We start from the raw sequence: 72,089 nt of genomic DNA on the forward strand, positions 1-72,089 counted from the left end.
TCCATTCATAACTTCCCATACATTCCCATCTGAAAAGGAGCTCCAATTCCCTTCCAGACCAAATTCACTTCAGGTGTTTTAGACTGATGTTTTCATTAATTTTTGTTTTTGTGTTTTTTCTGTGCAAAACGAAGAGCCACAATTTCCCAGATAAGAAAGTTGATTGTTGCGTTTCACTAGGATGTGGGAAAGTTTCAGTAAAAAAAAAACATATTTAAAAAAATAAATTTCCCCCCATACATCAAACAGTTAGACAATTAGTACACAACCTCCGCAAACATTAAAAGTGTTGAGTCATGTTTTCTGTCTCAAATCGTTTCACATATTTCAAATTGAATGGACTGAAAGAAAAGAGCTACCAGACAGCACTAAGATACTGGAAGATACTTTTAATAGCTGACACCATTGTGTCCAGATTCAACTATCCTTACATTACAATGTTTGAGTTTGGTATGGTCTATGGAGTTGGGTTTAGAAACCCAGAAATCATTATATACGTTAAGAGACTCTATGGACAAACTGCTTTGATATTTCTCACAGCTGCAATCAGACTTAAACGCATATTTTTTCTCTGTCAAAATATGCATTTTATTCTATTTAAAATATCTGGTACTTTGAAAAGGTTTTAAAATGGTAATGCAACCCCCAGCTGACACTAGAAACAAACAGGTCATGATTGTCAAAATGAGCCATGGTGATTTAAATGAGTCATGATGCCTTTTGCACCAGTTATAATTATTCCTGTTCTCAAGAAAATGCCAGTCACAAACAGGTTCAAGGAACTGAATATCTTAGTCTATAGTAGTCTTAGACAGAGGCTATAACAAAACTAGCAACCCAAGAGATGTGAAAATCACCAAAACTAATGAAATGTGCTTTTTTAAAATTTTGCTCCTTTTTCTCTTCTGTCACCATCACTTTAGGTGAAGAAATTAAATTCCAATTAATCAGTTAGTAAGTAAATAACAACAAAAACAACAAGTTAAATCTATGAAAAATAATTCATATGCAAATGTAATGCATACATAATTTGGGAAATTCCATTGAGTTAATTAAAATTGTTAGAAATAACAAATACAGAACATCCTTTGCACTTTGGACTATAATGGATTTATCACAAGGAATGCATACAAACAGATGCTATTATCAACTGTTAATTGTTTCTGGAGATGTGTTATGTATTTACAGAGGAACAATTCAAATGGCCTTGCTGTATAATTATCACATCCTTATTAAACATAATACAAATTGTAGTTTTAATTAGCTATTGCCTTCAAATCAGTAGAGTTGCAAATAATTTTCAAATAATAAAAATGTTATCAAAAAAGATATATATTTTTAATCAAAATAAAATATATATTGTTTCATGTGATTGATGTTAGAATTTAGTGTGTGCAAAGTATATATCAGATATGAAACTGTATTTTCAGTTTTAATTTTTTGTGCCAAAGGATTTCAGCTCTGATCAGCACTTGCCAGTATTCATGTGCATTGAAAAGTGGAGAGAGAAAAATAGTATTCTAAATATGAAAAGTAATCAAAATCCCTTGCTGGCTTATTTTACTGATAGCATTTCACGAGCAAGAAAAACAAATCTCTGTAATAATCAATGAGACATGAAAAGGTCTTCAAACTGCTTTGTCACCAACAGGCAAAGGGAGGGGACTAGCATATGTAGTCCTTCTCGGGATCAGTGCTTTAAAGCCATCATAAGAAATCAACTCCACTTCAGCCAGACACGGCACTTCTAAATGCGCTTGTTTCTCCCCCTTACAGACTAAACATTTTCTTCCACTGCTGGGGAACATGCATTTGATTTGATTGCCAGCTGTTTTGGAAGGGTTTTTCTTTATCATGCCGTAGAAATGATAACCCCCCATCCACCATCCACAGTGTAAGGCAGCAGCACGACAGGAAAAGAAGTTTGACAGAAACCAAATGTTGGCATTGCAGAGGCGTGGGAACAAGACTATTTCAGCTGCTTCTCCTTTCTTATTTTAGACGCGCGATTCTCACTGTCGGACACTATGACCATTACGCATATGGCTGCAGTTTGGTTCGCAGTGTTGTCTCACACAGTTACCTAAAATTAACTTTTGTCATAGATGCATCAAGTACTCCGGGTTGAAGGCTGAAGATGAACAGAACAGATCTGTTCTGCGGGTACGAGGACCTGGGCAACCTCACCAATAGCTCCTGCGCCAACAGGAGCTTGCTCCGGGACGCGGCGATGGATTTAACCACTTTTACGCACATCTTCCCCTCGGTTTATGGCATCCTCTGCACCATCGGGGTGATCGCAAACAGTCTGGTGATCTATGCCGTGGCTACCTGCAAGAAAAAAATGGTCTCCGATATCTATGTGCTGAACCTGGCTATCGCCGACATGCTGTTTCTGTTGGGGATGCCCTTTACCATCCACCAGCTGGTCAGAGACAGACACTGGGTCTTCGGGAATTTCATGTGCAAAGCGGTGACTGTGGTGGACGTGAGCAACCAGTTCACCACAGTGGGTATCGTTACAGTGTTGTGCATAGACAGGTAGGATGTGCTCACTTTTCTACTTTTTATTTTACGAAAGCCGGAGGCGATAGCAGCGCGCATTTGGTGTCCAGTCTCTACTGGGAAAGACGCAGTGGTGGCGCAACCTCATCCATTCATCAAGTGGTGGTTAGTAAGTGTATCCAGCTAGTGCTGAACTAAATGATAGATTCGTAATCCGTGTACAGTCTTACAACGTGCATAAAGTTTAGCATTTACCCGAAACTAAACCTGTAAATCGGACATCACTTCTGAAAATGCGCCCGGGCTGCGAATTCAGTGACCCACTTAGTCGCATCTGTGATTGCATGGTGTGTCTACATCAGGGGTCATTCAATGACTTCAAGGCAGGCAGGAAACATACCATGGCGCTAAAGTAGAGGCGGTTGTAATACTGTTTGCTTGTGCGCTAGTATCTGTACCTGCAGGCGCGCAGCAATCCGAGGTGCCACCTGTAGCGACGCCAGGGCACCAGCGGGAAACATGAATGCATCTAGCTGCAGTGTAAGCGTTTGTATGGCAGGCTGGTATTTAAAATGCTCCAGCGGGAAGAGCAACAGCAACAAGAATAGTAATCATACTAATGAACACTGATAGCTGACGTCCGTTTATAGTTGTTCGAAGTATAACACATTTGAAAAAGTGCAATAATGAAGGGTAAGGGTTGTACCTGTTGAATGTGACACTTACCCACAGCCAGAAGCAGCTGTGCATCAAACACACAACTATGAAAATACACACAGGGATGGAGCCTTTAAAGGCATTTCAAATGGCTAATTTTCCAAACGTCTGTAACTAAAATAAATGCAAAAAATTAAAAGTAGAAGACACCTAGCACATAAGTATGAGGCGTTTGTCCTGTGAGCAAATATTAGCTATAGCGTTAATTGTGTTCTAAAGAGCATGTTTTTCAAGTATATTTAAAGAGATAGTCTTTGTGTTAGATGTTTTCTCCAGGGTAAGTTTAACCTCCGCAAAGAAGGCAAAGCAATATGTAAGCATGTATGTATGCATGTATGAATGTGTATTTATATGGAGTATTTTGCTCCAAGGCTCTTCCTTCAGCAGTGCTATGTATGGTGGCGAGTCCTTGTGGGCCTGGGGTGTTTCTGATTTGAATTTGGTCTTTGCTCCGACTGAGGTTTCTCCCCTAACTGAATCGAGCTGACATATTTTAAACTGGTGGATTGTCTTTGGTATTGTATTTTAACTTGTGCTTTTTCTTCTTCTTTCTTCATCTCAATTGCATGTCCTTGGTGTTGTTTCACACATGTGGATTAATTTACTAAATCCATACTTTGTCATAAAGAGCCCACACACCCACAGAGTGAAATCAGCTTTCAGAAATATTAACAGTACATTCAGCAGGGAATGTCTTGATCTCTCTGAGTTTCATTTTCTAACTGGGAGAAAATGTCTATCATTGCACTGTTTTGTGTGGGGCATGGCCGATCATAACAGGTGGGATGATAACAACTAGTTTCACAGTTTAAAAGAAAACATGGCCAGAAGGGTACATCAGTCACATTGTATTGCAAAACAACAGCTAGGGTGAATGACACGTGAGACCCCTAAGGATGTGAAACCATTAAGTTGCACTGGGAATGTAATGGATTTTTTTCAATTCAAACAATCACTTCGCTGACCTTCTAGCTGTTTGTATCCCTTCAAGACTAGAGTATTGGAAAGGAAATCCAGAATGGTCTGAAATTAGACAAGCTAGCTATGGATGAGTGTCAAAATAGTCAAAATAAGACATAATGGTCACTGGGTCATTGAACATTTTTAGGAGTCTCATGAAAGATGTATTGCTCCCTACACACACCAACCTTGAATCAATCCATAGCTAGTCCCTGTTAAAGAAAAGTAAAACCTTGAAGGCTGTGTATTATAAGGTTTGCAGTGCTAGGAGAACACTCTGTACTGAAGAATACAGAAGAATGTTCTAATACATCTGAGATAAGAGTTTCCAACTTTTCTTTCTACCAATTTTTATATGTGTGTATGTGTTTGTGTGAGTTTAAGGCCAAGGCATATTTGAATCCTGTGAGAAGGTGAAGTGTTTGAACATGAATTCGGTCTTTCACTCGCTGAGAGGTCACAAAACTACTTGTATATATGTAATCTTTCCAGTTCATCATCCCTGAGGGACGATGTTCTTTATGGATATGTGTTGCCGCATTGTGAGTTCATATGGTTAGCGTTACACTTGGAAGACTAAAAAACACTTTGAAGAAAGATTTGCAAAAATGAATAAAATGGCACTAACTTCTCCCTAGGTTTCCTGTTATCGTTGTATCTCTTTCAGAAATATACTATTAAGAGCATCAGTCATTTGGGATTTTCATAGTGTAATCACACCACTAGCTTGACATCAAACTTGACATTATGTACCATGTCTAAAATTAAATCCCGAAATACCCTTGAATTATCAGCAGTTGGTGTGTACCCCAGCTGCATCTAAACACAAATGCAAATTAAACTGAGATTCCACGAAAAGCAAAGATATCTGAGAGATCAAATTCATTTTTTCTAATACATATGGAAACTCTGCACCATTCATTGAAAAAGCAACAACTAATTAAAATATGAACAAGTATCAGTTCAAACATGCTGTAACGACTTCCTTTCACCATGCTTCTCATGTCATCGTGTCAATCAACTCTTTCATTTATAAACCGTCTGTCAAGTCTTGCATGGCAGGCCACTGTAAAAGGCATCGTTTGCATTTTAGTAAGAGGCATAACAAGATATTAGAGTTGTCAATTCAGGAAAAATGTTAATTATGTGTAACTGGAGCAAGTCTATTATAGGTTATGTAACCATAACATAATAACGCTTGGTGCATGCTCACAGATTCAAAGATTTTCAAATATATGACGGTAGCCATCAGGGCTCATTATGCCTACTAGGTCTGCAAGAATACTTAGATCAGGTATATAGTTGAAGACATCGAAAGACAAAGAGCATTAGATAAAAGCAATGTTATGTAATGAAGCCTCACTGCTTTGTTAAGGGGTGGATTGCAGAAAGAGACATTATTAGATCATTACTAGTTAATTTGGCTAATTTGGCTAAGAACTAAGAAACCACTACATACATTTAACCAGAAATGAAAGCTATGAAACAAGTCCAACTTTAGAGCTCAATTAATTATTGGTAACACTTTATATTACAGTGTGATTAATCACTTGAAATGAGTTAGGAACCACTAATAATTTAATTTATAAATTATCAATAAACCTTGATAAGATATGGGGCTGGATTAATAAGATATGATTTATCATTTACAATAAAGATTTGAAACAAAATAGTGTTAAACGATTAATCATGGGCCGGATTAAATCAAAACGTTGACCCACCCACTGATAGCAAACTACAAACCTGTACATCATAGCGGTTACAATTATGATTAGAAAAAAGTGGCATCTCACTAAAAATACAACCGCAACTGAGTACAGATTTGTAGTTTGCTATCAGTGGGTGGGTCAAAGTTTTGATTTAATCCGGCCCATGATTAATCATTTAACACTATTTTTTTCAAATCTTTATTGTAAATGATAAATCACATCTTATAAAGGTTTATTGATAATGTATAAATTGAATTATGAATGGTTCTGAACTGTTCCTAACAATGACACTGTAATATAAAGTGTTACAGAATTATTTAATTTAGACATAAAAGGGTCTGATAGCTGAAAACAGAAAGCCCTAAAGCATAAAGTTTTACATTTGAATCTGACACTATTCATAATATTTCACAAACATTGTAGGATTTCAAATTCCAATGTTGCTACTTAAATCAATTAAAAGCAGAAATAATTAATGTAAAGAAGTCTTAATAGATCGGTTGTGCCCAAGATATCAGTGTCATTCTCATGCAAACCACATGCTATGTATTGGATTTGTTGATGAAGAGAAAAACAACTTCACAGCACAATGGAGCCCATGCACTTATCTCTCATGAGACTTACACTACTACTGTACTGCAGTGTTTTTCATTAATGAAATATTGCATTGTTTTAAACTACAGCCAAAGGACAAATGAAACCCATGAATCCTAATGTAGTGGCTCCAGATCTCCCCAATAGAATCACCAGTTGTTCTAATTTGCGTAATATAATTGTAAACCAGAGGGGATGGATGTTAGCACTTTTCTGTCCAGGAGAAAGTTAATGTGATCTAAATGCTTATATTTATTTCCACACAAAACAGACATTTTTTGGCCACATAAAGAAAAGTTTGTTTTTTCAAAATGCAGTCTCTGATATTATTCTGCATATTATTTGAAAGGCATGAAAGTAACAGAATGTTTTCTTTCTCTCAGCACATCCTAATACACATTTTGTTTAAAGACTGACTAAAATATGGCAGCTTAAATATTTGTACAAATTACCCTATTCAAGTTGTCAAAATCACAATTCTATGCTAACCCAGTTTCAATGTGCCACAACAGCAAAACAGTACATTTGTTTAATTGGAGATGAAAGTCAGAGAAAACAAACCGCCATTTGTCTTTCGTGAACAGAAGGTGATGGACACAGAGCAATGCATAGGTGTGAATGTAACACCAGTTTTGGGGGAGTTACAGATTTATGAGGAATTATCTCTGCATAAAGCATGTGGGGACTAAAAATGCATTTAAACAGCATTGATTGGCCAGGAAAATCTAAATTTAGCAGAAAATAAAAAAGCTAAAGATTCCTGTCATTCTTGATTATCGATAATCATCACCATTAAGTTCAAAATAATAATTATAATAATAACACTGTACTCTTATTGAAATTTAACATTAAAAGTGTGTCTGAAGATTGTTTGGGGCTTATTATTTTGTCACTTAAAGCAATTTAGCTGACAACATTGTAGCAAATCGACATGTTCCTTTGAGAGGCAACCTCACAAATCTGTTTTCAGTTTGACATACCTTAAAACCCTCAGTGAATGATTCTCCCTCCCCACCCCCCCAGAACACTGGCCTATTTTCATATAAATGGTGAAGCTTTTAGCTACTTTAAACTTCTCTGAGACGTGGTACTTGGAGACATTTATTAATGTTGGACAGAGATCACAAAAGTGTGAGAATGACTGGGTGCTATAGCAGTGCAGTGCTATACTACAGTTTCTGCAGTCTATCATTGTAACAGGGCTGTGCACCACTTTCAGTTTCTGAAACACGGCTATAACTATGTCAGAAGAAAGTTTCATTAAATTAATAAAATAAATACATAAATATCTAATGAGGAGATGGGTGTATTTACTGGATAAAAATAAACTATTAGCAGAAATCTCATACATTTATTTAAAACAATGGTGCACAAATAAATAATGGATTACACTATACACTACACATATAAATCTAGAAACCCATGGGCATCTTCTCATTGGTGCAATGGAGACACCCCATCATATTTAGCAATGAACAGCAGTTTCTAATAACCATCACAGTTATCACCTGTTAAAATGTATTCCTAATGAATCACTTCTTCCGGAACAGTTGATGGGTATAATATAATCATGCCATCTTGTACTCGCTTGGCATGCTACTATGCAATCAATGGTTCACAGTTCACATAGAAAGCATGATAAGTATATTGTGATAAGTCCATCATGCATGCTATGTGAACTGTGAAACATTGATTATATTTTTCATTAGAGAAATATAAATGGATTATGTGGAAGTATGTACTGATTGCCTAAGTAGTTATTTCCAAAGGTATTTTGCCCGGAGTCAACACATTTTCAAGACATTACTAAATTTGAAAAGCAGACGTTTTTATTTTGAAGAATTTAGAAGTATTTTCAATATTTAGGTGATAAAAAAGGTTTAAAAACTGTAAACTGCTTGTGTTGACTTTTTCTGACTGTAGCTGTGTTGTCTATACAGTGCAGTCATGAGGTTTCTAATACACAAACAATGACAAATCTCTACACTGCCCTGTATGCAGTGTATGCAGAACTACACTGTAAGACTGCCGGCTGTGCGATGATGTGAAATGCAGCATGACGAGGTGTGGCTCGCACTGTGATGTGCGGTGTGTTGTATTCGCTCGCTGTGGAATCTTTCATAATTTTGCTGACTTGAATTCTCCTTGCATTGTTTATCACTTCTATAATATCTATGGCAAGGGAAAATCACAATGGCTCCTACTTTGGATTTAAAAAAGGAAGGGAAAGTTTGGTGCAAAATTCATCTGATGTTTCCTGCAATTTGCAAAGGTTCTTTATGTCAAATGATGGTTGCCAATTCATTAAAATAGCTTATAGTAACTGTATTGTGATGCACAGGCTATTTGGTTATTTTAGTCTTTTAAAGGTATTTTATTAACGTGTTTTGACTGTCTGTATATATTACGGTGACTGGATATGAAAGTCACAAGTTTTTAAATTCTTGAACGGCCTGAGCACACTATTAATTTAATTGATCATGACCGCACTGTATAAAGTCATTAAGACCATTAACGGGTGCAGTGTTGTATATTTTAATTATTTACCAATAACTAACAAGTTATGGCCCCAAAATACATATTTCCAAAGAAAGGAAAAAACAGTAATGAAAAATCGGTAAACAAGTGGAATCCATCCTTGTAACTACATTAACTGTAGTTCTAAAAGAACTGGAAGAATAAAATTACTTTTCTTCACTGGAGTAATTTTACAAATGCTGCAACATCCACATTGTTTTCTATGTAACATTTTTTCTTTAATGTTTTAATATGGCTTATATCTAGATATGCTTTACACTGACATTGCTTTCATCTCAATTTATTTCTACTTGATTTGACAGACACATAATGTGACACTTATGTGGTGCATTCAGGGGCTGGTGTATTATGCAACAACAGATTTTTTAAATCTCACCATAATTGTTCTAATGCTCCTAAAGCATGAGCATTTTCATTGGTTAATTAAACATTTGGCCTGGACATGTAGTTTTTCTGTGGGTTTCCATTTTGTTTTCTGTAGTCCACTTGTTTTTAAGCAGCCACCTTTCCACAGGACACATTCCCATTAACACCTCTGCCCTCACATATCTCCCATTGAGCACCCTGCCCCTTGGATTATCACAATATATATTATTGTAAAGTTGTAAAGTAACAGGTTTACTAAACTAAGTATGGAGAAAAAATAAACTTTATTTTATTTAATAAATCTAAAGTACTTGCTATTTACCATCTTGCATGAATAAAATACATTGGCTGCCTTTAGGTTTTAATTAGCTCGCTAAAACAAATTTACATCTGAAAGTATTTTGAAGGAACTTAACTACCATTTTCTGTGAACATTTACAATTATGTTAAGATGTAATTTAGGCATTTGTAATAGCTCACCAGAGACTCAGGAAGTTTTTTTTTTATTATGAATTTGACATTTGCTACAAAAAGCTGATAAAATAAGCTACTTATGTGTTTGGAAATACAGGAAAACCTTTTTTCATTAAGAAGGCACATACAGCACTAAATCAACCTTGTGCAATTTGTGCTTGCCAATTACTTTTAAGATAATAGTATAAGATAAGGTAATCAGGTTGATAGAGTATTTATTCTCAAGTGGGAAATACAAATCCCACATGGAAACAGTAATGCTATCTGTAAAACATAATAATACAAATGAAAAGAAAAGGTAATGTTTCATATGCAAATAAAAATGATATTAAAAGCTTTACTGACTTTTAATTGAAATAAATGTTCAATTATACAAAATCGTTATGTTCTTCATATTGTAATAGTGAGTTATAAAAGTAAGGCTAACTAAAACAGCTGCTTTGTGACATTGTCAAAAACCTTCCATTATTAGCATGGAATTCACATTCACTTAAATATCTCAAGCAGTCTCACTTAAAGATCCTATCATTACTTTGAAGAAGATTGCTATACACAAGGATATCATTTTATTGAAATCTCAAGAAAAATGAAGGTGGATTCTTCTGCAAGATGGGGAATTAAGGGATAAGTTATTTAAATAAAAGTGATGCCCTGAATTAATTTGGTAATTGGAAATCTCTTGTAGCTTTAAGGTGCATAACAGGCATGCTAATGAATAGCTTTACAAGTACTGTTTAAATGACTACAGATAAGTAAGCATGGTGAATGTCTGCATAAAAAGATATTGTAGTCATTCCAAGCCATTCCTTGTCAACACAAACTGTTACCCATAAGATTAATGATCTAACTCTACTTTCCATAAAAATATCTCGCAGTAAACAACCATTAGACATAGACTGAGGGTAACATCAGTTAATCTTCAAGTATACATATGGAGGCGCAGAGATGTAGACATAGTTTGTCCTTAAGAGGTTTAGACCATTCATGCCTTACTAAAACAGCACTTTTTTGAGTACATGATGTCCTGTATGTAGACAGACCCTGGATGTAAACTGTCCTCACAGTCACCCCTGTAAGCACCCAAGCTCCACTGTCCAAACAAGTGACAAAACCATGACCGCCTAAAGACTGGTTCCCAGGGGCAGCGGATTCGTACACTGCTGAGAAACAAAGGCGGTGGTGTCACTATTACTGTCTCATTAATATCAGGAACCCTATTACATATATACAAGTGTTTTCCAAGGCAACTGGGTGAGGTGGTTCAGGACATGTATGGCAAGCCTGTGTCTTTGACTAAGCTTATTTAAAAAAACTTCTATAATGTATTTTCTGACATAATCTTTTCTGTGATCAGTGGTGCAAAACCCTTTCCCTGTCTGCCTTTGCAGGATGAAGGTGATGGGATTAGTGAGGCTATATTTTGTTGTTGTTGCAGCATTTCGTGCAGGAATACTTAATGGGACCAAGTGCATATGCCTGATTTCTGGTGATACAGTATTTCTGACATTCACTTTTCCCTAAACAGATGCTTACCATGTAAGGTCTCTCATAGCATACTTACATGTATCCAGCATCACTTGGTCAGTTAATGCCTTATATTGGATCTATATATTGTTTTGTTTTTTTACTCCAATAACCCATACAATTCCTATTTGAAAAAGAAAAATAATCATCCACACTTTCTTTTGTCTTAAATAATATTGTGGCCTGCCAGTAAGGTGCCATAAAAGAGTGGAGCTACCTCTACGCCTGTTTTTCCATTTAAATTGTTATCCCTTGTTGGCAATAATAAACTCCCCTCTGTTTCCAAATAAAGACTGGGTCTTATCTTTTGCTACAGTATTAGTTATTTATTTTATAAATAACAGTGTTTAGGCAATAATTTGTTTGTCCTTCAATATGATTGGATTAAAGAACCAGAAAGTGCTTACATATATGTTTTGATATGCTTTGATATAATGGATTTGTTTTTGTTTTCCTTGTTGGATATGAATCGCAGTCCTGACAGAAAACAATTCTAAATTTAGTTTCTAAACTCACTTATTTTGGCTGACCAGACATCCAGGTTTCCATATAAATATACCCAGTGTCCGTATTCCCTCAGTTTAGAAATATTTCCTCTAACACTTGTAATTCAATTGCCATTACAGCTGTGTGCATGCCTTGAAATCCAACATGGGTTTAGTTGTAGGCTGCATGACAAGTCACATGCAATTCTAAAATATATAAATAAAGCTTAGAAATGCAACATGGCTTTAATTGTAGATCAATCACATGACAAGTCACATGAATGAGTAAATATATAAATAAATGTTTGTTTGGGTTTCTTTTTCATCTAGAGAACTAGGGGTAATACAAAAACATATTTTTCTGATAAACACACCAAAATATCACAATCAAATGGACTCAGGCAAATGAGATGCAGCTGTCTCTTTTAATTAATTTCTTAAAAGGAGGGGTTTATAAATAACATCTACACAAATACTCATTACATTACATTATTTGTCATTTAGCTGACGCTCTTATCCAGGGCGACTTACATTTGTACCCATTTATACAGCTGGGCATTTTACTGGAGCAATCTAAGTAAAGTACCTTGCTCAAGGGTACAACCATCCATTTTGACATGCACATTATTTGTAGGTTGTGCCCATTCTCTGGACATAATAAACATTTGAATGCAATAATTCATCTAGATCACATGATTAACAGCACTGCTACTGAATCAAGGATGTCTAACTAGAGTGAGCATCTCAATGGCAGATGAAAAATAGTTTGGATGCCAGAATTGTAATCAGTTTGTTCTTGGTGAATATTTTGAATTTTAAGAGCCACCACATCCTTGAAAGATTGATACATCTTGTCTGTGATCTGAATACTGGATTGGAGGCTAGTCTAAAAAGGGATGTTTATTTTTGACATGAATATAAGAAGTTACAGGATTTGAAAAGTGAATGTTTAGATGAATGAACTTGGACACTGTTATCAGGGCTGGTTGCTACACTAAGTAAAGAAGAGCAATCCCCATATCGGTATTTTTATTACTTCTATTCACTCAAATAAAAGTTTTTTTTGAAAGGTACCTTCCATATTTGTTAGTTAACAAGTAGCCATAGTGTTAAAAATGTTTATCATTCCAAGTACAAGAGCTGGTATAGTTTTTCTGTAGTCAAATTAAATGTATTCAAATTAAAAAATACATTAAAAAAATTATGTAGGTTAACTAGATTACTTAGAAATTAGTTTATTACATTAAAGCAATTATTATTATTATTATTATTATTATTATTATTATTATTATTATTATTATTATTATTTGCTTGAGCAGTTCATCATATATATTTTTCACCTGTCTGCCTGCCTGATATGTGTTTTAAAAATCAATAAAGCATATTTCAACCAGCAGATTTTGTGCTATGTGATAAAATTGATAACATTTGAAATTGGTCATCCTGAATCTTGTTTTGGCAGATCTCCAAAACACCAAATGTGTCTGATTCATGTTTCTAACATTTGTGGCAGCCAAGAAAATATAATTTTTTCAGTTTACACTTGTACACCACTGGCCACATCTCTCTTCATTGTTTCCCAATCTCTGTTGAAAATAAAAGAGATCAATTTTCTTTTTGTCCATGCTGTCTGTACAGAACAATACTTTACACACAGATCACTATTTACAGTCTTGTTGTGTTGCATTGTGCAAGCCTTTATCTCTGCAAAACCATTTCTAAAATTGCTCTACTTGCATCAGCTGCAACCCAATTCAAAAGCGAAGAGGTAACATTTATGAATTTCAAAGAGAAAGCAACAGATTTGTTTTAACATTGACAGAAAATAACATTTTACAGCAAATGAGCTGAGTGTCTGATTTTTCAATATTCTTAAGGTCTAGAATGTAATTATATCACGTTTGAATGTGCAAAGCTGGGGTTCAGACCTATTAACAAGCAGACGGTCCTTTTTTAAAATGTTCTATTACTGAACTGCAAAGGCAATTTAATATTTGTCTGTGATTTTTGATACAGCTGGTCATGAGATTGTGTTATGTTTCCTTGAATGGCTGCTGTTATCAGCTCTGCATTATTTCTGATCCAGTATCTCATTGAGTATCCCAAGATTTATTGTACGTCCTGTTGTCGTTTTGGTGAGTTAATGCAGAATAAAGATAACTTTCATATGTATGCCTACAATATTAAACTTGAAACCTCTTGTATCTAGGGCAGTCTAAATGGTGTTTGAATGTTGAATCCTGGAGCTATACAACTGTGGCAGAATCTGTGTTTTAATTGCCCCAAAAAACAAAACCTGAGGAATGAACAAGACACCGTGCTGGCATTTACTGCAGTTTAATGGAATACATTTTACTTTCGATAATTTTGTTATAGAATATATAAAAGCCATGTATTTAAACTGTTGACCTAAGTTTTGAAAAACAGAAACAGACTGAACAAACAAAACAGTCGAGTCTATTTTGTATTTACATTCTAAATACATTTTCCATGAAAGGTCAAAGATAAGCAATTCAGACTTTCTCTGAGTAATTCCCGGAACCAGTTGGCAAATTCTGCAGCACCACAGACAATATAACTGAGAGGTCTATCAGAAGTTCATCACAAAATGTGCCCTCATTTTAAATAGTACATTTGATAGATATTCATCAACCAAAACCATAACAATTTTACTTTGCATTTTGAGTTTTTTGTTTTGTTTTATTTTTTGGTGGTTGTGATGATCAATCAACAAACAAATATTCCAAACAGCACTCGGAAGCATATCCATGACTAGAACAAAATATGACAGACATTTTATTTTATTTTATTCTGTGTACATACCGTATTCTTATGGTTAATTATAATACAACCTTAAACTCATTGAGCAACTGAGAAGTTTTTGGAAAAGATTGAAAGTCCCTGAGGTAGAAAGAAGAGCAAGCATCTCTGAAACTGTTTTAGAAATGCTGTCATTGAACTGAAGCACTCTTCAAGCTCAGCAACATTCCCCAAACCTTTTCATTCAGATTGACCTACATCTGTGCCACATTTCTGTATAGAAACCTGATGAGCAAAAGGGTAATTCAGGTCAGTAGAAAGAGCAGTTTGTGTAGTCTCATTTATAAGTTTGTGCAAGCAAATAAAAATGAAGTTTTACTGGAAGCAACTATACCCTTAAAATGTTGGGGTGGCATCATGGGGTGGCTTCGTCTTGTGGGAGCCGATGTGCCTCTTGTGAGAAAATTATATGTTTAAGCTGTGACCATAACGCATGTGTTGTTTGCATTCCAGGTATGTAGCCATTGTCCACCCTACATCGGAGAAAAGGACTATCCAGTGGACAATGATCATCAATGCGCTGGTATGGACAGGAAGCTTTCTGCTCACGGTGCCGGTCATGCTTTACGCCAGAACTGTCTCCGTGAGAGACGTGGAGGTGTGCATGCTGGACCTACCTGCGGGCCCCAAAGATATGTACTGGTACACCTTGTACCAGTCCACCATGGGCTTCATCATCCCCCTGATTATAATCAGCACTTTTTACTCGCTCACTCTGTACCACGTTTTCAGGTCCATCCGCAGAGTGCGAAGGAAGCAGTCCGTCTGGGCCAAGCGGGCCACCAAGACTGTGCTCATGGTCATCGGCGTGTTTCTGGTGTGCTGGTCACCCTACCATGTCATACAGGTGCTCAACCTGAGCATCGCCTCCCCCACCATCTCCTTCTTCTATGCCTATAACATCAGCATCTGCCTGAGCTATGCGCACAGCTGCATCAACCCCCTCATGCTCCTGCTCTTTGCACAGAACTATCAGGAACGGCTCTGCAGAAAGAAGCAGTCTGGGAATGGCCACCATAGCTCCTCCAAGAACACTGTGGTCAAGACCGATGGTGGCTTTACTGAGACAAGTTACAGGGGCACCATTATTTAAGCAATCGAACTCCCTGCAAGATAAAGAACTTACTTTCTTTCTATAAGAGCTGATATAAATATATCTGTTGTCTCTTTAAAGGGCTCTAGCAGTAGCAGATGTAAGAAAGGAACAGTTAATCAGGTGAAGCACAATAAGGCTGATTGCAAACTTTTCAACTTTTTCTCCTGTTTTCCGTTAGTTTTCTTGTTCAGAGAGAAAAACAGAAGCCTGCCCCTTTGGCATACAATAATATGGCAACGTGAAGATCTAAATTTAACAGATATTTTGACTTTACCTGTTAGCAATCCAATATGGCTTGACAATGATTAACAATCATTCTGTGTTAAAATTACATATATATGTAATAAATAAATTACTATTTATTATTTTATTATTACTTTATTTTCTGAAATATGCATTGAATAAGCTTTACAACTGAACCATTTCTACAAAACTTCAGATGGTTTATACTGCACGGGACACATACACAGACAAGGATTCAGATTATGACCCTAAATGCACCTCAAGGGCCGTGAAGTATTAAAGTATAAAGATCTTTTTAAAAGTTTCCTGGAATACACTTTTTTTCCTTTTTAGTAGAATATATCACTTTTTAGAAATTTCCATACACCCAGAGAATGATCTTCTCCTTATTTGCTAGGCCTCTGTGTGCACTGTGATCAATTTCAGCTAATTTAGTAACTTTTTTTGTTGTTGTTGTGGTAAAATAATTTGCTTCAGAATAGTTAATCAAAATGTGTTGATGAAGGAAATATGTTTTGTATTCACTATTTGGTTGACTTTCCAAACGCTGTACACATTTTTGTATTATATTAAAAACATGTTTAGGAAGTTGTTTGTTAATTTGTTACTTCTGTTTCTCAACTTGTCAACCTGTGCAGTTATTTTGAAAAAATATATTGGTTTTATTTTATACTGACCATGTTATTATAATGCAGCTGTTTGTACAATGAAGTAACTGTAAGTAATAATTTTCATTTTTGTTTGTTGATGAAACCAATAAAATGCAGTGGCTTGAAATGCTTACACTGATTGTTTGTTTGTTTGTTTGTTTGTTTATTAAATGTCTATTAAAGCAAGAAACTGTACAGCAAAAAAAAAATAACATTTTGGAAGATGACACCCTTCCATGTGTTAACATTGTTTGTTCATAATAGTTTAAACTGGGCATTCATTTAACTGTTTAGGTTGTTGATTAATTATGACATTATGCATCCTCTTTACAGTGGGAACAATTCAATAGTCAGTGGAAAATAATGATCATTATTGTAGTTTTTTGTTGCTTTCTCGCTTTTTGCTGTTGTCGTTCTCCAGTTTGCTTCAAGAAAAAAAAGGCTTTTTTTCAGACAGTAATGTATGTAGGACTCTGCAATCACAAAAGTAGTTAAATTCACAAACATTTTAGCATGCCAACCATCGTTAGGCATATTTTGTAAAGCAGAACACACAACAGACAAATAAAAAATATGAAATAAAATTAAGAGAAAATCAAATCCTGTAAAGCTAAGACTTATGCTTTTGACCTTGATTTTTTTATTTTCTTAAGACTGCCTAGAGGTGGCTATGACCAGTTATTTTCAGCTTTACTGTAAAACATTACCAACGTGTGACTGAGTCACATTAAAACCCTGGCATTCACTAGATAATACACATATTGTAATATATGGCTCATGGTCATGAAATAAGGGGAAATGCTTGTTCGTTTTTTTTTTTTTATGTTTTTTTACATGAAATGCCAGCTGGAAATACCCCAAAAAGGAGACATACTGGTACTTCATACCAAAGGCAGGAATGGCCAAAAATGTCTTCAGTTAAAAAGGATAGTGCAACAGTAATACATATAAACAGTCTTAAATATAGGTGTGCTGCTTTACATACTATATCTGTTGAGACTCAAAAGATACACGCTATACAGCCAATTCTTTTGATGCCATTCACTGAAAGCACACACAAGCCTTTCCAAAAAATCATCTTCAATAAAGAATAAATGATAACACTTTATAATAAGGTGTTGCTTATCAATGTGTTATTTATAAATGTTTAATACTTTATAAATAATGAATACTACATTGCAAATTAGTTATAACTTGGTTATAGCAACACATGGAATGGCCACAGTTGAACAGGTACCTAAAAAGTGAAAGAATATTTATTAGGAATGTGTCAAAGCTTTTAACTAACACGTTTTAGTTACCTGTTGTGACCATTCAATAGTTTAGTTTATAATACATTATTCATGCTTTATAAAGTATCTATGAATAATGTAATAATAATTTATAATTATTAATATAATTCACATTAATAAGCAGCACCTTAATCTAAAGTGTAACAAAATAAATAAACACATAAGACGTTGAACTACTTAAAACAGCTACAACTCCAATGTGTCTTGTCTGCACTAAGGTATAAACTTAAACAAGACAGTCTGAACCATTTTACTATAACACCACAAAGAGTTCAAACATCAACTGCATTTTTAATTTGTTTCACATTCGATCATGTTTTTGGAGGGTATTAGCTGCTCTCTGTTTCTAGACATTTGTCATGCTACAGAGAAATTCTAGCCTGTATAAGAGTAATGTTGTGAGGACTAATTATCAGTATTAAATATTAGTTCTCCCTAAAATGTCCAATATATCACTTACCATGTGTACTTCTAGACAGTAGATTTTGAGAACTTATTTTGAGTTCCTAGAACAGTTTATTAGCATAAAAAAATAAATAAGCAGAAAACAACAGGAAACACTACAGAATAGACAGAAGTAGTAAGAGTCTTTGTGTTCTCTGTCAAGCTCCCATAAATAATTTAATCAAAAGGGATGACAAATGTCAAGGGAACCCATTCACATAACAATTGTGGCAATGTGCCTTCATTACATAGTTATTTACATTGATAAAGTACACTAAAATAGCAATAAATAACTTTGAGAAGCCTCAAACACAATGTAGTTAGCTTGTTCTTCCAATGGAGGCCTACCTATAAATTCTTAGACCTCTTTCTCCCCCAGTTGTATGAATGCTTTCTCTCAGAAGGTCTTTCTTGCCCCACCCTCTTGGTTGAGTACCTAGTTGGATTGGGGATAGACCTTAGATCACTTGCTGTAGGAGAGGTTGGTCTTCCAGTAAATGGACTGCCTGGCAAGGTCAAGTACTTTCATCAAGATTGACCTCAAAGTACATTATAAAATGTAATGAAGGAAAAAAGACCACAACTCATCAGTAGTCTACCATGTTGTCACAGTTGATAGAAAGAATGATATTGCTGCACTAGAGGCAGTTCAGAGGAGAGCAACCAGACTTATTCCAGGTCTGAAGGGAAAGTCCTACTGAGAGACTGAGGGAACTGAACCTTTTCACCCTGGAACAGGGGAGACTACGTGAGGACTTGATTCAAGTCTTCAAAATCATTAAAGGCATCGACCACATCAAACCAGAGGAGCTTTTCCAGATCAGCAGGGACACACAGGGACATACATGAAAATTGGGCTTAAAGGCATTCAAGACAGAGAACAGGAGAATTTAGCCCCAAATGAATAGGTTATTTTGTGTTTTTAGTATCATTAGACCTAGTGCATAAGCAAAATCACAGCAAAATTCAACTACTACAAATAACCTTCTCTGACTTTTTTTAAAGTTAGTTTGTTCACCCTTTAATAAGGTTCAGCCAAAGAACACCACAAATTCTACAAGGCCTTCTGGAGCCCACAACCTCTATTTTTTCATACCACCTCGACCTCATTTGTAACTTCCATCTGGATTGCCTTCCAGGAGTTTAACATTAGGTCACGTCTTATGTTTTCCCTTTGCGGGGACACATAATCCACTATTTAGATTTCTCTGTTGATATATTGCTTTAATGTCCTTGAAAGTCAACTGCATCCACAGCCACTGCTGGATTTCGTGGATGAATGGTAGGGGAAATAAACCAATTTGTTCATGCGTTTCATTAGATCAGAAGCCACACTCTGACATTCCAAAATTAATGTCCCTTCTTGTGCACTACAATGCATCTCCTGTGCCAGCCTTAGCATATCATTTTGTAACTTCGTACATACCCTGTAGTGAAATTATAGCGGTTACTTTTACTAGACTACCATTAGTCCACTGTAAGAAGAAAGATGCCAATATGTGGAATTCCTTAACAGGGAAAAGCTGAGATTTTATAAAGGCTTACTGTTAGAATATCTTAGGAACTGTATGCCAAAACTGCAACAGGTATTAAGTCCACTATGCTGAATTTTCTATAAGCAGGAATTATAGTAAAAAGTAATCAATAATAGTTATCTTCATCACCATACAATACTTTAAAGGATGCAACTGGTGGGTGAAAGGGTTTGTTTTTCAACCTGAAGACCCTGAACTTACATCCAGGCCAAATATATTTAAGAGAAGGAGGAATTAAGAAACATCAACAATGTCTCCCTAGATGCTCAGACATCTTCCCACTGAAGTTGTTTGGTATGATGTTTTGATGAGAAAGGTTTCCAGCAAAAGATAACCTGTGTTGCATGTTCTACTGAGGAATAAGAACACAAAGCTGCGGTATAATTTACTCTGATATTTAATTTCAATAACATCTCCAAGTAACCAAATCACTTTGGCCACCACTGTGAAAAATGAAAGGAAAGGAAAAATCTGAACCTTGAATGTGACAGTTTTCAAAGCCACCTAATAAATATGAATTGTCTAGTTTGAGTAAAGTGGATAAAAAAATGCACACACACACAAAAAAGCAAATAAGACCACTGCTATCTTCAAGCAATATGAATATGAAAATGGCCTACACAAACACGTATTGTGCTTTTAAAACACAGAGGCTTTTCCACCAAAAAATGCTAAATATGGAACAAAGTACCCCTTTACACATTATCCTTGAGAAAGCCCACTGCAGTAATATTTCTATAAATTAACTCAAAGAACTGTCAGAGACAAAAGACTGAAAGAGAAAATAATGATAAAAAAAAAAACTTCCATATGCTTTGATCTTTCTCTTGGCCCTACCAGAAACTAATCTTCACATGCTGGGCTTTGTCAAACAAGTACAGACAATTTTGGCACCCTGTAGCTTCTTTCAATATAGTTAAGACATTAACATTTTAGGTTATTATTTACACTGTTTGCCAAATTGAGTCTTGTTGCTCTGCAATAACTACATCCAATAAAGCCACATTTTTGTCTTGTTTGCCTTTATTAATATGAAAATGTGTTACAGAATAAATTGATTAAAAACACTATATCTATTCTTGATAATATTTACAGATTTACCCACTTCACATATAATGGATGTATCTTTATATATTTTGTACTTGTTTTTAGTTGACATTATGTATCTATATTGCTGTACACTGCATTTTGCAATTATTGGAATTTCCTGTATTATGTACATATTTTGAGATGTGTGCTTGGATAAGGGCGTTTGTGAAAGAAAAAAGAAAGCAAGAAAGAAAGTGTTACCTATTGAGTGAGCTTGGAAATTAAGTACCTTAACTCTCAAGTTGTGATTGCAACGCCATTAATGATTAACCATAATAATAATTAAAAAGTGCAGAGATACATCCATTATGCATGCAGTGGGTAGATCAGACACGGCCTAATTATACATATTGCATTTAGGGTTTATAATAATCATGTCTTCTTAATTGATGGGATCTAAACAGTGACTTTACTGTATTAATAATGGTAAACAAATAAGGAAGACAAATATTAATTTAATAAGAGCCTATTTAGCTCTCCTTTGGCGGTAGCCATGATTATGATCAAAGTTCTACTTTTCAGTTTTAAAAGTTACTAAGATGATAGAACAGACTACAAAAGTCACAGATACGCTTCACTCCTACTGACACATGAATACATATAAACCAATCATTTTGTTGTGCTAGTTGTCCTTTAAATAGTTAGCTGGGATGTTGCCTGGAAACTATTTAACACTATTTCACTATTTCTGTGAATTGTGTGCTGCATTTCCAGTGAAATTCAGCTGACATCAAAATGCTACATAAAAACAAATGTCTCTCCCTGCACAACAAAGAACAACAACTCAGACTAATACTTTAACTTCATTGGACATTCATTGCACAAGGAATGTTTGAGTTGAAATGAGAAAATTGCATTTCAATACAACAGTTTTTTTTTTTTTTACAAAAAGTCTTCAGCTTAGTTGTGACACAGATCCCTAATTCAGACCTGACAACCTTGCTCTCAGCATAGCACTCGTGCTTATTTGTGATGTGTCTACAATAATTAACGCTTCCAACTTGTATTTGTCCCTACTGTATTCATATATGAATAGTTCCTGAGTAAATTAAATCTACTACATTGCCCCAAGAGCATTGTAGGAAGTTATAAATCACAACAGTGAAAAACAAACAAGATCAAACAGCTGCATTTTAATTATATTTTCATATGCTAAATATCTTCAATGCCAAACCTTTCTGGGCCTTTCCTGTCATCATTCCTTTTAATAAAATGATCGTAATGATGTGACATCTGTTTTGGGACATAACAATCATGGGACAAGCCTGACCCCATTTGCCTTCACAAGAAGACGTGGAAAACATTCCAAGAGGGTGAAATACTCAACCAGAGTCGAAGAGAGACCTGTAGCCTGTGGCTGTTTTAAAAAAAGTGTTAAACCTATTAAAACTCTATGAAATATTCTGAATGTGTTTTTTGGACTTTCTGCTATAGTATTTTATTTAACTGTAACTCTTTTGTTGCATGTATTTAATCTCATGACTGTTCAGCACTGGGATGTGTGTCATAAAAGGTGCTTTTGGGGAATAAAGGATGCCATTGTTGTCGGAAACGTGTTTTGATATGATGTATTTAGGTCACAGCTTATCTTTCATGTTCGCTGCGAAAAAAAACATGCTGTCTGCAGGAAGTCATTGCTCGATTTATTTATTGCATTGACCTTGACCTCACAGAAGAACTTATTATCCCCAAGGTCGAAGTGACTCAATTTTCATGTCATGTTTACCATCCACAAGGGCAATGCACTTAACCTGCTTGATGTCAGTTTTATTCTTCACTGAATGTCCAACATTATTTTTTACAAACACAAACTTAACAAACACAAAAATGTCTGTATAACTTAAAATATTAACATTTCAAAGATGCATTTAACATTTTGAATACAAATTACAAATTATTATGGTCAGTGAATTTTTTATCAACAGTTATGTACAACCCCCACACCCCCACCCCCCTCAGGAGGACAACTTTATTGTTTATTACATCACTTTAACAGTTAGTAAATATTTGTATAAATAAATAAAATAATAAAAAAGGGAATAACAGTTTCTTTACCCCTCCCTACCCCCCAATAACTCCTCTAACCCCACCCCACCCTCATCCACCCACCCTCCCCTACTACCCTTCCCTACCTATCCAAGACCATCCGTGGCCAACCTGGGCTCCTGTGTCGGGGTGTCCAACTAACCCCCGGTAATAAATTGGGCCTCTGACTCTGTGAGGATGTGTCTGCTTAGTCCTGGTGACTAAGTTTTATCCCTGCAGTGACCCGTGTTCCCATCAAATGGAGCCCTTTCTCTCCCCATCCCATTACTCACCCTCCACCCCAGCATCAAATTGAGTGCATCAACAAACTATTCAAGGAGACAGACGGATGAAGAAAGATGATGTTTTGTTTATACCTTCTTGCCAGCAGTGTTGAGTCGGTGGACAGACCCAAAAGGCATGAAAGTAATTGTCAGGGGTGTTCAGCGTACAGTGTGAACAAGTATCAGACAAGTATCTGTGAATTATTTTGTATTGTATCAGTTGTGTGAGGGTGTTATTACTCATTGTAAATATATTCTTGCAGATTTGTGTCCAGAAGCTGGTATCTCAGTGTGGATTGCTAAATCTTTTCCCCAGTCGCCAATTGGAAGGGATATTGATGAGTCATTTTTGGATAAGAGATTATATAATTTTGATAATGGTTTCTTGGAGAGGGTTAATTTGTTGATTGTTTCCATAAAAGGGGGGGGGTTGTAGATTGTTATTGATTATATAAATTTTTGATTTGATAACATTTTTTAATTGAAGATATTGTTCTTTACCGATACCAGACTTCTGTTCCAAATCGTTGAATGCGAGGAGGTTATTATTTTCAAATATATGATGTAAATGTGTGATTCCTTTCCTTTTCCAAATGCTGAAGACTTTTGGCGTTGTATTAATCAGGAAGTCAGGATTATACCATATTGGGGTGAATTTGCAGGGTGTCATGGTAGAATGAGTGATTTTGTTAATTTTCCACCAAGCTGTCAGGGTTGTGGAGATTTCAGTGTTCTTAAAGAAGTTATGATGTTTAACAGTTGGGCTTATGGAAGTAAGTCGTTAATTGAAATTTCTTTGCATACTAACTGTTCAATTTCTATCCATGGATTGATCTGTTTATTTGAGTATAGCCATTTTGTAATATATTGTAGTTGGTTAGCCAGGTAGTAATGATACAAATTTGGTGCATCTAGACCTAATGGTTGTTGTTGTTTTATTTGCTTTGTGTTTGTTTTTTAAACAGAGTTTGTAACATTTGACAATGCCTACTAGAATATTGCCCCAACCAGTTCACCTTTTGTTAAATACTGCACAGATTTCTTGAATGGGTATTTTCACCATGACTATAAGGAGAAAAGAGCAAGACAATGCATTATTTTGTTTTGTTTTTATTTTCAGTTACTCAATCTAAAGTTTTCTCTTCACTGTGCAAACACTGAATGTTACCTTGCATCCTTGGATGGTACCAGAGATTCCTCCATACTTATACTCCAGTCTGGGCAACCCCAATTCCAACCACAAGCCTGAACGCAAGCGGAGACACCTCAGCTCTGTGTTTTTCTAAATTCACCAGATGCCTGAGTACTCTGAGAAAACTGCGGTGAGGTGGCAAAGGACATATAGCAGAAGAGCCTGATTGATCGCAGAGGTCAATATTGTGCTCCCTGTGGGGTTCAATTTTATATTAGATTGAGCTGCTGACTTCATGATCCTGTCACTCACTGTGAGCACCTGGCAGCCTGCTGTTTCACGTTTAAGAACCACGAGAAGTCCATTCTGGGACCTGTTGATATAACAACTCAAGCCACTCAGAAGATATTTCAGATAAATCACAAGGTGTCTATCTATTTACTACATGGTAAATCATAATAATTTGAGTGAGAGAGGATTTGTGTGTGGGGGGGAGTTACAGGTAGCATTTACAGGTAAAAACAGTTACAGGCAAAGATCTCTTTTAATGTATTATTTAATTATTTAATGTATCCAATTAACTAATTAAGCTTTTGATGAGGGGAAAAATAAAACAGAAATTGATTTCAAAGAAAGATACACGTGGTCTCCACAAAACAATATAGTCTTCTTCTTATTATTATTATGGTATTGACTTTAACCTGAATCAGATGATTATGTCAGTAACTTGCCATCAGTAATATCAGGATTTAAGTTTATGATGTTTAAAAAAAATAAACAAAATAAAAAGTCACACTCTGTAAGTTGTTCTACACAATATCATATTGTCCTTTGCCCTCTCTTCTTTCCTCTCTTCCTTTTGTTGTCTTGTTTTGTGTTGACAGTATTTGTTCATGATTATTCCGTGCTGCAGTTCTTCGAAAAGCTCCCATATCCTGCTGGTGAAATTATGAACCTCCTTCATGTTTGTCCCCTAGGGTATTTTCATAACATTCCAGCTATCACATTCAGTGGTTTGAGTGAAAAGGGCTCTATCGCAGTGCACTCCAGAGTATCAGAGATCTTTTACACATTGACTCAAGTTTAATCACATCTCCGGTTGCTTGACACATTATTTCTCCTACAGATTTGCATGGAGTACCTGTGCTTCCAGACCACCGCAACATGGGGGTCCCCCTTGCAACAGTACAGTATATAACCAATCCACAGCATAAATCTATCTTCTGTAATAATTGCAGGACAATCTATGGGTCTGTGTGTACAGTCTGTCATGGGCTTCCGTGTCTCTGTGGAAGGAGAATATAACCTCTTGTATTTTAGCCTAAAAGTGGATGAACTGGTGAGCTCGGATTAATCCCTGTGTATATTGAGTTTTGTGGAGAAAAATAAAGCTTCTGTCTGATCTGTCAACTAAAAGGCTTTATCTGCATCTAATGTTGTGAAGATGTTTTCCGATGTCTTTTGGTTTTGCATTTTGACAGACCTATTCATGACAAGATTATCTGTCTGAGGGATAAGAAGGTAACACAGCATGAGCTTGGGGTGTCTCATTGCACCTAATAAAGAAGTTAATTTCCATCATAAATGAAACGGCTAGGTTTGAAATGTCACATTCTTGTGAGTGAATTACAGCCTCACCGCTAATTAAATCAATCAATTTAATTAATGTGCAAGTTACAAGGAATATGAAATCCAATTTCTTGGATTGATTTTAGGAACAGAGATACATATTATTTTAAATAGTTTTAATTGAAATGTAATTTAATTAACTTTTTTGCCTCTAGATATACACCTTGTAAAGCTAAATTATATGCAAATTAAATACCTGGTAACAATGTGTACATGCATAGAATACAGTCTTGAATATACAGTGCCATGAAAAAGTATTTGCCTCCTTCCTGTTTTCCTAAATGTTTGCATATTTGTCACACTGAATGGTTCAAATCTCCATATGAAATGTAATAGAAGATGAAGAGAACCCAAGTAAACACAAAATTCAGTTTTTCAATGATAATTGTATCATTGAAAAAATGAAAAATGTTATCCAACACCAACTGACCCCGTGTGAAAAAGTAATTGCCCCCTTAATTACTCAATCAACCCATTAACCAAATTTAAATGATCATTGGATTAACTTAGAGCAGACACACCCAGGCTTGATTACTATCAGCCCTATTGAATTTAAACAAGTCGGCTACAAGGTCTCAACAAGCAGCACACTATGCTGCGATCAAAAGAAATTCCACAAGAGATGAGAACAAAAGTTGTCGAGATATATCAGTCTGGAAAGAGTTACAAAGCCGTTTCCAAGGCTCTGAGACTCCAGCAAACCACAGTGAGAGCCATTATCTCCAAATGAAGAAAACTTGGAACAGTGGTGAATCTTCCCAGGAGTGGCCGGCCTACCACAATTCCTCCAAGGGCACAGCGACGACTCAGCAAGTCACAAAAACACCCAGGAAAACATCTAAAGAACTGCAGGACTCTCTAGCCTCAGCTAAGGTCAGTGTTCATGAATCGACAATAAGAAAGAGACTAGGCAGAAATGGAATTCATGGGAGAATTTGCAAGGCACAAACCACTGCTGACTAAGAGAAACATTAGTGCTCGTCTCACATTTGCAATAAAGCACATTGATGACCCCCAAGCCTTTTGGGATAATGTTCTGTGGACAGACCAGTCAAATGTGGAACTTTTTGGAAGACACGGGTCCCCGTTATGTCTGGCATTAAAGCAAACACAGCATTTCACAATAAAAATATCATACCAACAGTCAAACATGGTGGTGTGATGGTGTGGGATACTTTGCTGCCTCAGGTCCTGGAAGATTTGCCATTATAGAAGGAACCATGAATTCTGCTCTCTAACAGAAAATTCTGAAGGAGAATATGTCATCAGTCCGTGATGAAGCTGAAGTGTAATTGGGTTATGCAGCAGGACAATGATCCAAAACACAAGAGTAAGTCCACCTCAGAATGGCTCAAAAAAAACAAAATTAGGGTTTAGGAGTGGCCTAGTCAAAGTCGTGACTTGAACTCCATTGAGATGCTGTGGCAGGACCTTAAACGAGCAGTTCATGCTCAAAAACCCTCCAATGTCACTGAATTACAGCAATTCTGCAAAGAAGAGTGGGCCAAAATTCCTCCACAGCGATGTGAAAGATTGATCTCCACTTACAGAAAGCGTTTGGTTGAAGTTGTTGCTGCTAAAGGTGGTGCAAGCTGTTATTAAGTTCAGGGGAGCAATTACTTTTTCACACAGGGCCAGTTGGTGTTGGATAACTTTTTTCCTTAAATAAATAAAATGATAATTTAAAATACTTTTTCACAGCACTGTAAGTAAGATATGTGAGAATAATTAAAACGCAACCCTTAAACATGTGCAATTGAGGTAATAAATCAATAGAAAAATTATAATGGATAATTTAATTGCAAATCAAATCTATAATTCATGTTTTAAAGAACTTCCAAAGCGTCTGAGGCAAATTTCCCTTCACCCAAAGGGTAGGAGAACATCAATGCTTCTGACCACTCACCTTTCAAATTATAAACCCAATAGTTAAGCCTTTTCATCCCATCTTTCTTAATCAATACGGCTATTTTGCTATTGTGGTTAATGCTGATATATATTTACATTTAGCAGGTAAAGCGTGTGAGAGATCAAACAGCTTTTCCCCTCACAGACATTCTCCCATGCTACGACTGCAAAATAGATTACATGCTTCAGACACATAGCATCGCTGTACAGATTCCACAAAACCAAACGTGGTGTTAAATATAAATTCACCAAGAGAGGCATTTCAAATATGTAAAGAAAAAACTCAACAAGATAGCAATGACAAGGATGGGATGAAAGTGCTCAGACCGGACAAAAGCACATAATATAATCTGAATGCTTTTATATTTCACCTAAAGACTCAATACTTAAATGGTTCGCTTTGTTTGATTTATTTTATCTTCATATATATATAAGTTAGCAAGACACTATTATTTAATCGCCTCAGCTGTCAAAGTAGGCGATGTATTCCGGGTTTGGATTTTGTGTCACAAAAGGAGTTGGCTAATAGGTTTTGTGTTAGGGACAAATGGCTTCATGAACCTATTCAAATCTCCTCTAAAAGGTTTTCAATCCCTCCATAATCACTGTTTCCTAAGTCTATACCTAAAGTTCTATTCAGACGAGATAATGCTTTGTGACATTTAACACATACTGAAAGGGTATACATTGCAATTAACTAAGTTACTGTTCTCTGATCGTCTCTTCAGTTTTCTGACTCATCTGAAAATGAGCAGGCAACTTTAGGTACAAATGTCAAATGTTAAAGACAATGAAAAAGAAAAGGTAACAGTATTCTGCTTACAGTCAGTCATGTTTAATTAGATATGTTATAATTTTAATCTCATAAATGTCTGCTATCCAGGATCATTTTAACATGTTTTATTTTATTTGAACTGTTTCAAATTTGGTATTATTCATTTGCTTCTTCGTATAATATTTTCATTCCAGAAATGGAGTGATTCCCTCAATGAAATCCTACCGACATTGGTAGAATACCGAAAGTAAAAGAAGAAAGAAAATCTCTATAGTTATGAATTATATCTATTTTCTCCATCCCCTGCTACTCTCGTGTTCAATTAAACTGGGGCTGTTTCCCACAAGGTCAGGCTCCAACCGATGCTCTCACTGTAGTATTTTATTTATTAATTTATTTGGGGCTATCAGCAGTTCTCACTTATATGACAAAGATCAAAGTTCCCATGTCCAAAAAAAGAGAGAAAGAGAAAGATTCATGCTGCTTATGTAGCTTAAGCACAGCCACAACTATAACTATAAACCAAAAACCTCTCTGTTAAATTAGTGGAGGTATCCTATTGTTTGCATCTAGTTTATTCCTAATAGTCTTTTAATTGGAAAAGGCAGGAAAGCAATCATCAAATCTACATGGCTTTCTTTTTTTAGTTTTCTAGTCAGTAGTAATGAGCCCTTAAAACATACTGTGGGGCAAAATGATCCTTTACATTATTTATTAGGTGGAGCGTCTAAGTGCAGTTTGATGTGAATTGGTCTAGTTATTGTTCTCCAGTGCCTAAGAGAACATCACTAAGACTTTTACACAGCATGTGTCACTGTTCTGACTAATTGATTTGCTTGCCTTGTTAGGCAGGAAAATACATTGGATATACAACATACAAAATGTAATGAGTAATAATAAATACATACATACATATCTATTACTAATATAGGATATTATTATATTCATGATTATCCTAGACTGGTCAATAATAATCCCATAACATAATATATAAAATGGTTTCCAACAGAACAGATATATGCCTTACTCTCAAGGTCATTTTTGGTTTTAAGACAAAGAACCACACTGACATCTCTGACATTGACTTTACAATTGAATGCTGAACTGAAGAAAGTTGCCTGCGAGTGCCATGAGTAGCAAGTTGTTCTGAACACACTTTTATGTCACACTTTCTTTTCCAAGAGAGACAGATGAATTGCTTTTTTATATAATGCACAAGATCCTATCCTCTGTCTGCAAGGTCAGCCGTTGTACTTCTTCTTGCGGTTCTGCTGTTCTTCAGTGATCCCCTTTTTGTAGTGGCTATGACATGCGTGTTCTTCTTCCCCTCAGTAATAATTAGGCTATTGACTCTTTTATCTGTATTTTTAGGTTGACCCAATCTCTCTTTGTTCCACTGGCTTTGAAATTCACTCTGTGTGTAATGAACACGGACATAACCAAGGGTTCCTGCATTAGTACTAAAACCCTTCCTAAGATACTACGATCAAACAATTCCTTCCTCTAGCTCTGTTGTTGCTCTGTCTTTCAGAAAAGTAGCTTGGACTGTCTATTTCACACATATTTTTTTTTTTTGTGTTGACACAGTACAAGCTGAATTGTACTTTGTTCATGTGATTTCTGTAATTATAAAATTATTTTTTCGGATGTAATCTCAATTCTTAATGTTTGAATGTTTGCCAAAACCTCTGAAGTACATCTAACCAACAACGTTTGCCTTTCCCCTTTCATCTGCATGTGCTGCGAATTTATCACGTCAAAGGTGATCACGGATTAATGAAACTGGAATTAGCACCTTGTTCAAATATAGCATTCCCTCTGCAGTTCTGTTAACTGCTGTAAAATGTGAAAGTCTACTCATTTAACAAATCCATGAATACTTGTATGAGCCAAAGAATGTATAGATAATTTTTTTCCAAGGTCTTCGAAATAACTGTACTGTTTCTAGCTTTATATACACCTTAAAAAAAAGATTTCAATGACCCTGGGAAATGGACACTGTCACACTGGGGAAAATGCGTTGATCTTAAAAGTTAAAAGTCATAATCATTTCCACACCTTTTCAAAATCGCTATTCTTTCTCAAGACATTTACTGTTTGCGTCAATAACCTCCTGCATTATTTATTACAGTGCACTTTTCCCTGCATTTTATTTTTAATTGCTTATAAAGGATGACCCCTTCTCTTACAGCTCATACGTGACTCCAGAGGTCAAGTCCCACCTTCTTTTCACCTAGTGTGTCCAATCACCCAGGAGTTTAAGAGGCCAATCACTTTTCAAACTAGCGAAATCACTAGGATACTGACTTGATAGGCTTCGACTGACCTAACTATGTACTGTCACAGCAGGGGTGTCTCTGGCACAGGGAGGCTAATCAGCACCAGCCAATATCTCCTACTCAGTCCAAGAGCACACAATGCAGGTCTTCCTCTGGAACTCATGAGTAAAAACTCAAAGCTCGATGCAATGGGGGGTACAAAAAACAGTACCTGGTCAGCTATCTTCTCCTTCCCACTGCGTCACCTGCATACCGTTAAACACTGAAATGCTCCCATCATAATGTGAAATCTAAATCTACAATGACAGAAAAGGCTGTAATTATTTGAATTTAGTTCATTCAGTTTTGTCTTTAAAGCAATCATTAGTTTGTATTTACTCCTTTCTGGGGGCTACTTTAATTTCTAGTTTCTTGTATTGTATACAGCTATTGTCTTTTGGTTATTTCAATCAGCTACTGCTTTCTAGGATATTCAATCAGCTAAAACAATTAAACAGAATAAAGGTTGTGTGTTTAGGTATATAGTTGAGGGCAATGTCTTTGATGAACATCTGCTGCCTGAAAAATGCTGACCAGCACCAATCAACACATCAAACACAACTACAACAGTAATACGGTCTGTGTTAATTATTATGCATGTGGTCAATGTATTGTGTATAACTGTATTTTAATGAGATATAATCACTTCTGGTAGATAAGACCTACTGTCTATCAGACGATATAATTTTTTTTCTCTAACTCACATCCTTAGTTCTTTTCTTCACTTCATGTGAGAGGAGCACTACGTACACATGTATGAATGCCAGGTCCAACTAATTCAGAGACTTGTTTAATACGTAATCATTTCTCTCTCTGGAGCTCTTGGAACATCCTATGTTGATTAAAAAAATTGAATTTCGAGAACTGCTGTGTACAATTATAAAGAATCCTACAGCTGCCTTTACCTTAATGCACGACTGTGTTTTCAGAATCATGCATATGGCTGAACTTCAGGGAACAGGCCTGCTTCAGACGTATTTGTTCAAATTTAACATTGATTTAGCACTGCCCCTTAACACAGACCCATTTTTATTCAGGCTTCAATAATACCAAGCTTTTGTTTAACAGAAATATCATTATCCTAAACTGTTTATCTGCTTCTCAGGAATTCATCACCATTTTACATCCTATTATCAATTTTTCCTCAGAACTGTTTTACGCTTTAGAAGGAAAATATGAATCATGCAGATTATAAAACAATGTTACTGAGTATATCAGTATCAGCCTATATGAATGGGTATATTCACATAAACAGTGGAATGATGTCAAATTGGCCTCCATATTGAAATTTGCTATGGCAATGTTTGTAACAAAACAGCAATTTCTGTTCTTCCTGTATGCTTTCCAATTATCCAATTATCAAACAAAGTACAGCTGAATTGAATCTATTTGTTTAACAATTAAACCTCAGTTGTCATATCATATTACACAAACTATAATAATTATTTTAGTGTGAATATTCTGCATAAAGCCCTTGATTTAATTTCACAGTAGAACAATACAAATGAAAGAGACATGACAAACATATTTCTACAGTTCAAATAATTGAAGCATCAGCTTCTGAAATGTATAGTTTCAAGTGCATAAATCCATTTTAATCAAAACAAGAGTGACAGTATCATGTATTGCAAGTAGAAATGAATGCTTAGATGACAAAGAACTGGAAACCAATTTATGTCAGGTTCCAGAATCCAAACAAGTTTATTTTTTTGTATCTTTCAATATACATATATTAGACTCCCAATTCTAAATCTACATAATGAGAATAAACTGATTATACCTCTGTACTGCTACATATTAACATAATGTACAAGTTCCTATAGGTTCTGCAATTACTTAAAATACATGTTGCTTGCATTTACCATTGAAGTTGTTTTTTTATTGTAGTTGTGTTTAGTAATGTGTTTCATTATGTATTTATTAGGATGCACTGCAAGTCTCCCTAGTTTAGATCATGCATAATTTTCAATCAAAGAATGCCATGTTTCATTTTGACAAAAAGGAAGTTAATCTCTTAATCTCTTCTTGTTGTAAGTAAACTGGAAGTACTAGAGGTATCTGTTCATTCAGTACACACCTATCAGTGACTGATGTGGTCCGATAATTCAGTTTCTTTATAGTAGTTACTTATATTATACTGTGGGCAGGTCAGTAATGCAGTGAGATCATACAAATTAGAGCTACAAATAAAAGCTTGATGAAACGTGAAATTCACTAGGATTTCCAAAAATGTGTCAACACTGGTGCTAAAACTGGTGCTAAACTATCAGACAAAGTCTTTCGGGGGAGCATTTAACTACTCTGGTCTATCAACTGCTCAGTTTAATGAGACAGAAGAGTCAGATCCTCTTGCTCTTCAGTGCCTCCAGGGTGTTAATTCACTGAAGCAGGATTGAAAAAGGTTATATGCTAAGAACCCATATCAACTGCTCATGCTGGGCCAGATGGAGGCTATCTGTGTTTTCCCTCCGATTATCTAAATGGGGCAACAGAATTGTTTTCATTTCAAAAGTCCTTCATTGTAGGGTCCTGAGTGAGGCTTTATTCACTCTGAAACACTGAAAAGTCTTTCCATCAAACTCATGGCACAGCCATCAGATTATTTCTATGACATACTGCTTTTCTAATGAATTTGGAATTATATAGTGCAGCAAGGCAACACATGGATTAATGTAATATGTATGCAGACCTTTGATGATCTGAGACCCCATGGGACTGTGTTATGGTAATTGGAGGGACTGCTGTGTTGTTTGTGTGTCTGTCTGTCCCTCAGTTCTGTGTGGGGGGAGGGTAGATTGTTTGGGGATCTGAGCCAGGGGACTCTGTCTTTTTTAGAGTGAAGAATTATGGTGGCTTCTTGGTCATGGGTCCCCGGTCCCTGCAAAGGTGATGAGTAAAACACAGAGTAGGACTGTGTATGTAAAGGCTGTGTTTTCTTATGGGAGAAACACATGTGTTGCATCAAACCCCAATTTTTTCTCATCATAGCTGGTGAATCCAACTAGTTAGTGCAAACGCTACAATATGAAATATTTGAAGATAAATACATATTTGCCTTAAATGTGTGCATTTCTAAACCAGATTAGAATAGTATTCTAAGCAGGCCCACAAAGCATACCCAATACAAGTGGATTAAATTAAAGTGTGCTTTAATAATTATTTCAGTATTGCCCGATCTGCCCTTGCTAATGACAGTGAAGTTTCAATATATAATGTGCTTCACTTTTTATATTTTCAAGCAACTTTGTTAACACTTTAGATTGCATGGCCTAATTGAATATTAAATAGATATTCAATTATAAATCTATTAACATTCCACTACTTCATTCCACTAGTTCAATAGACTGCAAGGATGATTATAGAATTGGTGAATGAGCTTTCTGGAGGGACAGCCAAACCCTGGTCCCTCGACAGCCAAATCTTTTTCCCAGGATGGTACTGTGGCACTGGCCATCTGTGGCGATTCACCTGTGCCTGGTGACGTCTGGGGGCTTGCTGGAGATGAACATGGGCTGCCTGCCAAACTCCATCACTTTGTCAGATTGTCACAGACGGGATAAAAGGCTTTTATAATTAATTAGTTAATTGAATTATTTTTTGTTAAATTTTATTCACTTGTTTATTACTTATTATTCCTTATGATTGTTTTGATTCACAAATTGCTTTTACGCACGGGTTAGTGTTTTTGAGCCAGATCCCTGAAGTGGTTACACCTGCGCTAGTTAGGGCATCGCCCGTTTATCCAGCTCAATCACTGGTCCACCTGTTCCCTGCTGCTGGAATAAGAGGACAGCCCTATAAGAGAGGAAGCTGAGGAGGACAAAGGAGTGCTGAACCAGATCAGAGACAGGGCGAGACGAGAGAAGTCTCGAGGCTGGCTCAGTGCGAGTGTGTGGCCGGCCAGTGAGATGGAAACAGAGGGAAGGAGGTGAGGCAGTTGAGGAAGAGGGACAAGAAACCCAGCGCCCACCCGGCATGGTGAGTGGAAGAGTGGGGTGCACCAGCCTTGCGCCCATGACTACTCATCAGGGAGGTCTGGGTATGGTGAAGCGGCGCTGGGTACCCTACACTGCAGGCCCAGTTCCTGTGCCCTGTGTTCCCCTTGATCATTGACTGTTCGGGGCTGTGGCCAATCAGTCACTACGCTGACCTTGCTCTGATCCATGTGGAACCCGTTGTGTCAATGATGTACCCCAGGAAGCTGATGCGCTCGCAGTGAACCTCACACGTCTCCACCTTGACAAAGAGACCATTCGTCAGCAAGCTTTGCAGAACCTGGTGGAATTGGGAAATATGAGTGGAAAAATCGGGGGGGGGGGGATATTTGAATGTCATCGCTGTAAATGATTGCAAAGTGGTTCAGATAGTGTCTCAGAGCATTGTTCACAAAGGTCTGGAATACTGAAGGGGCATTGGCCAGACCGAAGGGCATCATCAGATACTCGTAGTGGCCACTGTTGGTGATGAATGCTGTCTTCCACTCGTCTCCCTCCTGGATCCTGCTTAAATTGTATGCGCTGCGGAGGTTGATCTTGGTGAAAAAGTGAGCTCCTTGAACTTGTTCCAGTGCTGCAGGCACCAATGGCCAATCGTAGTGGTATTTGATGGTGAGCTTGTTTAGCCCACGATAGTCAATACCAGTCCCCAGTCTTTTTTGGTCACAAAACTAACCAAACAGGAATCACAGAAATGCCCTGCCTTTTAAAATAGTTGTGTGAATGTTCCCTTCTGTCCTGTAGCCATTAAGTTACATTTGTGGCTAATTCAGTGTCCTCTTACAAATAAAAACAAACAAACAACTCATTTCTGTGGCATCTGCACACACAATTCCTGTACTTTATGAAACCAACTCACTGAAGAAATATACACTCACCTAAAGGATTATTAGGAACACCATACTAATACTGTGCTTGACCTCCTTTCGCCTTCAGAACTGCCTTAATTCTACGTGGCATTGATTCAACAAGGTGGTGAAAGCATTCTTTAGAAATGTTGGCCCATATTGATAGGATATCATCTTGCAGTTGATGGAGATTTGTGGGATGCACATCCAGGGCACGAAGCTCCCGTTCCACCACATCCTAAAGATGCTCTATTGGGTTGAGATCTGGTGACTGTGGTCGCCAGTTTAGTACAGTGAACTCATTGTCATGTTCAAGAAACCAATTTGAAATGATTCGACCTTTGTGACATGGTGCATTATCCTGCTGGAAGTAGCCATCAGAGGATGGGTACATGGTGGTCATAAAGGGATGGACATGGTCAGAAACAATGCTCAGGTAGGCCGTGGCATTTAAACGATGCCCAATTGGCACTAAGGGGCCTAAAGTGTGCCAAGAAAACATCCCCCACACCATTACACCACCACCACCAGCCTGCACAGTGGTAACAAGGCATGATGGATCCATGTTCTCATTCTGTTTACGCCAAATTCTGACTCTACCATCTGAATGTCTCAACAGAAATCGAGACTTATCAGACCAGGCAACATTTTTCCAGTCTTCAACTGTCCAATTTTGGTGAGCTTGTGCAAATTGTAGCCTCTTTTTCCTATTTGTAGTGGAGATGAGTGGTAGCCGGTGGGGTCTTCTGCTGTTGTAGCCCATCCGCCTCAAGGTTGTACGTGTTGTGGCTTCACAAATGCTTTGCTGCATACCTCGGTTGTAACGAGTGGTTATTTCAGTCAAAGTTGCTCTTCTATCAGCTTGAATCAGTCGGCCCATTCTCCTCTGACCTCTAGCATCAACAAGGCTTTTTCGCCCACAGGACTGCCGCATACTGGATGTTTTTCCCTTTTCACATCATTCTTTGTAAACCCTAGAAATGGTTGTGCGTGAAAATCCCAGTAACTGAGCAGATTGTGAAATACTCAGACCGGCCCGTCTGGCACCAACAACCATGCCACGCTCAAAATTGCTTAAATCACCTTTCCTTCCCATTCAGACATTCAGTTTGGAGTTCAGGAGATTGTCTTGACCAGGACCACACCCCTAAATGCATTGAAGCAACTGCCATGTGATTGGTTGGTTAGATAATTGCATTAATGAGAAATTGAACAGGTGTTCCTAATAATCCTTTAGGTGAGTGTACATTGCGAAGAAAATGTGAACACTTCTGTTTTTCGCTTCTGACAAATTAGTTACCAATTTAAATACATTTGCTATGTAATGAATTACCTAACTGGCTATATATTGTAATTTACATTCACTTTAAGCCATTCCGCGATACAGAAAATTAAGAGCCTATCATTAATATTTTAATAATGTTATTTTGAAAACAATCACAGTTAATGTGTCATACATACAACATAGTACTTCAGACAATTAAATATTCTATTTTTCAGTACATTTAAACAATAGTACATTTAAACATTTTAATAATAGTCTGAAAGTGAACTTACCTTCCAGCATGCTCTTCGGTCTGACGTCATCTGAGGACACTCTTCAGTGTGGTCTCAAGGAAGAGCGCTCGAGCGCTTTCAGTAATGACGCTGGGAACATCTGTGACAGTATCAAACATATTTAGTATGATTATTATTCATACATATGATATTTAAAGTTATATAGGTCATTGTATTAAAACAATTTGGCCTGATATCGTATCTGTCAGCATTTAGTCGAACATGATCCGTCTCACCGACCGTAACTGCAGTCCGACCATGCCAACCATATGCCATTGTTGGTCATCCTCCACCTCCCCGACCTACTGCTGGCCGACCATGCCAACCATATGCCGACGTCGCCTATATGTCACTACCTGACTGCGACTGCTGTCCAACCATGCCAACCATATGCCGACGTCGGTCCAACGTCCTTTGCTAGCTGGGTAACTCCTGCTTTGCTGCCTGGATTCTTGCCTGGCGGTGTACACACAAAAAGCACAACTTTGGTAAAAGAAACTAATGTGCCCAGAATACAGATACGGGAAATACAATTAATTGCACAGAAATTTTGGAGTGACACAGTGACAACTAAAGAACTAAAACAAGATGCTTCCCTGTTGCAATAGATGCAGGGATTGCTTTTCCTACAGCAAACAGAAGAAAGATCTAAATAGATACTTTTAATCTATTTCATTTACATCCTACATAGATCTATAACATGGGGGAAAAAACACAAACAAAACGCCCCCTAAAATGCATATTGTCAACCAATAATTTCCCAAAAATTAAATGTGTACTGTCTTTCTCTCTGGGCACACACATTCAAACTTTGAAGTGCTTTATTTGTACGAAAAACAACAAGTGTTTCCAGTGCTATAATTTAAATATTTATAATGTATTGAAATCAAACTTTATTGTCTTTGTTGGCAAAATGTTAGTGTTGAAATGTTGAAATGTTTCTAATATTGGCATACCTGCACTGCTATATATTATGTATTAAAATAATAAGTTTATTCATCTGTTCATTTATATATGTATGTAGCCTGCATGTGTATGTATGTATGTAGGCTAAGTAATATACAATGTCGTTACTGTTTAACACATGTAAAATAATTAACCAACTCGATTCAGATATTTAAAGTTATATACATATATTTGGACAGAGATGCTGTTGCTGCAGGAATCAAATTGTAAGTGTGTGCAAAGACAGTCTGAGTCACGGCAGAGCATTTTAAACATACTGGTCAAAAGGTTAAAAACTGACATGGTCGCTAGGCCTGTATATATATATATATATATATAAACTATATTAAAAATATATAATTCACTTAAATCATCTTATCAGTTTATCCAAACATATTTACTATTTTTAATACCCTTTGTCTTGTAGACACCAGGCTAGCCTGAAGGCAGTCGTAACTACGTCACATTTTTACAAAACCTTGTTTTAAAATCCAAAATGTAGCCGAAACACATACATAATTGTGAATTTTAACAGAATGAAGATTAAAAAAATTGTAGTGCAGTTCCCCTTTAAGCAGTTTTAAAGAACTTTTTTACATTATGAAGTCAAACAATACAAGACAGTCTGTCACATCCTGTTTGTATGTGCTCATATCCTTCTAAAGCAAATACCAGCATTTCAAAATAACTCCACAAACACACATATTTAACGCATGATTTCCAGAATACCGATGACAAATAATGTTAAGCCTTTAAACATTTAAACAAATCCAATAGAGACTATGAGATATTGCGTACCCAAGCAGTAGAGAGGGCGTACAATATACAGAAGCCCTGGAAAGCTATCTCCGAGGACTGTGGTGTACAAGGACACAAGGCAACCACTGAGACAAAAACACAAAGGGTCCGAGCAGGCCTGGCCACAGCATGAACACTCTGGGGGGCATCCACTTATTTGAGGAAGGCCGATTTGTAAAATCAATTATATCATAGTATTTACTTTCCACTGCCCACTGACAAAGAAATGATCAGTCTATAATTTTAATGGTAGGTGTATTTTAACAGTGAGATACAGAGTAACAACAAAAAAATCCAGAAAAACGCATTTCAAAAAAGTTATAAACTGATTTGCATGTTAATGATTGAAATAAGTATTTGACCCCTTCGACTTAGTACTTGGTGGCAAAACCCTTGTTGACAATCACAGAGGTCAGACGTTTCTTGTAGTTGGCCACCAGGTTTGCACACATCTCAGGAGGGATTTTGTCCCACTCCTCTTTGCAGATCCTCTCCAAGTCATTAAGGTTTCGAGGCTGACATTTGGCAGCTCAAACCTTCAGCTCCCTCCACAGCTTTTCTGTGGGATTAAGGTCTGGAGACTGGCTAGGCCACTCCAGGACCTTAATGTGCTTCTTCTTGAGCCACTCCTTTGTTGCCTTGGCTGTGTGTTTTGGGTCATTGTCATGCTGGAATACCCATCCACGACCCATTTTCAATGCCCTGGCTGAGGGAAGGAGGTTCTCACCCAAGATTTGACGGTACATGGCCCCGTCCATCGTCCCTTTGATGTGGTGCAGTTGTCCTGTCCCCTTAGCAGAAAAACACCCCCAAAGCATAATGTTTCCACCTCCATGTTTGACGGTGGGGATGGTGTTCTTGGGGTCATTCCTCCTCCTCCAAACACGGCGAGTTGAGTTGATGCCAAAGAGCTCGATTTTGGTCTCATCTGACCACAACACTTTCACCCAGTTCTCCTCTGAATCATTCAGATGTTCATTGGCAAACTTCAGACGGGCCTGTACATGTGCTTTCTTGAGCAGGGGGACCTTGCGGGCGCTGCAGGATTTCAGTCCTTCACGGCGTAGTGTGTTACCAATTGTTTTCTTGGTGACTATGGTCCCAGCTGCCTTGAGATCATTAACAAGATCCTCCCATGTAGTTCTGGGCTGAAACTCCACAAGGTGAGATCTTGCATGGAGCTCCAGACCGAGGGAGACTGACAGTTATTTTGTGTTTCTTCCATTTGCGAATAATCGCACCAACTGTTGTCACCTTCTCACCAAGCTGCTTGGCGATGGTCTTGTAGCCCATTCCAGCCTTGTGTAGGTCTACAATCTTGTCCCTGACATCCTTGGACAGCTCTTTGGTCTTGGCCATGGTGGAGAGTTTGGAATCTGATTGATTGATTGCTTCTGTGGACAGGTGTCTTTTATACAGGTAACGAGCTGAGATTAGGAGCACTCCCTTTAAGAGAGTGGTCCTAATCTCAGCTTGTTACCTGTATAAAAGACACTTGGGAGCCAGAAATCTTGCTGATTGATAGGGGATAAATACTTATTTCCCTCATTAACATGCAAATCAATTTATAACTTTTTTGAAATGCATTTTTCTGGATTTTTTGTTGTTATTCTGTCTCTGACTGTTAAAATACACCTACCATTAAAATTATAGACTGATCATTTCTTTGTCAGTGGGCAAACATACAAAATCAGCAGGGGATCAAATACTTTTTTCCCTCACTGTAGCGTCTGAGCCAAGTTAAGTACTTTGAACAGCCCTCTACAAAGTGAATACACAGGTTCACATATACACAGTTACCATAAAGTAAGGAATGCACATATAATGCTTACTTTTAACTGACTATTCAAAACTGAACATACAAACCACACTCTTATAAATAAACCAATTCCCTAGGACGCAATTCTTTACTTGGGCAAATTATACTAAACAGAAAGATTACAGGCTATTAATGGTACCTATTTTCTCTTTGAAAAGTGACAGCACTGCAACTGAGCTATTGTATATTAATCAATGCAATTATGAATTAGCAAAGTAACATTTTAATACTATCGCAGTATGTCCATTATTCATAGGAGAATGAAAATTAAGGAAAATGAATTTACCAGCCCTAATTTTTTTTTAGTTGCAGTACGGGTCACTTGTTTTGGGAACCAATAGGGCTAGGTGTAGTTGAAAAACCTGGAAACCCTGGTTTTGAAATAGTAGTAGTTCCATTAAAATTTACAGAAGCAAATACAGCATTTTTAAAACTATTATTGTGCTTTACTTTACTTGTATTTGTAATTTTTTAATGTCAAATCTAAACTAGGGGAGCAATGCCCCCTAAGGCCCACCCACAGAAGGTCCAGAAGCTTATCTAAACCAAGCATGGGAGGGCTGATAGATGAGGCCGGTCTTGTGACATCAAGCCTGTTAAAACAAATACGTGTGCCCACATCACTGCAGCACAGACCTGCTTGAAAAAGGACCCAGGCCTCTAGTCGATGCACCACCGGACGGTCAGGTACTGGCAGGACAGCAGACTTGTAGGCCGTGGCAATGTTGTTCAGTATCCAAGGGGACAGGTGCTGAGTGACAGCACACAGAGCCTATTAGCAGCTTTGTTATGAGTTTTCAAGACTTCCCTTTGAGTGCAGCAATAACCCATAGTCCCTCTGGAATTTATTTTCAACTTCAAAATAATGTTTGATTTAAATGTCTTTTCGTAACCTTGTGAACATCATGATTGATCAGGAACATTTTTCCCCCAGAAATCATGTAAAATGTTATTTATTTTATTTTTAGATTTTTTAATACTGTAAACCTTGAAACGAGTCTCTTTGGAGGTAGATGTGTTGTTTGAGGTTCAGCTTACAACAGGATTCCTTGACACAATTTATTGTTCCTGGCACTTTGTTTATTTTTTTTTTTCTTAAAAGCCGAGTTGCAGTTACAAGTACAATGACGAGCACAACCGTCCAGTGCCATTATTCCTCTCAATCCACTACACAAAGACGTGCGTCACTCTAACCTGTCCGGCTTTACAACATGCGACTGAAATAATATGTTCTTGGGGAACAACATAACACATAGTGATTTCTCCATGCTATATAAAATAAAATATTGTATACAGTATTTCTAATTTCTTTTACGTTACCTTTTCCTGCATATTTATATTTTTCCAATAATAAACTAATGCCACAATGCTAAAATGATATATCTATACTTTAATAAAAAGTAATCAAATACATACAAATTACTGGCAGAATTGGTACTGTCTTTGCAAGTCCTGCAGTTATAGTGGTAGGGATGAAGCCTGTCACATCCTGGCCAAGCCCCGCATCCCACTAATATGCCAGGACTTCAGGGACAGCTTTCCTCCAACCTGTCTGTTTTCCTTTGCAAAAATGGCAATCAGTTTCTGTCACGTCCTGTCTCCTCCTCTGATACTGTGACCAAGTTTGAATCTCATGTCGTTAAGATACAGCACAGACTCTCTTCCCCTTACCAGAGTCTCAAGGGGAGCCCGATATTCTCCTGCACTCACTGAAACTGCAAGTTCTTTTGCAGCGCAAACACTGACCTCTAATGAGCTCGAGTAGCCTTATTGAAATTCATCATAACATTTCAGGAGTAGTCAACTCCGATTCAGCTCTCACTTACACTCTGCATCCTGGGACTAGTCCAAATCAGTTTTGCTAATCTTTCCGATGTGACAAGAAGACCTGAGGGTAATATTTGTATTCAAGTCTCTATATACATATACCTATAAAGTTGCAATTTCATTCCTTTGTCTTTATGCTTCCATGTCTTCTCCTATGTGCTGTTACAAGTCTATTTCTAATATCTCACTATCTCAAAGACACACTGTATTTGAGAAATCAAGCAATGAGTTTCAAGAAGGGACTGGACGCTTAATATGCCAAACACATTCTACTTCATTGCGGACCTTGTAGCAGCAATATTCCTGGAATGAGAGGGGCACACAACCAAATTCATGTAATTAAAAAAAGCAACAGGAGAAATCCGTCTTCTCCAGATAAGGTCAAGTTGCTTATTTCATCCAACACACATTTTATCTTGTTGCACTGCAATTTTGAAATCACTCAGATGTCTCAATCCCTAAGGCACAGTTTTTCATGTTTGCTCTGTGAATGGGGTATCTCTGGAAGGTAAATCTTGTCAAAGTTACCGCACCAATAATCTGAAAAATAACCAAGGTCATGCATTTAATATCTGAGGTACAAGAGCACACACATCACCTAGAGTCCATTCATGAGTTGCATATTTATTAATTTAATTACATTTGCAAGACATGACGACGCATTGACAGTTTGCATAGCCACAATTCAGTTCATTTAGTTCACTTAGATGGAAGTGGAGCATTGAGAGTCTTGAAGAAAACAAGACGATTTTTTTTTTGTGGAATACAAAAAGGCAATGAAGAAAATATTGGTGACCTTAGAGAGAAATTAATTAACATAAATAGTTTCAAAATAATTTTCTGAAATGGCCAATTTAAATCTGAGTCATTATGGCTTCTTCTGAATTTATTGAATGCTTTCAAACTGCACATTAATCATGTTGAAGCATCAGTTCATATATTAATTAATAAAGCTATTTTATTCAAATCAACTCAACCTACAAATAAAAGCTTGGAGGTTTGGAAATTTAAAACAAACCATTCTGTGTCCAACATATCAAGGAACCTTGGGAAAAGTAAGTATGTATAAATATATATATATACCATGTACAATAAGCTGCAATATATATGAAATAGAGTATATATGTTTAGTGACAGAGACCACGGAATATATGAAAAAATCCATCAAACATTACAATCCATTAAAAATAATGTTTTATTCTTCAGCATTCTTATAATTCTTTTAATATTCTGGAAATGGAAAGATATTGGATAGAGATGACCAATAGAGATATTGGTTAATTCAATCACCATTGAATTTAAATAGTGGCTAGGAGTTACAGTAAGACATTTGTTTGTACTGTTTTTTGTACAGAGGCTACCACATAAAGTTTCATTAACAAAGGGCTGGGTTATGGTTAATATTTGCTACACAGCTAAGAAATGCAATAAAAAAGAAAAGCAATTATACCTACTTGAATATGTCTTTCATGTAGGATTTTGACCACTAATTTAGTGTCACGGAAATTAAAAAGCTATATAAGTGGTTACAATATTATGCAGTCTAGCGAGAGGAGTCAGAGGGGCAACTTGCATTTAGCATTTGATGCTGGATCAGACTGGCTGTGCATGCAGGTCTCACAAAGTTGCTCAAAATTCAGGAAAAGGACATAATCGGAACAGAAGAGCAAGATAAAGGCAAAAATTGATCCATTGTGTGCAGAAGGACACACAGAATTTGAATGGGAGTAGTTGTTCATTAATGACACACAAAACTTTATATCAGTGTGGCCCAAACACAGTCCTGGAGAGCCCCAATCCAGTACATTGTGTCAGTCACCCTAAATCGCTAATTTCGACAGATTTGGAATATATGGAAGTTATTGATCAATTAACTTGTTCAATTAAGGGAATTCTGGTAATTGAGGGCTGAACAGGGTAGTTTGTTTTCTTTATACCAAATCTCTACAGAACTTAATTTCATAAATCACCTGCTTAATTGATCACATTGACATGGTTCCAGGTGTTGGGAGATTGATCATTAAAGGTTACCAAAAAATGAATAGGGGTCCACGAGGATTGGGCTTGAGTATCACTGCTTTTTATTGACTTTATAGCTACTAGAAACTCTTACATTTTCAGAGATTTCTCACGTTATTATGTTTTTATACAGTTGTGTGTGTGTATATATATATATATAAGTAAACACAAGCAAACACAACCAAATTCTGTGGAGCATTCAAGACACTGGAAGTAATTGTGTATTATAAACTAAGGTACGCATATTGATCCAGGTGCTTTGGGTTTGCGTACCTCATGACAGAGAAATAGTACAGGCCCCTTCAGCTTAACCTTGCACCTTCAAAGATGTGCTCAAGGGATTTACTAGTGATTAGGGATGGGACAGAAGGCTATACCATTTCCACAGTATGATAACAAAAATACCACAGTAACCTTAATATCATGGTATAAATCATGCAACCATATTCTCTATAGGTCTACTATATTTTAGAGAATAACATAATATCCTAAACTATGGAGCTTAGTTTATCTTTAACGCTTTAAAGTCAGTGATAAACAGCAGAAATAAATGCCGAAAGTATGCAGTCCTCATTATTATTAACATTTACCCTTTGCTCAAAAGAATGCTGAGCTGCATGGTTTGCCTTTTTATTTAGGAGCTTAATTTTTTTTAAACTTTAGATTAATTTGTGACGCTGCAGATAAATCCAAACAAACAAAAATGTATAAATATGTGCAGTTTATTTGCTGGTAAACAGAATAAGGAAATAATCGGTCACACTGCTTAAAACACTAATATTGATTATTTTAAAGCATGCGCACAGAAGACTATATATAATGTATACGTTGCTTTGCAAGAGAGAGAGGTTGCAGAACAATTTGTGCTATACAGGATCATAAATTAATTGAATTAATGGGGATAGGTTTATAAATATATTTAATTAATGTGGACAGATATATACACAAAAACAAACATAAAAATGTGTTAAATATTAATATAAATGTGTTGTTAATCAAACAAAAATGATACATTGACACTACTACGAATACTACTAATAATATTAATTGACATATTGACATTTTAATTAGTTACTGGCTCCTGATTGATGTTTTTTTGCTTCATTCAATCCTCCCTGAGAACTTTCACTTACATTTTGGACATATTATAATTATTTTTACATTTTCTTTATTTTTAAGAAGTAAAATATTGAAGCCAAACCAAACGGATCTACCATTCTCAACACTTTACTGAAGGGCATGGGGAGTCAGTCTGACTGCAGTTAAGGAACATGTTCTTTGTTTGATTTTTGACTCACTTTGTGGATTTGAATAATTTTATTTTTAAATTACTGAACAGTTTTTAAACCACTATGCTACCTATCTACGCAAGGTGATTGTTTCAGTTTTGTTTGATATTTTCATTATTTAAAACATGTCATCCAAAATGCATCCATGCAGTAGATTGAATACGTTTTGCTGGTTGGAAAAGATCTCCATCAGGTATTTTGCCAAGACTTGAATTATCACTGCTTAGATTTGAAGCAGACTTTGCTAATAACAAACTGTTGCTCTCTTTCCAACACAAAATTGTGCTGATGACCATTAACAGGAAGGCATATTGAAAAGAGTTGGTTCAAGACGTAAGTCATCAATGAGCTTCCCAAATAAGGGATAAATGAGAGAACAGATAGATACCTCTACATAGAAACTACTTCTCTCACTGATATCATGTCTTCCTTTAATGAAGAATGCTGTGCATCTGCAAAGGAAGTGCAGTATTTCATGGGTCAGCTCATTCATGTTTTATTAAAGCTTTTTCATTAATGTCTAAATTTGAAACACTGGCCTTCAGTGTAACTACAGTTTTTAAAAAGCCTGGGGCAATACTGCAACATTTGCCAGAGATGGCAGAGACAGGCCGTAGTGTAATTCAGTTGTATATATTTATATAAAATACTAATGTGTCTGTCCAGCCATCCAAATTCAATCATAAAGCTCTAATTAGTCAGAAGCAAATTCTCCATACTATAGCAAAATGGAAAGAATATTCTGAAAACATGCATCTTTGATCAAGAAAATGTAATTCAAATAAAATGATTGGTGCATAATTGTAATATCAATAACAAACACCACCATCTGTGTGAGTTAATGAAGTAGTGCAACTGCAATACACACACACACACACACACACACACACACATATATATATATATATATATATATATATATATACATACAGTGATGGTGTGCTGGGTGGCACATGGAATATAAAGTATGTGTATATATAGAAAAAGCTGTTACCATTAGTGAAACAAACAGTACTAAAGACATATAATTGATTAAGATTTGTATGTAATTATTCATTCAGTAAGTATTATAGAATCCATGTGTGAAACCATGCTTTTGAAACTCTTGAAAACGCTGTTATAACAGTGAATGAGGTATCAAATTAAGGTACTATATTTTCTGATATATATTTTTTTAATGTATCAGAAGGGCTAAATTTGAATTGGATCATTTGGAATTTACCCATGACATTATTTATTTGGTTTACCTGGATACTTGTTAAAAGATTGTTTAGGCTTAAATTGTGTTAATTGACACTACAGTGTAATTTAATAGCAATTACATTGTAGAGGGAGTATTGTATTTACCTGTTTTTAATAAACTTAGAACTGTCTTGTTTTCATTCTGTTGCAATTTTCTGACCCTTCCCACTTCCTGTTCTATAAAACGTATTGTCAGCGCAGGTTCGTCCTCTTTTGCCGAGAGCTAGGACTCCCGCATGACCATGCAAGCCTTGGGCAGTGCTTCCTTTTTTAGATAACCGGCGTTGCATTCGCAACCTATTGTTATCTTTCGAGGCGGCGTAGCAGAGCTCGATCCCAGCAAACTGAAAAGCTAGATCTGCTACAGCCATAGCCGTGGGTCACATTCTCGGGTCCAGGGAAATGGCAAAAGCGCAGACGTCACATTTTATAGAGCAGGAAATGGGAAGGGACCTGTTCAGAGTGACGTGCGCAGGGGCCAATGGCAGCTTTGATAGAGTGACGTTTTCAATCGGGTTCACATGGAAGTGCGCAGAAACCCCTCCCCCTTGGACAGTGCTTCCACTCTCTGCGTCCCGGTTTTCCAGCTGAGCCTTAGCTACTAGCTCTGTTTTTTTATTGTATTTAATATTGATAGTCTCTACAACTTTAATTTAACTCAAATTATCTTAGTTTGTACACTATACATTGTGGTTGTTTCCAGTTTTCAGGGTTTTCCTTCCACAGCAAGAGCAGGACAAATCAACTGTAAATGTGAGGCCCGGCTGTACCCATGGCCTGCGGCTCACCAAAGTGTAGTAGAGATCTCGCCCGCCTGAGAGGCTCCTCCACCAGCTTGCATCTGCACTACAGTCCATGGCTGCGGCGGTAGGAGATCTAGCTCTCCTAACCTGCTGGGATCGAGAATTTGTTCCGCCCCTCACTGGATGCACGGAAGAATGTGTTTTGGCTGGTGGCCACTACCTTTGGACCCTCCAGAGCTCAAACAGTGTGGTGCCCAGTCCTCTCATTATCCACGGCTTTTCGGTGTGGCTAGGCCTGCAAGGTCCCCACGTTGCTTGTCCTTCAGCACTCGGTGCTTCCGAATTCAGTGCTTGGTGCATGGCGCTTTGATCAGCACACCTTAAGAACATAAGAACATAAGAAATTTACAAATGAGAAGAGGCCATTCGACCCATCATGCTTGTTTGGTGTCCATTAATAACTAAGTGATCCAAGGATCCTATCCAGTCTATTTTTAAATGTCCCCAAATTTTCAGCTTCAACCACATCACTGGGGAGTTTGTTCAGATTGTGACGACTCTCTGTGTGAAGAAGTGTCTCCTGTTTTCCGTCTTGAATGCCTTGAAGCCCAATTTCCATTTGTGTCCCCGGGTGCGTGTGTCCCTGCTGATCTGGAAAAGCTCCTCTGGTTTGATGTGGTCAATGCCTTTCATGATTTTGAAGACTTGAGTCAAGTCCCCACATAGTCTCCTCTGTTCCAGGGTGAAAAGGTTCAGTTCCCTCAGTCTCTCAGTAGGACATTCCCTTCAGACCTGGAATAAGTCTGGTTGCTCTCCTCTGAACTGCCTCTAGAGCAGCGATATCCTTCTTGAAGTGTGGAGCCCAGAACTGTACACAGTATCCAGATGTGCATCGTACTAACTAGTGCATTGTACAGTCTGAACATTACTGCCCTTGTTCTCAGTTCTACACTTTTGACAATATACCCTAACATTTTGTTTGCCTTTTTTATTGCTTCCCCACATTGTTTGGATGGAGAAAGTGAGGAGTCCATGTAGACTCCTAGGTCTTTCTCATGTGTTACTTCATCTAGTTCTATTCCTCCCATAATGTAATTATAGTGGACATTGTTGTTACGTGCATGTAATACCTTGCACTTGTCCACATTGAATTTCATCTGCAAGGTGTCGGCCCACAATTGAATAATAATAAGTCCCTTTGAATAACCTGTGATGCTGAGATTGTATCTGCTGAGCCACCTATTTTAGTATCATCTGTAAATTAGACAAGTTTGCTAACTATCCCAGAGTCCAGATCATTAATATAGATAAGAAAAAGCAAAGGCCCCAATACTGATCCCTGTGGAACTCCACTAACAACCTCACTCCAGTTAGAAGCAACTCCTCTAATTGACACCCTCTGTTTCCTATACATCAACCAGTTCATAATCCATCTACTTACATTACCCTGAATGCCTACAGCTTTCAATTTGATGGTCAGTCTGTGGTGTGGAACCTTATCAAAAGCTTTTTGAAAATCTAAGTATATCATATAATTTGCTTTCACATGATCTGCAGCTGCAGTTGTGTGCTGGGTGTCACGGGACACTCAAAATATTTGTAGCCAACTACGCCACCTAGTGGTTAGGGGCACTAGGACCCAAGACACTGGTCTACAACCTACTAATGTTTCCACGCTCACAAGTTCTTAAGTAAGTAATTATGGCAGTGGGATTTAAAACCAGCGACCGGCATGACCCAGGGACAGACAGCACCAAGTTGCAAGTATAAAAGACAGGTTTATTGCTAGACAACAGGGTTTAACCATTTTAAACCCATGAAAGTCATTAAAAACTGATACATAAAAACCAGCACTTAAAATACACCCACTAATTTACTAGGGCGTAAAGTAGCAAATAAAAGAACACCCACTACTTTCCTAGGGTGCAAAGTAGCAAATAAAATAAAAAAACAGAAGGGAGAAAAGTGTTGAGGGCAGGACTGCCAGGGGAGGGCTCACGTCAACAAACTCTGCAGCCTAATGGTCTGGTCCTGCGCCTCCAGTAGCTATAAAAAAGAAACGACAACAGTGCTAAAATCCTATATATTAAATCAGCCTCGCCTCACTCTTCCTCGTCCTTATTTCCAAACGATAAAACGCTACTTTAAAATAAAAGCCAGAGTAAAAGGTTAAAAAATAGATAAGTTTAAAATACTAGCAATTAAACCATAAAATAACTGGGAAAGCAGTTACTTGAAATCAATCTTTTTGCAGGTGAAACAAGAGAATAAACGGTGTTACTTCCCGTGTAGATTTTCGGTTCACTGATTTGCTGTCCTGCAACCTGTCTCCTCCTGTGGATATGGCTGGCGTTTTACTGTGGCTGATCTGGTCCTTTTCTTCCACCCCTTTCACCCTCTGATCCACAGTCTGCACTTGTTTCCCCTCACTCAAGGACTATGTCTGGCTCTTCGGGTGGACCAACGGCTGCACCCGCCTCTTCCAAGGGGCCGGGATCCGCGTTCGTCTCATCTGGATGACCAGCAACACTGGGAACTTCAACCTGAGGAAGAGCAGAACCGTAGGCACCTTCAAAGAACATTAACAATGGGTCCTGGTTAAAGTGAGGTTGTACCTGCCCATCTGGATCTATGGCTCGAGGAGGGAAAGATGCATACCCGGAGCCGATTACGGTGGATAGCTTTCATGGGCCCGTCACTTCCTTATAGTCGTACCTGATAAGTGTGCATATCAGGTCGGGTCTGGCCTACTACCACCGATGGCCGATGGTCCCATCGTTCAGCCAGCTTACCACCTCCATGCCTTCGATTGGTCTGCATGAGGACCCTCTCACCTGGTAATAAGGGCAAATCTTTACCACCTTCATCATACCTGGTTTTGTCCCGTTGGACAGCTTTAGCCGCGTGCTCCATTGGCCTTGCTGCTCAGTTTCCAAAGTGCCCAACATATTCAGCAGGGTTTGATTAAACCACTCGCAAGTACCATTGCCCTGCGGATGATAAGGCACGGTACGACTCTTCCTACAACCATAGTACTTGCAGAGCTCTGCATGAGCCAAGAGTGCAGACTCAAAATTTGGGCCTTGGTCAGAATGAAACCGTTCAGGGCACCCAAAAGGCTGGATAATGTGCTGCCAGAGTACTTGAACCGTAGTACATGCTGTCTGGTCATGTGTCAGAATGGCCCATGTATACTTAGTGAACAAGTCAGTTGCCACCAGGATATTTTGGAACCAGTCTGTGGGTCGGCTCAAGGTTAGAAAATCAATGGCAATTACCTCCAATGGTGTGTGAGTGATTATAGGAATCAAAGGTGCCTTCTTCGGCGGCCGTGCCAATGTGATGCGTCTTTGTCCATCCCAGGCCAGTAGAACCCCCTCTTCAATATTGACAGTGTCTTGTCTACTGCCAAATGTCCCATCTGCACATGGTATGTCTCCCATGTCATCCGCTTCTGTTCTTGGGGGACAATAATCTGGCAATATGTCTCCTGGCTTCCTGGATCTTGGAGATGTCGCACCCCATTGCAGAGATCTAGCCGAGGCCACTGTGTCAACAGCCTAACCGTCTCTCGGGATTCTCCGTATCGTTCCTCAGTAGTAGGTACATCCTTTCATCCTACATACAACCTTACATAGAGAGCATAGAATCTGCTTGTTGGAGTCCTTTCCATCGTTCTGGGTCCCATGATGACAGCGGGCTATCCTCGGTTACAGCAGCCACCTGAACAACGGAGCTCAGTCCACAGTCCAGGCCTTCCACCGGTTCTGTCTCTTGAAATGGTAACCGAGACAATTCATCAGCATTGACATTGACTCTCCCTGGTTGATACTTTAAGTTAAACTGGTAGTTGGCCAGCTGAGCTGCCCATCGCTGCTCCGTTGCTCCTAATTTAGTCATTTGCAGGTGGACCAAGGGGTTGTTATCTGTATAAACCTGAAATTTGGAACCCCACAGATAATCTTTAAACTTTTTGGTACTGCCCACTTGAGAGCTAGCAACTCTAGTTTAAACGAGCTATAATTAGCATCATTCTGTTCCGTTGGATGAAGACTTCGACTTGCATATGCCACCACTCTCTCTTGACCGTCCTGCGTCTGAGCTAGCACTGCTTCCAGCCCCTTCTTACTTGCATCAGTGTACAATATAAAAGAGAAAAGTCTGCAAATGCCAGTACAGGTGCTTCCTTCAACTTTAGCTTTAAGGTCTGGAATGCCTGTTCACAATCAGAATTCCAGGTAATATGGAATACCTCGCTTGGGCACACGATCAACAATGTGTGGAGTGGTCGCACAATTGCTGCAAATCCTTTGATAAAACGGCGATAGTAACCAGCAAACCCTAGAAACGATCTCACCTGTCGTACAGTTTGGGGCACAGTCCAAACTCACACACTGTCCACCTTCTCAGGGTCTGGGGAAACAGCTTCCGCACCCACCACATATCCCAGGAACTTCACCTGCTTCTAGAATAGGTGGCACTTTTCTGGTTTCAGTTTTAGCCCATACGCTGACAGCCATTCAAAGACAACCTCTATATTGCGGAGATGAGTCTTAAAATCTGCGGAGAACACAGTAACAGTTTCAGTCACCAACCCGCCCAAACAGCTTTGCATGAGCCGTTGGAAAGTTGCAGGGGCATTACATAACCCGAATGCCATTTGGTTAAACTCGTATAAACCCATGGGGGTAGCAAAAGCAGTTTTCTCCTTGTCACAATCATCCACCTCGACCTCCCAATAGCCACTGGCTAGATCTAGGGTAGAATAGTAAGTTGCTTTTGACAGTGTGGTCAAGGCAAAAGATAAGCATCCTTATGGGTCACTGCGTTCAACACTGCGTACACAAAACCGCCATGACCCCTCTTTTTTGCGAACTAACACAATAGGTGCTGCCCATGGACTAACACTCTCCCTTATGACTCCATTTTGCAACATACCTTCCAGTAGCCCACACACTTCCTGGTAGAGAGTAGAAGGAATTGGACGATATCATTCGTGAACAGGGGGAGCGTCGCCAGTCGGGATTTGAAGACGTACTCCACATGTACATCCAAAATCATCCACATTAAAGGCAAACGCATTACCCCACTTATGGAGAAGAGACGACAGCTCCTCTTGCTGCCCCTCAGACAGCCCCTCTCCTTGCAAGGCCAGATTCCTCAATGCTTTCTGCTGCCCCACCTGAGCCTCTACATTCCGAACTCCAACTTCCAACACTCCAGGACTCACAACTATCAATTCTAGACCATTAGGCCCCCTCACCTTCACAGGGCTGCAGGTCACAGTGGCGAGATGTTGGTAGCGGCCTAGTGAGATGGGAAATTGCTTTAAATGTCTTACCCGAACTGGGACACGATCATGCTTTACCCTACCAACGATTCTTGCTACATGAATTTCCCCCGAGGGGACTCTGGCCCACAACACCACCTCACTCTGAGCAGGCACTTGAATGGGATGATGATATGCCGGCCACAACACCCCTTGAATCTCGGCAGAGGACTGTGCCCGAACCTGTTGGCAGTCTTGGAATGCAGCCTCCCATGCTCCACGAGTGGCTCCATTACACTGTCTAGACAAAAAGGCATCTTGCATCTGCGGGTCAGCAAACAAGACTTCCCAGCATGCGGCAATAACGTTCATTCCCAATATTGGCAATTTGTCCACCCCACCGTCTTTTGTGACCACAACACCTATACCAGGAAGTTTAACTTCCCCAACCTGAATGTCCATAATAGCATACCCCACATAAGGAATATCTAGACCATTAGCAGCTCTCAAGGACAACCAGCCTACATCCCCCTTTGAACCCAAACCCTGTTTAGGGAACACCCTGTGGTAGTATCTTTCAGTCATAAGGATCACCTGAAACCCAGTGTCCAATAATTCTCTCGTCATTAAACTGTACTTCCACTTGAGGGCATGTCCCTATAAAACCCTGTTGATTAACACGAGGAGGGTCCAAAATGGGGTTGTATGACAGTTGCATGTTCAAAAAATTCTAATGAATTAGTAAGACATGATCTGCCTCGTCTAAACCCATGTTGACTGTCTCCATGAATATGGTTTTCATTAAGATGCCCCTCTATTTTCTGTCTAATATTTTTTCCCAACATTTTACAAGTAATGCAGACTGATTGGTCTGTAATTTCCTGGCTAAGTTTTGTCCCCTTTCTTGTGGATTGGTATGACATTGCTGGTTTCCAGTCAGTTGGCACATCCCATGTTCTAAGTGTCAATTTGAATATTTTAGTTAGCTGCCTTTAAATAATTTCCCTACTGTACTGTTGGAAATATACCATCTGTCCCAGGTGATTTGTTTGTTTTTAATTCTGCTAGTCCCTTTAGTACCTCCTCCTCATTTATCCTGATCTCTATTAGAGTTTGACTGCACTGATTGTTAACCTGTGGCATGTTATTGGTTTTTCCATTTGTAAAAACCTCTGTGAAATACTAATTTAGAACATTTGCCACATCTTGTTCAGTTTCTAAGATACTTAATTTTTTGTACTTTTTCTGTTTCACTTCCTCCTTTATTGACCCCTTGCTGTTGTAATATTGAAAAAGCTCTATGCATTAGTTTTAGCTTCAAGAGCTATGTTTCTTTCTATTTCCCTCTTTGCTTACCTGATCCCTTTCTTAACATCTCTTTGCAGTTCTATATATTCCATATATATTCTATATATTTTGGCCAATGTGTTTTTGTCCTCAGTTTGCTAAGTATTGGTACAAATTTCTCCTGAGCCTCCTGTAGTATATTATGGAAATATAACCATCCATTTTCAACTGAAACTGTATCCAGTGTGCTCCAGTTTAACTTTTGTAAGTGCAAGGTTTGCTTTTCTAAAATTGTAGACCATTGTTTTAGACTTGGTCCTTGTTAATTGAAAGCATGCCTGAAAGCTAACCATATTGTGATCACAGTTCACCATTAGTTCTCTAACTAGTGTCCCTCTGACTCAATGCAAAAGTCAATGCATGCGCTCTCTCTGGTTGGTTCCCTGACAAATTGAGTTAGAAAGCAGTCATTTACCATCTCAATCATTTCTATTTCTGCTTCTGTAGTCCCAACTGGGCTTTCCCAGTCTATGTTTGGGAAATTGAAATCCCCCATTATAACAGCCACATCCTTGCTACATGCAGTCCTGAAATCTTTCTGAATATCTGAGTTGGGTGGTCTGTAACACACTCCTACCACTAATCCTACGGATCTTTTATTCAAAAGTTGAACCCAGAAAGATTCAGTTTCGTTAGCAGTATCTAATTTGAGTTCTACTGCCTCAATGTAGTTTCTGATGTATAATGCTACCCCACCACCTCTTCGGTTATACCTGTCTCTCCTAAACTGTGTGTATCCTTTCAACTTGTATTCATCCCCATCATTTTCTGTAAGCCGTGTTTCTGTCAACATCATATTCATACACCAGCACTGTAGCTTCTAAGTCTAACATCTTGTTCCTTAGATCTATGCAGTAAGGAGTTGTTGTGCTTTTTTTAATGATTTTTCTTCTAAAATGAAACACTGCATGACTCAACACTTTGAATTCTGCACTGTAGCATCTGCAGCCACGGGTTCTAAGTCTGAGGTTCAGGGATGAAGATTGCTAGGAAGGACTTAAAAAACTATTTCAGAGAAATAAAATGAATGCAAGTCTATTGGAGATCAAAGCTTGCCTCCAGGCATCCTTGGAAACATGTCAAATGACCTTGCATGCTAAAATCTAGTACACATCTTTGACTATGTTTTTTGTCTTTGCTTTTAACCCAGTTAGACACCATGATAGCTGCTATTAAAGTATACAGTTGCACAAACATCTTGACAAATTATTATTTTCAGTTTTAAAAAGTAAATGTCCAATATTCAAATGTCAATTAACGCATGTTTATAAAGTGCACCAGTCATTTATCACAGTAACAGCAACAGTTATATTCAAAATCCAGGCAGGTGTCAAACTAATTTCATACAACATTTTCATGTTACGAGTGGTGCGTGATGGCACAATCACTAATTGGTTTGATTATCACTGATTGATTTATATTATTTTATTTTTTCCTGTACTGCTGTTGCACTTATTTTTTGTGTTGCTTTATATTTTTGTTTCTTTTGGTTGTTTGGTGGTTTGATTGTGTGTGTATATTGTTTAATTATATTATTATTTGGGGTGATGGGTTTAATGGTAAGGTGCTGGGTACAGCCCACTAGAGAACATTTCCACATGGATTCTGCCTGTCATCAAATCAATTGTTTTCACCTGTCCCCCCTAACCCAGGAAATCTGCAATAAAAGACTGGGAGTCTCCTTTCTCAAGGGGGGAGTGGAGGCTGTGTGTTGCGCCATCTGGGGGAAGAAATCGAAAGAGTTAGTGAGATTAGGATCAGTTGTGAATTTTTAGCTATATATTTTACTAGTATTTTTTCTATTCCTTTCTTGTTATATTTGATTAGGTTAGGGTTTTAGGATTTTACATGCCCAGATATATTAAAGGCATTTCATCTAGTTTTAGTATTAGTATTATACCCACTATTGTATAATCCTTGGTGCAATTAATTGTAATATTCTGTGTGTTACTGAACAGACTTCCTGCCCTGTATGTAACAATACAATTTGTCCTTACCATACTCATGCGTGTGGTGGTGCCTTGGGGTCCGTCGAGCCTGCTCGGGGAGAGAAGTCTAATTGTGTCCTTGTAAAAAGCAAGTCCGGTTTGGCGTGTTCACCCCTAGCACCCATAGGTGGTGACATTCATACACTTGTATCCAATTGAATTAAGTCAACTATATTATGTAAAATATATTTTTTTACGTTATGTGCTCAATAGACCCATATAAATCGGAGCAATTGAAACATAATTTTGTGTGTTTACTTAAAACCATAAAAGACAAACAAATCTTTGAAGAATTACTAGTGAATGAAACAAAACATCAATCCAAATGTTCATTCCAATGGAAAGGTCAGGATATTAAACAATATATTTTTATCTATTTTCACCTTAAAGGTTTACTTTGGAGACACAGCCTGCCTTTGATGACACACACACACTGCCATTTAAGATTATTGATGAAACAGAGAAAAATAATGTATGAATTATTTAAGAATGGTTAAATCCCTTCAGAGAGAAGATATTCAAGTGAAGCACCAAATACAGCAAAGTAATGGGATACAATTCAGCCCTTCAAGATACATTTCAGAAAACTTTGGCAGACCAGTAAGGCAACAATGTGTTGATGATGTACTTTCATGGAGAAATTATTAGGCTGTTGCCCAGAGGCAGGCACTATTTATTCAACATCTAGGCCACCCTGTTCTCATGTTATCAGTCTTCTAAGAAGATTGGTAATATTAGTAGAACTTAGAACGCAAATAACAATGTATACACATTGAAATTAAACAAGTTTTAGCTTTAATGTGTCCTTGGGTGTCTTTTATTTTATTGTATTTATTTTGAAATTTGTAATATTATGTATGCATTGTGGTTAGCTGATGTTAAATAATATTTTACTACAAATAATATTATTACAGTCAGCTATTATGGAGAACTAAAATTGTTTTTATATTTGGGGGCTAAGATCATGTAAAGCTGAACTCTAAAAAAGTACCAAAAGCTACACACCAGTAAGTCAAAGCACAATAATAAAAGTAAAAAGAAGAACAATCTAGATACCTTCTGAAAAAACTAAAGTTTAAATATTTAAACATATAAGTGATTCATAATCTGTTTCACATTGTAAACTACACTGACCTATAGCTTAGAAAACATGTTTTTACTGTACTAAATAAATAATTCTTAAACAAATTGCAAATTTATGGCAAACACTTGAGAAGTGAAACCAAGAGACATCTTAAGCCAACCTCTCAACATTTGGCATCTCTTCTCTCAATGATGTACAGAGTTATCAGCTATATTATTATTATTATTATTATTATTATTATTATTATTATTATTATTATTATTATTACTATTTATTTCTTAGCAGACGCCCTTATCCAGGGCGACTTACAAAATATAAGTGCAATACAAAGTGCTAAAATACAGTGCAGTACAAGGCATAATATTACAAATTTCAATTCACATAATACAGTGCAATTCAAAGCATAATACATTTTACAAATTCCAATTTACACAATATATGGGGTCTTACATCCTGGACTGTAAAAGCTGATAAATGCAGACAAGATGTGAGGTCACAATATATACAAAACTATACTATATACAATACACATGCATAACATGCAAACGTTATATGCTGTATATATAACATTGCAAATCATCAAATATTTATTCTTCGGAATGATTTGAAAGGTTAATTTCCTTGTTAACCTGCAGTGATGATTCAGAAAATAAATGTGAAACTAAGACACAACAAAAAATATTATTAATTATTAAAATCTGATTAACAAGAATGGGAAAAAATTAAATATTGAGGTTTCACAGCATAAAATTAAAAAGTCAACGTGGCTTGGAGTGCAAAATGAAATACAGTATTCAAATATTAATCACCTTATGTAAATTATACATTTTCAGAGGGATATTACACAATTATACATTTCACAGGCATGGACAAACATTTTTAAAATATGTATTTTTCTTAAGGGTGACAATGGTTTTGTTTAACAATTTTTAATTGTAATTAATTTAGTTTTTTTGTTTGTTTTTTAAGTATTAAGTATTTTTACAATGCTCTGTAGATGCATTTAAAATATATTTGCAGGGTGTATCAGCAAATTGAGTAGCTGAATATTTGTATAATTATTTCAAAAACTTTGCAAGTGTATTTAACTTCAATTAAAGCACTAGACCAGTGGTTTTCAAACCTGTACCCCTTGCCCTGCTGGTTTTTGTTCCAACTGAGGTCTTAATTGCTTAAGTTAACTGTATATTGCTTTATTAGTTCAATTAAGGATTCAATTAAGCAATTAAGACCTCAGTTGGAACAAAAACCAGCAGGACAGAGGGTACTCCAGGACCGGTTTGAAAACCACTGCACTAGACAAATACATTCCTGACAAACTGCATTTGGCTTGTGGAAGAAAGCACATAAGTAAGAAATGAAATGGCAATTGTAGCTTCTTCATAAATAAATGGGGAAAAAATATTGGATTTCTTAAAAATTTGAATTGAATACAAGCATAGAGATTTTGGTCCTAATTTGAAATATTTACTAAATTAATGTCATAGTTGGTGTTTATATCTATCTTCAAAGCAAGGGTGTCAAAAGCTAAATCTATTCTGAATGCACTTCAGTGGAGTGCAAATAGTCTGATGTGACATTTTTCCCAGGGGCGTTGAAACATATCAGTGCATTTTAAATGTTAGAAACGGATCATAATAAAAATCTTGATCTGCAACAGTGAGCACAAAAACTGCAAAGAACCACAAAATGTTTTTTACTAAACATCTGCATTACTATACAGCAGGGGTTTTCAAATCGGTCCTGGAGTACCCCCTGTCCTGCTGGTTTTTGTTCCAACTGAGGTCTTAATTGCTTAATTGAATCCTTAATTGACCTAACAAAGCAATATACCATTTAATTAAGTAATGAAGACCTAGGTTGGAACAAAAAACAGAAGGGCAGGGGGCACTCCAGGACCGGTTTGAAAACCCCTGCTATACAGAATAGAGCATATGGTGGCTGGGATTTTGAGTGCAAAAATAAAACATAGAGTGACAAAGAGCGGGGGTAAACTGCCCCCACATACCGCCTCAGAAATCAGGCTGTTATGGTATAGTGGAAATAGTATTAAAATAATAGTAATAATAAAAATGTGGTTGAAATCATAAAGTAAGAAATATATTTGTGGTGTGGTGTGTTTGGGGATATAGTAAATTATTAGCAAAATTAAGGGTTCAATCTGGATTTGAAATTTGCTTTGAGCTTATTAGAATGGGAATTATATTTCAGTTTTCTGTAAATTTAAATGAGTGCTTTTGACACTTTGGATACCAGGGTTTCAAAATCACTCTTTAGACCAAATTTATTAGCAGCTGTGGCATGTGAGAAACACAGGTATTGCACATGTTACACAATGAAGGCCTTTGTGTGCTGTAGAATAGAAAGATTTCACTCATCTTTGTGTTTGCAGAGAGACACTTACTCAATGGAAATAGGTTTAAATACATAATGGAGAAGTCAGTGTCAAAGTAAAATATATAAATAAATTAAACAATGCATGAGTTTTAAGAATAAACATCACTGGAAAAAATGAGATTAACAACATATTGATGTTTCTTTTAATCAAAATACTCTATAGATTGGGGCTCGGGAGATCTTATTTTTAAATGCTTCCAGGAAAATGTAAAATACTTTTCTATTTTAATAATTTTTATCCCTCCAGGCTGTACAATATGAATTCAAAAATCGAATTGTGTAAATGCATACAAATTTCCCTTTTACTTTAGATACAAATCAGTGTTTTGTCATTTTAAGATATAACATACATTGCACATTAGTTGATATGAAATGTGGTGTGTTTGTTTATTTATATATGTTTGTTTAGCACAGCAGTTAGCATTTAGCTTAAGTAAGAATGGTCAAACTTAAATAGCTCTCCTTGTCACAGTTGTTCAAGCCAATATTTTGAATGAACGAATAACACATATTTAACTGCAATATATTAACTTGGTAAAAGCAATCCTGGGTACAGTACCGTACACAAATGTAGCTTTAAGACATTCCCTTTCACAACATTCATTATTTACACACTTCAGTCAATTCTAAGTTGGGTTTCTAAGTGATAATATTGCCTGGAGCATGCCAGAAGGAAACGGAGAAGGACCCTCTCTTCTAATAATTTAAATTAAGTAAAATTCACATTTGCAGAAAAACAATAAATGTATTGCAATTAATCTAAATCAATCATAGATAATTTTGTAGTATAAATCAAATACTTTGCCATTCTTTAATTCATTTTGTTCTCTGTATACTTCTGTATAGGTGCACAATGGACACTTAAACCATTGAAAGAGGTGATACAATTCTAAAGCAGGTCCAGCAAAAAGAACAGCAGTGGGATTACATATATTGTCACATCAGTCATTCCCAGGTGGAATCACTGCCTAAGTTGTTCTTCTCAAACCATAGAATAAATGTCACCAGTTGTTTGAAATTAACATTGGGGATTTGAGAGGTTAATATAAGTGAAACTTCTCAGTGGTTTTAAAGAGTATGAGGTGATTAACCTTCTTTTTAACTGTTGTCCTAGGGTTATCTTTACAGGCACTAAGCCATTAAATTGGCCAAGGCAACAAACTGAGTAGCAAATCAATTACGCTTCTCAAGTTTTAAGAATGTAAGCAAGGAACCAGGAAAGACTGGATTAAAAGCATTTGAAGTTGAGCAATCAAAGCCTTTGAAATTCCTGGTACAGCTTCAACCTTTCCGTTTCAATCTACATACAGTGCTTTTCTTGCTTAGAACAATATTGGTTTATTCATTGGCAATTTCATTTTCATTACTGAGGTTTCGATGATATATAAGTACTGCATAGGAAGTGGTGGTGGAGGGGTAGCTATGGCTTATTCCTTCAGATGTCATTTTCCATTTAAAGTCCACAATTAGTGTTGAAAAAGATTTATTTCCACTTTCTTCTGCAGGGTAGAGGATATTTGCCCTAAACAAACAAGCCTATCTCTCCTGAGACCCACAGCCCTGGTACATCCTGTTTATAATTCAGAAGCAAAAGTATTTACAGGGAGATGGTGGAGAAGTGAGTTTATCCTCATCAATTCAGCCATCACAGTCACTAACACCAAAGGGATAGAGAAGTCAGAGTTGGCACACACAGGTGCTCAGCATGTGCAGGGGGTCAATGCAGCAGGAAATGTTCACGTAGAGAAACCATTTCCAGTTTAAGATTATAACTAGTATGTATACTAGGCAGAGCACCACTTCTGGCTTGGGCACCCTCTTTATTTATACAGGTTAAAAGGGTAATGGACAATATACAAATATGACAACTTTATAAAGATGTATACGGGAGGGGTGGGTGTTGGCAGGAGGCAGGGGTTAGAGGGATAAATAGAGTACACTACTGTAAATACTGTACTGTTTAGACACTATCGCCACAGGCACTGGTTACTGGTTACTTGATCAGGATCTGTCATGGCAATAGTTGTTAGTTTTGGATTCTAATAACTCAGACCTAGACCTTAAAGTTTATATCAACCTCACCTCACACATATATATATATATATATATATATATATATATATATATATATATATATATATATATATATATGTATGTAATGCATATTTAAAAAATAAAAATATTGCAAGTGTCTGTCTTTGAACAGAGACTGCAGCACACAGCTTGGCAGACGAGAGTTGAATGTTCAATACTGTAGCCTCAGGGTTAAATCAATATTTTGTTATTATAAATTCTGTTTCACAATTCACAAGTGGCAGAAATTCCCAGCTGTACTCATGTCCACTGGATGATTGTCCTTAGGCCATTTCTTCCATAAAAGTCCCTAAAATATGATTTAATATAACATAAATGTCAATCCTCTAACTGTACCATTTAATATATTATGAAAAGCTTTATTTCAAATGTTTGTGTACACTTTTGTACAAACCAATATCATCTTTACCTTTTTTCACAAATTTGTGCAATTTTAAATGACCAATCTAAGTTTGAGTTACAAGCATGCCATCAAAATTATACAGTTGAAGCAGAGTATCACAATCAATCTGTTGTTATAGTTTAATCAATTAAAAAGCAAAAAGGGCATACAAGCCCAAAATGATGTGAATCTGTAACATGCAGTAAGTTTTTGGCAGTCAGATGGATAGCCATACCAAAATGTGCCATGATAATTTATTAATCCTGATATCATTTTACATTCTCTGGCACCTCAATCAGAGACTCTAGTAATATGCTTTTCAGTCATTCTAAAAATGAATATGATAATATGTTGTGTCATCGTACAGGGGTGGCCATCCCTGGTCCTGGAGGACCATGGTGCCTACAGGCTTTTGTATTCTCCAGAACTGCTTAATTGCGCCAGCTTTGGGTCTTAATTCGAACTATATACACCAAGGGGCTCAGGAACCAACTCATGCGCCACCCGCGGAACACAGGAGCAGTTGACGCTTGCTGATTAGACCAGCTAACGCAGGACAACATTAACTCTACTGTGCCGGCAAATGAACTATGTACACAGTGGAACACGAGAGCCTGCTCAAATGCTTACCGCTGAGGACAGCAGCAGCGGTCTCTTGCTCTATGGCACACAGCCAGAGTGGGCCACAGACTTGCTGACCAAGGAACTATATACACAGCGAGGCAGCGAGAACAGCTGGGAACAGTGGCACTGAGCTCCAGTCTACACAAAATAGAACAGAGCCACAGTCCTGCTGTTTACACGTTATATATATATATATATATATATATATATATATATATATATACCGGGGTACAAGCCAGACGCATGCACCACCACAACACAATGCAATAATGAACAGGTCGGCCTCATAAGGCAATGTACCTGGAGGCTAAATGACAGACACTGGGACACATCAACAGGTTGTCAGCAAGTCCAGCTTAACAGGGGCAGACAGGGAGAGGAAATCAGCCAGAGCCCGTGGGCTACTGGGGCTCGACTGCAGCCAACACCGGTTTCCCAATGGAAACAGTTGGCACTGCATTGAAAGCGCCTGGCCCTGTGTCCGCGCTCCATAAGACACAAACAGTTGTTCTGAGCACCGAATGTCTTTAGTGTGTTCTAGATAGCACCCAAGGGCCCACCCAGGGCAGAGCAGGTGAAACCGACTCTCTTGCTGTGAAGCGAAGGGAGGAGGATGAAAAGCCATCAACTCAATAGGCCTGTTGAAATGAAATGGACACAGCACTTTTGGGAGGAACACAGGGTTAGGCCGTAGCAATGGGTGTACGAACAGGGCGTGTTACTCGCTCAAGCATTTTGCAGAGGTGATTGCCAGCAAGAACACAGTCTTAAGTGACACCAGCTTCAGCTCAGCTGAGTTCAGTGACTCAAATAGGGATTGGGAAAATGCGTCCAGCACTACATGAAGACGCCGTGCGGGCAGTGAAGGGGTGTGAGGAGGCCGTAGCCGTCGAGTTCCCTTCAGAAACTGCGCAGCCAGGAAATTAGACCCAGGGGGTGAGATGGCCGCCAGATACACTTTGAGCATGCACGGGGACTTGCCCTGGTACAACAGCTCTTGTAAAAATTGTAATATGACCCCAATGGGACAATTAATTGGGTCTTGACTGCCATCTTGGCACCAGGTGCTAAACGTCTGCCAGCGGTAGGAATACTTTGACCTTGTCGAGGGAGCTCTCGCTGACTGAATAGTGGCTATTACCACTAGGGAGGTCGAACGTTCCCTAACAGCATTCATCTCAAAGTGTAGAAGCTCTCCGTGAAGAGGTTACAAGCATTTACATGCGCCGTTTTCAATTACTATTAAGAAAAAATTTAAGAATCCAATCCAAATACTACATAGATTAGTAATTAAAAAACACATCAAATACAGTGAACATAAAGCTGTGTGTCAAAACTAAAGGCTTTTTTCTCTGCACACTGGTGTGAAAAGGCAGCTTGTCCTATTGAGTGACAGGGAACAGCGCCTCTCAGGGTGCAGCAGCACAGAGATTTTCAGTTCCTCCCCTTCTCTAAGCCCAAATGGTGGTTTCATGCATACCCCTAATGAAGGTGTCATTTAAAAGGTTACATCCCCACCAATAGCAGGTTAAGAGTCAGGAAGTTAGAAAAAAATAGGTTTGTTTAATTTAACACAAGTGCTGCTAGTCTGTACATAAAACGCCTGTGTCACCACTGATATGAAAGGTGACCAAACCCCTCTACTTTCAATTTTTATACAGACCTAAACCAGACTTTTTGGTCTCTGTAATTCACAAGGTTTGAAATACAGCATACGCCATATATTTCCCCTCAGAGTGGGAGCGCGCACATATTCCAACATTCCATTCTATAATAAGCGATGACCCGCAGGTTTGATTGGCATTTTAATGTTGTATTTCTTATTTCTCTTTTAATTTTAAGTGTCAATGCATGCTTTTTGTTGTTGTTGCATATGACTGTGGGATTCATTTGAAGTGTACATTTGTACTATTGCCCATATTATGAAAAATACATTAATGTATATGACAGAAAGGAAACTAATAAACTGAATCCTAGTTGTAGATTTGTCTTGCTTTTATGTAATATCTGTTTTGTTAAAAGCCAATAAGCACAGGTGTAAAACTGATACCGGTGTGAGCTTTTAAAGTATGTAAAGACATTAGCCCCATTCACACTGAAATGCCACCAAATTGCCGGCAACGTTTGCCTGCTTTTTTCCTGTTGCCCCTCCATTCACACTGGGTTTGAATGCCGGAACATTGCCGGCAAGGACCCATTCACACAGAAAACAGAGACTGCCAGCAAGAGCGCTGTGGCCCTGGGGAAGAGACACTACAGAAGCCTGTGGATCCAGAGAGCAGACCCGGACTGGCACTCTGGACGTGTCTGTACAAGTTCGATCATTTCCCTTTTAAAGATATGGCAGTAGCAGTAAAATACTCCGAGATGGATATTTAGGAGACGTCACACTACTGTGTCATTGTATATTTTTATATAGGCAAACCAATCACCATTCGGCAGCGCAACGCTGATTATAATATTCAAAAATATAGCAGCCTATTGCTGTGTTTTGTATAACTGCATACAGTGTGTTTGAATAGACTGTTGGATTCATCACTGTTCAGACTTGTCATATAATTATGAAAATGAATCGCTTTGCTGGTCAGATCTGCGCACATCCTACACAATGTGAACGCACCCATGTATTATTTGGTTGTATCAGAAGTAGTCAAATGTGTTAGACTACTTGTAGTAACTTTATTGCCGTCATTATAATTATTATTAATTTATTGGCAGACAATACAAAGTGCAAAACTACAGTACAGTTCAAAGCATAATGCAGTTTACAATTTACACACATGTATAGGAAATATACAGTAAACAATACAATGCAGTCATATGTATTTGTTATTGTACTCGTTATGCTGCCATTTCTTATATGCATTAATCATGTAAAATGTGAATATCCGGTGTTTTATTTATACAAAAGGAACCACGCTCCCTTGATTATTGCAATATGATCATGAGTCCTGAGAAAACACGGAGTGAATCATGAAAACGAACCCAAGTTACGAACTGAGCAGTTTGTACACAAGGCAAGTGAACAGCAGCACTGACTGATACATTGTTTCAGAGCAAACAAACCGAACCAATTTCGTTTGAAACTAACCCAGTGTGAGGGGGTAACACGTTTGCCTGTATAGAGACAATATATTTTGTATTATTTATTGGTACATAACTTCCGACATGTGTGACAAAAGTCAAAATTACATATGCCAACCTGTAGGTTCATCAATCAGCCTCCGCCATTTCTAACAATCTGGTCCGTTTCTCGTTATGGTCACAAGTTCTTGTGCAAAGGTGGCTTAACCTTGTCATGTTGTGGTCGCAAAAAATGTGCCCCTATTCTGATTGGTTACGCCAGTTAGCTGACGCACTGCATCGACATGCAAGGACTTGAGCTGAATTTGTCTGCAATCATTTTCCTGCTCCATTCACACAGACACGTTGCTGGCAATGGTTTCAGTGTGAATGGGGTTATTGTAAGTGAAGTATAGAAAGACAACATTCAGTAGAAGAGCAGAATTAGAGGTGGCAGGATTCATAGTGCCATTTGGAGGAATCGTACATGACTCGGGAGATGGTGAGGCTTCAGATGCAGGTGCAAGAAGCGGGGTGAGCCATTTGTTTAATTTGAAAAATGTGGATTCTGTAGTTAGGATACGAAAAGAGATGAGGAAAGTGAACGACTTGACCTCAGAATGTAAAGCTCTGGCAGACGAAAGAGGCCGAATAGACACTGAGAATTGAGAATTGAGAATTGAAAATAATTGAGAACTGTTTCAGGCAAATTGGCCCGGACGAGTGTTAGAAATGTCAAAGGATTAGATGACAAAAATCAAGAAATGCAGAGAGAGGCACTTCAGCTTAGGGAGGAGAAAGATCAGCTTGCATTGGCTAATGCAAAGTTAGAGCAGAGCATTGAGGTGCTAAAGGAAGAAATGTAGAAGCAGATGCATAGTAAAAGAAAATAGACCATGAAATTTAATTCATATAAAAGAAAATCTGCAATGGATGGTGAACAGAGCTTAAGTGTGGCAGACAATGTTAGAGAGATAAATGAAGAGGTGCTGTTCTGGCAGGGCGAATATGAAGAAGTGAAGGGAGAGTTGGACAAGTTCTTAGAGAACAAGACCAAAACATATGCGGAAAATAGATACACAAATACAGATGAAGTGTATATGGACTTAGTTGCTAATATGGGAGTTAGCACGCATAAAGCATCTCAGGTTATTTTAGAAAAACTGTCTGGTACACAGATAGAAAGACTACAGAGTAGAATTCGTACAGAAAATGATTTGACTATATGCAGAGATGGGACTACAAAAATAGGTCACTAGTATGGCACTACTGGCATATTTTTTAAGGATGGTGCAAGGATGCATTTAGGACTCAGGGAACAGGTATCAGGCTTGATTTGATACTGTCAGAGAAATGGTTCAGGACGTAGTCAGAAAAGTCCTTGTGTCCTGTCTGCCAACTCTATGAGTGCTGCTCCTGGGTCCTTACTCCTGTGCCCTGCGGTCCTCCCCTGTGAGACCGTGACAGAACACTTCGCCACCAAAATGGACACAGCAGTGCTCCTCTTTGAGATACGCCAGGGAAGCTGTTCCATTGAGGAATATGTGGAGGATTTCTGCTCCCTGGCTGCCGAGGTAGACTTCAATGATGTCGCCCCTTAAGACCATTTTTCGTTTTGGACTGAACAAGCCCCTACACTCCTTGCTACCTGATGGCAGATGTGGCTGGTCCTTGGTATCTTTTATTGACTTTGCCCTCCTTTTGAGTGGCTCAACCTACACGGTGGGAACAGTAGAAGAGTTCCTGGTCCCGGCCCCGGCCGCCCAGCCAGAGTTCCTGGTCTCGGCCCCGGCCGACCAGTCAGAGGTCCAGATCCCGGACGCGCCCGCTGCCGAACCTGAGGTCCCGAGGAAAAGAAAAGAAAAAAGAAACAAGTACCTGCCCCAGTCCCGGCCGCCCAGCCAGAGTTCCCGGTCCCGGCCGCCCCGCCAGAGTTCCCGGTTCTGGTCCCAATCCCGACCGAGCCCGCCATCAACCCAGAGGTCCCAGGCCCGGTCCCGTCATCGTCTGCTGACCCAGAGGTCCCAATCCCGGTCCCATCAGCGTCTGCCGACCCAGAGGTCCCGGTCCCGGTCCAGTTAACATCTGCCGACCCAGAGGTCCCGGTCCCGTTAACGTCTGCCGACCCAGAGGTCCCGGTCCCAGTTCTGGTCCCGTCTACCCAGCCCGAGGTCCTGGTCGTTGTTGCTGCCCAGCCCGAGTGCCCGGCTGCCGCCGCCGCCGACCAGCCCGAGTGCCCAGCCGCCACCGTCGCCGTCCAGCCCGATGCCCCAGTTCCGGTCCCGGACACCGCCATTCAACCCGTACTTGTACCTCCCAAGGTCTGCGAACCAGCACCCGTGCCAGCCTCGCTTATAATGGAGCTTTCCACGGTTCCTGCTGCTCCGCCTTCCGTGCCCCTCTGCAGCCTCCTGAGGCTTCCCAAGCTCCGCCTCTTGAGGCTTCCGAGGCTCCGCCTCCTGTGGCTGAGGCTTCCGAGGCTCCGCCTCCTGTGGCTGAGACTTCCGAGGCTCCGCCTCCTGTGGCTGCGGCTTCTGAGGCTCCGCCTCCTGTGGCGGCTTCCACGGTTCCCAAGGCCCAGCTCTCTGTGCCTTCCACGGCTTCCACGGCTGCGCCCTCCATTGCTTCCCCGCCTGAATTCAAGATTTCCATGGTTTCTGTGGCTCCGGCTCCTCCCGAGCCTTCCAGGGCTCCACTTCCCACGGCTCCGCCTCCTGCGGCTTCCACGGCTCCTGCAACTCTGCCTCCCGAAGCCCCCTCGGCTCCGCCTTCCCAGGCTCCGCCTCCTGAGGCTTCCGCAGCTCAATTCTCCGAGCCTCCGCCTCCTGAGGCCTACATGCCTCCTGAGGCTTCCACGGCTGCGCCTCCCGAGGTTTCTGGGGTTCTGGCTCCTACGGCATCGCCCCCACAGCTTCCCTCGGCGCCGCCTCCCATGGTTCAGCTTCCCTCGGCGCCGCCCCCTGTGACTGCGCCTCCAGTGGCACCACCTCCCGTGGTTCTGCCTTCCTCGGCGCTGCCTCCAGTGGTTCTGCCTTCCTATGCGCCGCCTCTAGAGTGTCCAGCACCTCCTTCGCTTCCTCCCGAACCCATTCCTGTCCAATGGTTGCCTCACAGACCTCCCATCCTGGTCCCTAGCAGGTGGCCGCCCCCCAGACCACCCGAACCCGTTCCTGTCCGGTGGCCGCCTACCAGACCTCCCGAACCCGTTCCTGTACTGTGACCGTCTCCCAGACCCCCCGACCAAATCCCTGTTTTGTGGCCACCTCCAGAACTTCCTGACTCAGTCCCCGTTCTGTGGTCGTCTCTCGGCCTTCCGACCCTGCTTTGCGGCGATCTCCTAAACCTCCCAACTTTTTCTTCTGCCACTCCTTCTACGCCTGCTCCTCGGCCCCGTGGCCGTCCCCGTTGTGTCCGCCCTGTTTTGGCTGCGCCGATTGTGGAGGGGGGGGTACTGTCATGGTTCCCTAGCCATTACCCTCTATCCCCACTAGTGGCCGCCAATGTTCCCTTGCCTTTTCCTTCTCCCTTCACTGCTTTCCTTTGTCACTCTTTCAATTAACATTCCTCCACTCCCTTGTGCACTTATGTTCCTTTCCTCTGCTCTCATTGGTCCTGCTCCTGCCTTTCTAGTTTCTGCTTCCCTTTATAAACCCCTCACTGCCCTCACTCAGGGCAAAGTGTCGTCAGTGCAACCTGCGTCACCAAGCCTTGCTTCCAGTGCTCCTTGTTTCCAGTGCTCCTTGCTCCTTGTTTCCTGTGCTCCTTGTTCCTAGTGCCCTGTGCCCCATTGTTCTTCCTAGCTCTTTGTCTCCAGCCTCTTCTATCTCTCTTTCCATCTCTCTCTCTCTTGCTCGCTTCCAGTCCTCTCTCTTGTTCGCTCTCAATCCTGTCTTAGTCTGTCTCTCTCTCTTTCTCTCTTGCTCGCTCCCAGTCCTGTCTCGCTCTTTCTCTCTCGTTCCCAGTCCTAGTCCTGTGTCTCTCGTTCGGCCTCCATGATCTAGACCATAGCCTGTGACCTCGACCACGTCCTTGATTAGTCCTTGTGTCCTGTCTGCCAACTCTACGAGCGCTGCACCTGGGTCCTTACTCCTGTGCCCTGCGGTCCTCCCCTGAGACATTGTGACAAGATCAGATATTCTTCCAGAGATTGTGGAAGACTTTGAACACCACAGTGAGGCTGATAAGGCTAAACTTAGATTTTGTGTGGATTTTGTGTGGATTGCATATAGTAGATGGTTTGGCCCATCAAGCTGATGTAACACTTTCTATCTGGGAGAGATTAATTTTTGGTGGAGACAAAGTAGGCAGTTTGTGCTTACATTGGGTGCACAAAACAGGCGAAAGCAGGACAGTTAGATTGATCAGAACTGTATGCAAGGCAGTGCAGGAAAGAGGCTGTAAAAAAGTGGAAAACCAGTGCAATTCATGACATTTCTGAATTTGTGCCACTGGTACCATTCAAAGGTAACAGAATCAACGTTACATTTTTCGCTCCATTTGACAATGTATTGTGGTGTAGTTCACACAAATCGATAAAAATGTATCAACAATCCCATCCAAACCTTAGACAAGGGTCTTGTACTATGATAAATGTGGTGGTTATTAATAGTTTTACTTTTATTAAGTTTTAAAACATCTTTTTAATGACGCTAGGTAAAGAAAATCCAAGATGGAGGATTTGATAAAGAAAACATGGTTTTGGTGCGTAAAAATACATTTATTAGGGTTAAAGTCACAATTTAGTATTTTTGGTATTGCACATATCTAAGTTAAGGCATAATCTAGTGTATAACAGCTTTAATTAATTATTTTTAAAAAATCAATCAACCACCCTACTACCACATCTGACAGACCCCAGGCAATCAGTTGCTCCTGCTCAGGGGCCAGGCCCAAGAGAGGAGGTCCGCCGCCGTGTTGGATAGGCCTGGAAGATTAACTGCTCTGGTGGAGCAGAGCCATAGCTGCACCCACAGAAGCAGACGGCATGCTAGACAGTACAGTCTGCACAACCTGAGACCTCCTTGCCTGTTGATATAAGCAACCACCGCTGTGTTGTCCGTCCAAACCAGCACATGTCTGTCCCGCAGGACTGGCAGGAAATGAGAAATGAGTCCAAGGAGTACTGCTTGTAACTGCAGGACGTTCATATTGATAGCCCGTGCTGGCTCCGTCCACCTGCCTCGGACTTCACGTCCAGACTAGGCAAACACGATGTCCATGCACTTGGAAAAAGAGCGTGGGGCTAGCAACAGGCCGAGGGGGAGAACAGCAAACTTGAACGATCCATCATAATGAACCAGTCACCAGGCTTCATGGCCTGGGACATGGTACGCAGGTTGAGCGTGCTGAAGCGCAACACCCTGAGGTGGCAGTTCTGGCATCTCCAATCCAAGATGGGGCAGAAACCACTATTTTCCTGTCTTGTAGGCCTTCCGGAGCAGGGTCTCCATCACTCAACATTGCAGGACAGGCCAAGTCATGTGATTCCGCAAATAACGGGGTTAAGGAGACCGGCCCGGTGACGGTAGAGTTCGCTCGGGGGAAGTCCACCAGGCCCACTTCAGAAGCACCTTGGGTTCTGGCATAGGCCTTCCCACCCAAGCCAGGGACAGGGAAAATGCAGCAGGGGCACTATTCAGTGTTTGTA

The 72,089-nt window shown here is 38.6% G+C and overlaps 1 protein-coding gene across 1 annotated transcript; it reads left to right on the forward strand.

Annotated features, from left to right (window-relative positions):
• The first annotated feature begins 1,860 nt into the window (after window positions 1-1,860).
• Window positions 1,861-16,077, forward strand: mchr2b (melanin concentrating hormone receptor 2b). Its single transcript, XM_066716321.1, has 2 exons — window positions 1,861-2,541; window positions 15,146-16,077. The coding sequence occupies exons 1-2, from the start codon at window positions 2,138-2,140 to the stop codon at window positions 15,783-15,785; spliced, it is 1,044 nt and encodes a 347-aa protein (XP_066572418.1). The 5' UTR covers window positions 1,861-2,137; the 3' UTR covers window positions 15,786-16,077.
• The last annotated feature ends 56,012 nt before the right edge of the window (window positions 16,078-72,089 follow it).

Source organism: Amia ocellicauda, chromosome 11 (assembly GCF_036373705.1).
Source record: "Amia ocellicauda isolate fAmiCal2 chromosome 11, fAmiCal2.hap1, whole genome shotgun sequence".
NCBI lineage: Eukaryota > Metazoa > Chordata > Actinopteri > Amiiformes > Amiidae > Amia > Amia ocellicauda.

Bases quoted from the DNA above. Each gene is read 5' to 3' on its own strand.
- mchr2b (XM_066716321.1), top strand. From the start codon at position 2,138: ATGAACAGAACAGATCTGTTCTGCGGGTACGAGGACCTGGGCAACCTC. The intron at 2,542-15,145 runs GTAGGATGTGCT...TTTGCATTCCAG, and splicing joins ACAGTGTTGTGCATAGACAG to GTATGTAGCCATTGTCCACC.